This window comes from Dreissena polymorpha, chromosome 13 (assembly GCF_020536995.1).
Source record: "Dreissena polymorpha isolate Duluth1 chromosome 13, UMN_Dpol_1.0, whole genome shotgun sequence".
Taxonomy (NCBI): Eukaryota; Metazoa; Mollusca; class Bivalvia; order Myida; family Dreissenidae; genus Dreissena; species Dreissena polymorpha.
Window position 1 is genome coordinate 61966580 of NC_068367.1, and position 72089 is coordinate 62038668.

General features: G+C 35.7%; 3 protein-coding genes and 2 long non-coding RNA genes across 10 annotated transcripts; 1 reads left to right on the forward strand and 4 right to left on the reverse strand.

Annotated features, from left to right (window-relative positions):
* Positions 1–1706: 1706 nt before the first annotated feature.
* LOC127855688 (uncharacterized) lies at positions 1707–33962 on the reverse strand. 3 transcript variants are annotated; one of them, XM_052391473.1, is made up of 7 exons: positions 33811–33962; positions 30612–30764; positions 29335–29417; positions 27606–27680; positions 26511–26634; positions 25695–26058; positions 1707–1822 (listed from the first exon to the last, which is right to left on the reverse strand). In XM_052391473.1, the coding sequence occupies exons 1-7, from the start codon at positions 33827–33829 to the stop codon at positions 1765–1767; spliced, it is 876 nt and encodes a 291-aa protein (XP_052247433.1). In that variant the 5' UTR covers positions 33830–33962; the 3' UTR covers positions 1707–1764. The 3 variants fall into 3 exon arrangements, with proteins under 3 accessions (XP_052247433.1, XP_052247430.1, XP_052247431.1); XM_052391470.1 differs by lacking the exon at positions 1707–1822 and adding an exon at positions 25067–25180 and having other exon boundaries at positions 33811–33961; XM_052391471.1 differs by lacking the exons at positions 1707–1822; positions 33811–33962 and adding exons at positions 25067–25180; positions 33195–33247.
* On the reverse strand, positions 2302–11256 carry LOC127855687 (MAM and LDL-receptor class A domain-containing protein 1-like). Its single transcript, XM_052391469.1, has 6 exons — positions 11252–11256; positions 10916–10984; positions 10567–10725; positions 6374–6639; positions 6120–6258; positions 2302–2684 (listed from the first exon to the last, which is right to left on the reverse strand). The coding sequence occupies exons 2-6, from the start codon at positions 10968–10970 to the stop codon at positions 2317–2319; spliced, it is 987 nt and encodes a 328-aa protein (XP_052247429.1). The 5' UTR covers positions 10971–10984; positions 11252–11256; the 3' UTR covers positions 2302–2316.
* On the reverse strand, positions 8101–9852 carry LOC127855690 (uncharacterized). 2 transcript variants are annotated; one of them, XR_008037641.1, is made up of 3 exons: positions 9596–9852; positions 8931–9096; positions 8101–8183 (listed from the first exon to the last, which is right to left on the reverse strand). It is a non-coding gene; the product is annotated as an uncharacterized LOC127855690 (long non-coding RNA). The 2 variants fall into 2 exon arrangements; XR_008037640.1 differs by having other exon boundaries at positions 9316–9849.
* On the reverse strand, positions 11259–13145 carry LOC127855689 (uncharacterized). The gene is made up of 3 exons (XR_008037639.1): positions 13008–13145; positions 12688–12893; positions 11259–11309 (listed from the first exon to the last, which is right to left on the reverse strand). It is a non-coding gene; the product is annotated as an uncharacterized LOC127855689 (long non-coding RNA).
* A 10258-nt stretch (positions 33963–44220) lies between the features above and the next one.
* Positions 44221–49663, forward strand: LOC127856010 (slit homolog 1 protein-like). Of its 3 annotated transcripts, none has more exons than XM_052391972.1 (3): positions 44221–44675; positions 45921–46764; positions 47997–49663. In XM_052391972.1, exons 2-3 carry the CDS (start codon positions 45957–45959, stop codon positions 48269–48271), a joined length of 1083 nt encoding a protein of 360 aa, XP_052247932.1. In that variant the 5' UTR covers positions 44221–44675; positions 45921–45956; the 3' UTR covers positions 48272–49663. The 3 variants fall into 3 exon arrangements, with proteins under 3 accessions (XP_052247932.1, XP_052247934.1, XP_052247935.1); XM_052391974.1 differs by having other exon boundaries at positions 44221–44598; XM_052391975.1 differs by having other exon boundaries at positions 44316–44339.
* Positions 49664–72089: the final 22426 nt, after the last annotated feature.

Here is a 72089-nt window from a genome sequence, read left to right on the forward strand (position 1 = left end):
TTAAAATGCCGCTCACTTTCAAGCTATATCGACAAGAAAGTGATTGGCGTTTATATAGTATTAATATTCGCTCTATATCTAGGATTTACTTGCTGCGAAATTTCTAAGCGGGTCACAAAATTACAGCACAAGCTGCTAAAATTCGCTTAGAGTAAAGTCGAGATAAAAAGCGAATATTAACACAAAATAAATGCTAATTACTTTCTTGCTGATTTAACCGGAAAGTGAGCGGCATTTAAGCAATTATTACAAGGCCTTTTGATTGCGGATTTTACCATTACGAAACTGTCACTCGAAACGGACGTTAAATCAGAACAGGGCATCGTGTTTGGTGTTCAAACAGATTTGAACAGTTGATAGATATCCTCAAGTTTGCCATGGTTATCGGCCTTTCCAAGCCCTTGCTATTCGGAATATTCGTCATTTGCTCGTACATTTTCGTCACAAGCAAAGGACTCGCTCATCGCTCGCATCTTTTTCCACACGTCGGAAAGATTTTACTTTCACTTTAGCAAAATTGTTAAAGTAGTTCGGGAGCATTTTGATTAGAAGAATTACTGTTACGTAGGTCAGACGTATTAAAAAGCAGTCAATGCCAAGTTTAACATAGAAACTTGTATGCCGGACTACTTTCATGTCAATAATTCTTAAGAACTAGTCCGGAACCACTTCGCAGTGTTTAACCGGCGGGTTATACTTGAATATAGTTCATTATAAAAGAAATAATATAATTAGCATGCACTGGGCTATAACAATTTGGGCATGATACCGTTTTTCAAGTCTGTAAATTTATTATTGAATTTCATAAAGCATTTTTTTAAATATCTTACCATTACAGGGTGCAGGATCACGTGATTTTGTTGGGTACCCAATTTAACGTTGATGGATGTAAACACGCCGGTAATTGCTGCTTTTTTCCAAATAATTTTTTATAACAAGTTTTCTCAAGAATTTCAACTAGTGCATAAAATACAGATTTTTATGCTGCCTGTGGCAATGTGACACACATCAGAATTACTTTATTTAATAAGCCTGTGTTCTAGCTAAAAAAAGTATATGTATACCGCATGAGTATACTTCACGTGATATTTTGTCACCGATTTCAGACGTATTACATGATTCATTCTTATACCTTAAGTTATCGGCACAAACTGCAAGAAAAAACTGTCTTGTATGCACTAAACAGTGTTGCAAATGTATTTCAATAACTTTACACATTTGCTTAAATAAAGTTCTTAACGATGTGTTTACATTCTGTCCAGCCCTTGTGTAAATCCCTGAAAACCCCGTTGATTCTGCACCCTGAGTACTATTAACCATTTGGAGAGAGTACTATTAACCATTTTGAGACAATGTGTGGCGCACAAGTCCTGTAACCCTTGGGAAATGTTGGCAATAGTTTAAAGGTCACACATAAGGTAAGAGTTCACACATGTGTCTGTTGCAAAAACAGGCATCTAGTTTCCCAATGTAGAAGTTTTCGCGATTAAAAGTTTTTCCCAAAATGTTGAATTTTAGGACGCAAACATTCAAAGATTTCCTGTGTGGCGTTTTTATCAAAATGGTGGAACAAGCTCTAGCATGTGTTTCCAATTTACGAATCTTTTGAAGGTATAAACGTCTTTCAAACTACGCATGTTTATTATAAAAGTGTATTCAAAAACTAACCATTCTGCTTAAAACGTGTACCGAAACAGAGGCAGTAACACGAGGTATATGTTTAATGGATCTGTGTTGGTGTGTACAAAAAACACGTTTATGTCCTCAACACACGACGCCATGAAGGGCGAAGTCATCGCATCTTGCTTTGTCAAACACGCACCTGCAAAATCACGTGACATATGACGTGATGTGTACGCGTATATAAAAATGAAAAATATAAGCGATTGATTAACGGGCACCAACAAAAACTCGAGTCAGATATGTAAAACGTATAAGACATTAAACATTAAGTGAACATTGAAAGCTTAAGAAAAGAACCTACTGTTAAACGAACAGGCAATGACAGATTGGCGCCTTTCTACTAATAATAGTTACACTACTAATATTAATAATAAGTTATAAAAATGATGATAATAATAATAATAATAATAATAATAATAATAATAATAATAATAATAATAATAATAATAATAATAATAATAATAGTAATAAAAAAAAAATAAAAAAAAAATAATAATAATGAATTGTTTACTGAAAAAAGGTGATATAACAAATATTGCATTGAACAAGTGGTCAATTAGGAATTCCAAATAGCAATAAATATGTTGATATGATTTTTTTTCGATCCACAAGCAACTAAGATGTGTTTTTGACTTACTCGTTAGAGTATTTTATTCTGTTAGTGCCGCAAACAGGAGTACCTTCGTCTGGGCATTCGATGATGTGTTTATACTCGCAAAACGATATAAACACGGGGTCCATTGTTGTTGTTGTCGGAAGGGGTTTTGTGATGGTTTGCGTCACAAAAGTTGACTTGGTTGATGTCGTCGTGACGATGGTTGTGGTCTTAGGCGTTAATGTCGTTGCTTTAGTGGTCGAAGTAGATGTGGAAGGCTTAGTGGTTGTAGACGTTGTCATCAAGTGTGTGGTTGTTTGTGACGTCATATGAGTGGTTGACTTCGTTGTGAGATGTGTCGGATCGACGATTAACGGCGTCATCTCTGTGGCATTGATTTGCGGATCTAAAGTAGAAGCCATATTGCACAAAATAATTGCTTGAGATGGTCGATGTTGTACAATTAGAAGAACGCATGTAAACTATAAGTTATTTAAATCAAAGTACTGACAGTACTGGTGTGATGATGCTTTTGAAGAGGATGGATATAAAAGCATCATTTTAAGTTTATCTACATCACGAAAAAAAAATGGGTACGAAAAAAAAATTGTGAACAAAAAAAATTGGGTACGACAAAAATTGGGTACGAAAAATTTTGGGTACGAAAAAAAACTTTGGAGGTACGGGGAAGTAGTGCCCGTGGGGAACTTGACCCATTCAGCGAAACTGGGAGGCGGGTTTCATTCTTGATCAAATATTACAAGAAATATCTTTAACAGGATGTTCGACGTGTATTTTCTTAAAAAAAAAACGTTCTGTTACAGTTAAACGTTTGTGGGTTATTACATTACGTTACGTGGCAGATATATTCAAAACTTGACATGCTCTTTAATAACATCATGCTCTTAAATTGCACATGTATATCATACAAAACTTTATATTTCGTTGTTTCCTTTCCTAAGTTAATGATGTTATGTGTACGGACGTGATTTCACATGCCAATGTGCATGAACATATAATTATTTTCTTTTGATTTTTGTTTTTTCTCTAATTCAATAAGCTTAGGCATGTTTGTTCGTTAAGTACGGCAATAATTTTATGATGATTCCCGAAGGTAGGTATGAGCACATAGTCGAATACGACTTGAATACGTGAGTTCGCCCATGAACACATGGTAAGGTTAACTAAATCTCCGCGATATGACCTAATATGTGTTTAAAACAGCAAACAATATCCAACAAACGAATGAATTATCAAACATAGTGTGTGCACAGATGTGGCTCTGTAATTTCTGTTTAAAAAGTTTATCAAATATGCAAATGAGAGAGCACGCATAAAAGCGAGTTTCATAGATGTCGTACGGCTCTTATGCTGTTTATATACCATACTCGCTATAACGTTTACAAATGGCAGGTTCAAAATAATTCGTTTTCTTTACAATCATAATCGCGATAAAACGTTAATTATACACGTTTTGTTTCGCAATTTATTTACAGAATCACGACAAATGTCAAATACAATACAGAAAATGCACAGTTGTTTAATTGATCTATAAACATATAATGGATTGAATATAACTGATTTAAAATTAACGTTTTCAAACTATTATTAAATCTTTTTCCCAGAATATGCTGTCCTATTTGTAGCTGAGCTCCCTGTACCTTTATCAATGCTAATCAGCGAGGTATGCCGATTAGAAAAATCGAGCTATCTCAATCGGACTGGCTCGGTCTTTTACATAGGTCGCCATTGTGAAGAATTTGTTCATGGTATTATAACTTCGACGAGCTGCTTCGCAGCATCGTAAAAAATGACATGTCTTATAAACATAATCGCGAGATTGCCAAATGTAAATTCCATTGAATTAAACTCGCGCTATGTAAGTTTTTATTTACACATTTGCAATGGCAATAATATCCATCGATCACATTAACTACCAGGCTATACAAAGTATTTTTTTTAAACGTGAAGTATAATTACGATTTTGACATTGCATATAAATATTACAGATACGAGACTTACTTCCCACGTACTTTCAATAAAACATTAACAATTATACATTATTCATTAGGTAAACATGTTTTTGTCGCCAACAGTATTATTACTATATCAAATGTTTGATTTATTATAAGGTTGTTATGAAGCTAAAGTAATTTTAACCATCGCATATTTAAAAGTAACCCTCATCTTGACTCGAACCACTGACCCGTTGAGTAAAAGTCCATCGCTTGTACCACAGGGCCATCCGTGCTCATGCAATGAGTGATGTATTTTTATACTTTGTATAAGCAATGCTCGTAGTATCACAAAATATAACGACAACAACAGAATTCTCCAAATTATTCAATCGCTTTGCGTTGCAACGCTTTATAATTTTCAGGTTTTTAAATCGTCAAAAGATGAATATAATGGAATGGATATTTTAGAGCGTCGTAAATGTTCGGTATTACTGTTTCCTCATAACTAAAACGAACATTTTTGAATCCGAAACACTTTTTTGTCAATTTACCAAAACGTGAAAAGGCCCCGTTAAATAAAATATACAGAAGCCTTTTGTAAAATAAGTGCAATGCATCCAAGATACGTATGTGTGTCCATACTTCAAATTCAGTTGTGAACATGCGAATAAGAGTATATGTTTTTTGGCTTAACAAAAAAATGTCCATACATATATACATACAATACCTAACAATTATGTTCTTTCATCGTCATTGAAGAAAAAAATCTGCATTTAAAGAATACAGGGGTAGGATCTGGAAATTTTGGAAAGTAGTCCGTCAAATATTGCTTATGGCATATATTACAACACAGAGTAACCTTACGCTTGATATATCTAACACCTATAACGTCTCTACAAGCAGCACTCTCTTGATCACATTTCATATAATACAACTGCGGTCTGTGTTATTTCTTCGTGATGCTATGCAACACTATCAAAAGCCAACGTTGTTGTTAAACGCATAAACAATATATATTTTCGCAACTAAATTAATAGTTAACTCGTTATAAATGTGACAGTCCGGCAAAATATGAAATAGGACAGGACTTTCGGTGTACAGTTTATGTTCAATAGATATTTGGTTTGAAACATATTCCAAATCAAGAATATGCATGATGCCGGGCTGGCATCATTGAGGATTTAAATAAATCAAACATGGCGTCAAAGATAGCCGCCGTGTCTGCACTTTGACCTATGTGTTTATATAAATATGCCTTTATCCATTATTTTGCATGTGTTCAATCTAAAATAACATTATGTGAATATGGTAAATGTTTTTTAAATTAATCTATCGAAATAAAAAAACAGATATTATACCCAAAATGACTGCCAATATGGCCGCTTGTGCAGATAATAGTCAATATTCCATTCCAATCCATTTGATCTGAGTTCATGAAATACAAACTGGAATAATCGTTTGAACGGTAGTGTGTGAAGTTCATAAAATAGTATCCACATAATGCCTTAAAGGGACCGTCAACCGCGGTTGACGAAAAAATGAAAAGTTCTAAAATACCGTATTTTTTACAATTATTTGCAATTAGCATAACCAGTATTGTAAAAGAACTTAAACGTAGTTCTTTAGAGGCATAGTCGATCGTTGTCTGAATTTCGTTTTTGTTTTCGAACTTAAATACGAGAAAAATCATTAAGATTTTAATATGTAGTCAATTAAAAAATTCCGCACTCCAATGGCCATTTACTTAAAAGAAGTGAATAAATAGTATGTATATTGTATAATACTTTTTGTTTGTTATATGTTTTTTTATGTTAAACTTTCGTTGTCTGATATTTATGCTTGTGTATTTCTAGCAATAAAGGTACATTAAAAAAAGTATGCACCGGGTGTTGTTGTTGTGTTTGTGACGTCAGTCCTTGAGGCGCTGGATGGTTTGACTTCGCAATAACCAACCGACACATTAATGTCATCTACAGCAATGTCACCTTGATAGCCATTGCCTATTACCCCACTTAGGAGAATCTACGAAAGATATATGTGAAATCATGCATTTTTTTGATTTTCCAGTTCGTTTATGTAGACAATACCTGAATAAAACATGTGAAAACGGTCAAATAAGTATTCCAGCAGTTCTTACCGAATAACTTTGATTGGAATTAAGTGGCACTTGTCCTTCTTTCCACGAGTTACCTTGATCGCCAGTAAGAGACCAAACAACCTTGCCAGGTAACCCACCGTTGGTAACTTGGTAGACGTTAAGTCGACCTATCGAAGATCCATACATGTGGTACCAGAACCGGAAGCAATGCACAGGGTCTGAAGTCACCTCAATCGTAGGACTTTTAATCCAAGCTGTATCGAACAAATTTCGCGGAGCACTTGACTCTGTGAATATGTACGATCCTGAAAGTCAATATGGTATAGGAACTTAAAGAATATAAATTGCATAATTCATTCTGGATTGAATATATGTGTTATTACGTAACATTAAAAAACAATACAAAATACATATCACTATAATGTTTAAGCATTCATAGTTTGTATCTGCCCTTTATAGGTACAATATATTTAACGAATGGACAGTGTACGCAACATGTTTTATTTGGAGAAGGTTTTAATTAGAAAATTTACAAAAACATCCTTTAGATTTCGGTAGTTTTAATTTTAATGTAAGTAGCAAGAGGCAATGATTTTTTTTAAATGGGAATATTTGAATGATATTTGACATTGATGTTATACTACTTAAAACAAACATAATGATGTCTTTCTTTTTTTATTTGGATGAAAAATAGATTTTTTATGATTTTTTTAAAACACGTAAAAAAATAGGTGCATTTTTCTGCTGTTTTTTCAGCCAAAAATCTGGTTCATTGCCAGCAAACAACTGACATTTGCATTTAACCAGCTATTTTGGCCATTTATAAGTTATTTTTATCTATGTGAATGCCTTTTTAGACATAAAACACATTAATACATATCAATAACAAATATTTTTTATTGGTTTTGCACTTTTTACTGCACAGTTTATGGCAAAATAAAAGGGGGCATACAAATACATATTTATGTGCGTGAATAGCCTTTGTCTTTACTGCTATCAACAACAATCCTGCAGCTTTTTTAAGGTTTTATTTTCAATGATAACTAATGTGGAACTAACACATAATTTGTTGACACAATTTATATTTGTTGTGCATACACAATATATAAATACTTGTGAAATGTCCAATTACCAGACATTACATAATGATGAATTAAAATGACACATGCCTCCCAATCACGATGACGAGTTGTTCAAATAAAAAAACAAAAAAAACATTGTTGATGTTGGTTTTTTGTCAGTCAAAGGTAGCATATAGGCAAAAACTAATCTCAAAGATTGAAATTTTTCATAAATGACGATTGATGAATCAATTTACTTCAACTGCACTCTCACATGTCAGACCGACAGTGTCATGAGCAGACATAGTGGTCACTACAAAACGGTGAAATTCTTATGGGGGCTTTCAATAGTTTTGACAAGTTTTATATGTTGTTCACTCAATTAAAATAAATTGTCCATTAGGTAAAATAAGTCCTCAAATTATAAATACACCACAAGAACAACAGCCAATACTTAAATAAGGTTAACATGAAGACAATAGTTCACTGTCACACATGTTTAACAAAAGTAAAATCATTTGCTTCATTAAATAGGTTCAAAAACCAAAATTCTTCTTATTTAAATAAGACCTAACACTAGTTATTTGAACTTCAATGGATCTGTAAGTATTTTTCCTAAGATAGGTGAATAACAAACCTATCCAATGGTTTAAAAAATCTTATATTCAGTTATCGCCTATGGCGATTTCTTCCTGATTTCTTTTTTTTTCCTCCTGCTGCCTTCAGCTTCTTTGCCTCAATCTCCTCTATCGGGGCCGCATTCACAAACGGCAGCTTCTTGCGGTAATCTGTAACATGTAAATGAACATTTGAGCCGCACTCTGGGAAAACGGGGCTTAATGCATAAGCCTAAAGTGTCATCCCAGATTAGCCTGTTTAGTCCACACAGGCTTATCAGGGACAACACTTTCTGCTTCAACTGGATTTTCTTTAAGAAGGGACTTTCTTAAACGGAAAATAGCTTAAAGGTTCATTGTTTTTACCATTCAAGGCTTTTTAAAGGCTGTTGGGGGAGGGGGCCTTAGCCTTCATATTATATAGGAAAAAGTGTGTGAAACCCAAAATTTGGGGATACAACTCACGCAATGTTAGTCATAGTGGAATGAAATTTCCAGGTGTAAGTTTCTTTTTTTGGGATAAGTGCATGTAACCTTTTTATGAAAATTTCTGAGGGATTGTAGACTAGATTAGGCTACAGCTTTAGAATTAAAAAAAAAAGACTGCTCTTCCTTATCTTGTGATATCAGTCTTCTTAAACTCAATTATGTAATATCTGTCTTCTTAAACTACATTTTGTGATATCTGACTTCTTAAAAGTATAACAGTATATATTTCAATTGCATAAACATTAGTGAATTACAATAATGATGATTAATTAATGTTGATAATAAATGTATTTCAAAATGACCGATACATTGCCATAAAATAAAATTACATGGGGTTTATGTTTCAAAATGTCATTCTGCTGAAATGTCATTTATATACTAAGAAAAATATTTATTGGTTAACATTGCAAATTATTTTTTATCTAGTACCTGACGCGGAATCTTCAACTTTTCAGCTATTGCAGCCCGGTCTTGTTTAAATTGACCTGGCTGCGGTGATACACGCTCACTGTCAGGCTCCGAACGCTCACTGTCAGACTCCGAGTCAAACTCTTCCCAATCCTGAGACTCTGACTTATTAGTATCAGACATATGTCTGCAAAAAGAATAATTTAAATCAAAGAAATAATATATCTACATAATATAACTAAAATACAGTGACTGTATCGAATTGTTGTTCACATCTGACGTTAAATAAAGATTCTTGTATCTTGTATCATTAATGCTATATCCGAAATACTTGCTGTCCGAATTGTGCAAGTCTGTATTTTGTATTATCGAAACGTCTATTTACAGATATACGAATGAAATCTACCATTACGATATAATGTCGGCATAAATATATCCTTCAATGATGTTTTGCACGTACAACACATTTTTTGGCAACTTTACAGAGGAAAAAAAGAACAATTGATATTAACGTCGTATGAATTGTCAACAACGGCGGCCATCTTGCCATTCATGAAACCGGTCCATACATTAGCAACAACCAGCAGAATCACGGCATTTTGCAAAGCAATTAGTGGCATGAATGGAAAGGAGAATGATTAACCTACAAAATAAAAGCAATTTTTCTACTGGGCAATGTATCTTACCTATTTTTCTCGATCTCGGAAATTTTCTGAGGTTTTCTTTTAATCTTCTACGCAACTGTGTGGAAACGAAAGTGCTTTGCCCGCGAACATAAATGTATTAACTTATATGATTAGTGGTTATTTTAACCATATCCAATCGAAAACCACCTTAAAAGCGACGTAATTCCGACCCCCTATCGGCACTATTTTTATGAACGAGATTTCGCGCAGGAATTTTTCAGAAATAAATGAGACGTACGCAGTTGCCTCCCTTGTGCCCATCGCTAATGTAAGACATAAAACACGTAAAACACCACTGGAACTCATTTGGCTATCCATCAAAACATGCTCGGAAATTAATATTTTCCGTTCAAACCTACTTCGTAAGTGAATTGCTAATGTAAAAAAACATTCATGAAGTGTATTAATAAAATGATTAATTTCATACATAAGATTAAATATATGCGTTATTAATTGACAGCATACAATTATCGACAGGCAAGATGTTTTCATATTGCGTCCAATGTATCAAGTGTAACAATTTATTTAAGATTCGGGAATTTTTAAGCGAATTTTTTTTATACGAATTCCATCATAAAGTTCATATAAGATAAACATTTTAAAACGACCAAGATTCATCAAAATTATGTCATACATGTGGCTTGTTTAGTGGTTACAAGGTTGATTTCAGGTTAGGCCTTTTGACCTAGTTTTTGACGCATGTTGTCCAGATTCAAAGACCAATTAATGCTCAAGATACAAATATTAACAAAGTTTCATGCAGATTGAGTCATACATGTGACTTCTAGCGTGGTAACAAAATTTGACCCGGTGACATAGTCTTTGGACACACGTAACGAAGATTCGAACTTGGCCCAAATAAACAGTTTCAGAACAAATAATATTTCGTTATGCCCATAACGTTGATGCTATAAACATATGCATTAAAACTCGTGGAAATATTGCAAAAAAAAATAAAAATAAAAAGCGACCAGAGGAATTGCGTGTTGTATGATCGAAGTCTGGCCCCGTGTCGTCCGTGGGTGTTGATGATCCATACAAAACCCAATCAAAGTCATCAAGACCGTGCACGTTACGCCATGAGCAAAACGAGTTCACATCAAAGTTACACTGCGCTTGATTGAGACTGTCTGAAATAAAAACAGCAAAGGCACAACTATACTATTATTATCGCATTAATTATTATTATTATTATTGCTATCACGTGTACTTAAACTCGGCGAATTGTAATTTCCTCTTAATTCTAACGTTACAAATGTCGACAATATTATTACTAATTGTATGCGTAGTTCGAGTCAGAGAGTCGTGATATTACATTACCGAGCAGAAAACGCTTATGGTCAGTGTTGTGGTTTGCTTCGGTTCTCTTCGGCATCCTGATAATGTTTGCTGATAATAAATAGATGACGCACTGACTACAAAACGCACTGTTGCAAATCAACGTACTTGTATGACGCTTATTTAATTAATGATAATTCCATTTTCGCAAACAGCTTAATACGGAGCTTAGTTGTAATTTAATGCTTTGATGTTCCATTATAATTTACCGAATCTTTTTATAGATATATATTTGTGTCCGTAGATCTGGAAGTTAGTGTTTGCGAAGGAGCTTTCTTAGGATTTCACAATTTTAATGAATACTAAAGAGTTACTTACGTTCAATTTCTCTGTCATTTGGGCAAGCTATCAGTTTCTTTATGTTGATATAATAGTACTGAAAATATAGAAGGGGAATTCTCTTTAAAATGAAAGTGTCAAAAAAAAAACATGCCATCGAATGACCTAAAATGCCTTGTTAAACGCAGATAAATTACGCACTTAAGGTAGCGCACCTCTTATGATTTCCCGCGATCTATTTTACGATCATTGCCGATCTTCAATGATCGCTTATTTCCGAGAGATGCATTTTATTTTTTTCAAACTTCGAATTTTGATATATGTTTAACTTATTCATTTAGAATACATTATTTTCACTATAAATATTGACTTTGATTCAATTATCATCTGAAAAATACGATTTCGCGATTTCTTCAAATATCGAGCGAGCCTTTTTACCTGTTTACTTATGGATTCTAATTTAAGGTTGCACAGATGTGAAGTTGTCGTGGCCGAGTGGTTAAGGCGATGGCCTAGTAATATTTAGGGATTTTCCCGCGCAGGTTCCATTCCTGCCGACATCGCATACTTTTTGCGACGCGTTTTATTTCTTTTCTAACGTAATTTGATTTAATATAGCACATAAGCTATGTTTATTGTTAAATATTTTGAAAATTGTATGCACATCCTTCAATTTTAAAATTAAAACAACGTTATGGCTAAATTGATTAATTTACTGCTGAAAATACGAATGATGCATGTTGCATTTTTATTCTTATTTCAAAAAGTAAACGGTAAATCTGTCTATTTTTTTGTATTTTTGCTGTATATAGTGTTTCTATAAAAACAAAGTTTAAAATATAACTTAAATGATACAATTTTGAATTTTATGACACTTTGTTTTTAACCGACCCAATTTTTACTTGGCTGAAATCACTTACATTTCATAGCGCTATTCCATAGATTAAAATTTGTAAAAAATAAATGTCTGTAAAATAATACTTATTTAATCTTGTTTAAACTTTAAACACCTTTACTGCATATGTACACACCAACTGCATGCCCATATTTGGAAATCTGAATGAATTATGGAACTTTTATATACCCCAGGGGTGAAAATAAACTGGACAAAAGTCGAGCGTGAGTTTGGTTTTGAAAAAATCGGTATATTTTTTTAAAAAGCATGGAAAGCCTACCTACAAATTTGCATGTAGTTCAGTGAAATGATGCTGATTAGGAAAATAATTAATTAAATTATATTTGGATATGTGGCCATTAGAGGTGCGCTACCTTAAGACACCTTAATATAAAATAGTTAGTGTTTTAATGCATTTCTAAAACTAGTCATTATTGCAACAAGAGAGACATCTCCACACAAAAAGCGCAAAGTTGGTTCATAATAAGCATTAAATGCAACAACGTCAACTTATCTTCCTAATAGCCTATACATGTTATCAATATACCTTATGATAATAAGCTTATAATATCATTCTTACCGAACTGCCTAACAAACAAAGCCAATCCTTTCCCTTTACCAATTCACCATGCAAACACGTGTTTGTACTAATATGACCAACTATTTCGGACAACGAATCTGATTTTCTGTACACTGGTGTTGCTTCATGGCTGGGTGTGCAAACACATTCAGAGGCTATGACACGTCCAGCACCGGACAACAATAATACTAAACATGTTAACAAGCCTGTAAAGATAAAAACAAACATCGACATGCATTTGTAATTGAAACTGTATAATAAGAAGTGAAATGTTTGTGTTTCTCTATAAAAAATAAAATCAAATAAAGAAAAAACTCTACCTATTAAAGTAACCAAACTCATACTCGCTTTTGACGCTTCCACGCTACTTTAGTGTACGAACGCCATCTTACCGACTTGTGGGTCAGTACTCACTGAGGTGATCTCCAAACGTGACCACATTTTCAAATTAAACATCTCTTATCTTTCTCACCACTGACAGTTAAAGCAGTTCATTCGGTCCTTGTTGAATATTGGGTCATTTATCAAAGAGTTTTTGTCAAAGTCGTGCTTCCCTGTTATTTGAGCTTTTCAATGTAATGTTTAGTTAAATCATATTATTGATAACATGTTTGCGTTATCTTCATGTTTTGTCTCATTTAATGACCTGAATTCATTTTTATAACTGTAGGACGACATTTTGATTTTCTATATTCTTTCTCCGTATATTTTCTAGGTTACCCATTTGTCTGAACCATTCTTTGACCACTTGGAAGGAGCAGTAAGACGAGTCCAGTATGTCGAGAGATTTGATTGAATCAATGGTAAGATATGCTAGGATGCAAATCAGAAAATTAGGTATTTTTTCATTTTGGAATCGAGAAATGACTCATTTATGTTAAAGATATTTGATGCGTTTATCGCAGAAGAATAATCAGTTGGCGGTTTTGCCTTTTGTCCGGCGCGGGAAAAATTTAGTAATTTACTTGAAGTATAGTTTATCATTTTAGTATACCGCATGAAAGTGACCATTGCATTCGCGATCTAGTAAGCCTGGATTCGAAACATTATTTAACCAAGTTACTTTACTTTATATGTTGTTTTCTAAACGATTACGCCAACATTGTCGCCAGTCAAAAAAAAAAGGATTTTACATTTTAAATGATGATGTATGTATTTCCCGCATAATAATACATTTTTTTCCGAGAATGCACATTTGCGTTGATTAAATGTCCATTTGAACAGTAGTAGATATCGCACTGGTCATATAGAAGATGTAGATAACAAAATAAATAATACAAATAGGATCAACTTGTGAAAGCAGCATATTGAATGGAAGTAAGTCCCACAACGTTGGCCCTTGATATCCCGTATATTTATTCCTAAATAGAATGCATCGGTTTACTAGGGAGTATCGTGTCGGCGTTTAGAAAAAACTTTGTTTTCATGTTTGGGACCATGCCTATTATTTCTTCTGGTCTTCTGTGTACTTGCAGTATATGGTTCGATTCTTGGTCCCATCGGTACAAGTCTCATCGTTTGCCAAACACTATTTCTAAGCAGAACAAACGCCGTTCTCTGAAACGGTATATCACCAAATGGCAGTATGTTAATTATAGATATTAAAACTATGGTATTAAAAATCAAAATAAATCGTAGTATCACTTCATTGTAAGCCTTTAAACAAAATTATATTTAAATACTTCATGGTATAACCCCGTTGGAAGGCACACAACCCCCACGAGATTCATAATTGATCGCAATTAATCTAATTTCAGATCATATTATAGTGTTTAACCGGGGTATCTATTCAAATAAGAAACATCTAAACGTTTTGTTAAAATTATAAAACGAATTAATAAACTTTCAACTGTCTGGCGCACTATGAGGTACATTACAAATACAGTTGAAACACACAAGCTTGCTAACAATATTTAAAGACAGCTGCACGGTTTTGTTAGTAATCCGTCTTTAGGAAAAGTGCAGTACCTATCTCGTATATGGATGCCACCACCGCATGTCCAAGATCTCCACTCCAAGACAAACCGATTAAAACGAGCATAGTAGTGACTATACGTAATAATACGAAACAATAACAATATTACATTGTGTCACATGCCTTGAATTCAATTTATTTTTAATATAAAGCAATGGACCAATATTGTCAGTTTTATTTCAGTCGACTCAGTTTACCGTGTCTTACCCAAAAATAAAATGTTATTTCGGACACTATTTCAAATAATGCGTGTATTGATAACCTATTGGTTTGGAGGATATATACAAAAAAAAAGTATTTTCTATTTATATGTTTAGTCAAAATACGGAGTGACATACAAGTTAACATTTGATATTTGGACATGATTCATTTTGACGCATTGTATAATCGACCGCGATATCATAACAATATTCTTCCTGTTGCACAATGTCAGTGAATTTGAGCTCCCGTGTCCTCTGCGTTATTCCAGCAACACAGGTGACATCGTGAAAATTGTAAAAACGATCCGCTTACATATTCTACTATGTTATGTGAAATGAAAAATATTTTTAAACAAACTTTTTAGTAAAGGTGTAATCCCAAATGGGAACTGTACAAAAAATGAACATTGAAGGCACCATACAAAAACATATGCCAAGTGATAAAGAAATCTAGTTATGTGAGATGATCACTACAACTACAAATTATTCTTAACAGTAAATGTGGTTGGTGCGATGATGTACAAAACATATAACATCAATAATAAACATGACATTGAAGCGTGAATAGAGGTCCATATGCATCTATATATTGATTATGTCTATTGTTGCAACTGTTGTGGCTGACCTGAAGAGTTGCGTCTGACCCATGGGAAGCGCGTTGCGCATGCGTATAGAGGAGACGCCCGGAGCCTGTCCGACTGTTAACGAACGAACACTCAGTGCAATTAGCTTGTGATTATTGTTATTAAATCGTTATATCTTTTAGCACGTGTTTAGTTTTACCTGGATAATAGTAAAGATACATTATTGGCGACGAGGCAAATACTTAAAGAACAGCGGGATTCCGGGTAATTAAGAACTTTTGCATTTGCCAGTTTGGCAACCACGTGCTATTGAAACATCGTATTTCACAACTGAGATCGTCTAGAGTACGTTCGTCGGTGCAGATCGACCAGCACAGATTATTTTTAAACAAATTTGAGCCAGTTTGGCAGTATTAATTTGTTTAAGAAGTGTTTCTCTTGAAAAGAAAATTGTTGCTGTGACGTCACGAGTTTATGAGCACACAGGTGAACATGTACTAGCCGTATTCGCAGTTTGCGGAGGCGCACAGGGGTACGTCGCAGTTTGCGCACAGGGACTTCTCGCATTTGCAGTTTTCGGGGGCACACAGGGTGTTTTTTTTTGCAGTTTGCAAACAGATACTATGCTGCAGTTGTAAAGACGGAGGGAGTTGAACTTGGCTGTTCGTATACTTATGACCAGTTTGGTTGGTATGGTGGGCTATTGTTGCAATTAATTAAGTGAACATTGGTTAACAATATTATTCAACATAATTTGGTTTAAATACATCGTTTGGACTATTTAGGTATTAAACTTCTGCAGTGATCCGAACTGTAAGATGCAATAAATACACAGAAGTTTTATGCAAGGCCCGGAATTGCCTTGATGATGTATCTGAAAAACAAATAGCTTCTGATATTTAAAGCGGAATCAGTAGCGGTAGATATGAAGATGAAGAGCAGCAGCCCATTTAAAAACGATAAGAAAAAGCAGTCAAGACACGATGAAAGGCCCTGTAAGCCCTCAATTTATAGCCAGGGGGTTGAACAGCCGTTGAAGAAACAATTCAGAAGAAATGAGAGCAGTGACTCGGACAATGAATCAGCGGTGCGGGTGGAAAAGAGGCAAAAGGGAAATCACTCCAAGACTTATGATCATTTTAGGCGTCGTCGGTCACAGGATAGGGTATCAGAGGAAGACGACGACAGTGGCTCGGGAAATGAAGACGACAACAGACGGTCAGTTCGTAAACATTTCCGCTACAGTCATGCTCCATCTGGTGGTAGGCCATCACAAAAGCCAAAGCACAGGAATCACTCCAGCGACTCCAGTTCGAGATCAGGGTCAAGACACGGTGTTTCAAGGAGGCGGCATCGTCATGTACAAGGTCGTCACAGGGCAAGGTCATCACAATCAAGGTTATATTACAGTTCCAGTTCAGAATCTGATAGTTTATCAGAGAATGAATATCACTCTAGAGTCCACGGTGATCCAAGGAGGCAGCCAAAGAACCTACGATATGATGGACGAACCAGTTGGCTGTCATTCAAGCAAAAGTTCAACAGCTATCGGAAAGTCTACAAATGGTCTGATCATGAATGCCGTGATTACCTGAACTGGTGCCTCGAGGGGAAGGCTCTCGATTACTTCACTATCGAGACGCATATGGGAGAAAGTTTTTCTTTCCGTGACATTATGCGAAAGATGGAAAGGCGCTTTGGTTCAAAGGAACTACCTGAGACAAGTAGAGCTAAGTTCCAGCAGGCTACACAGCAACCGGAGGAATCGTTAGAAGATTGGGCGGATAGAGTGTTAACTCTGGCAATACCTGCTTTTAGGGACCTTCCAGATCAGTTTGGTCAAAGGGAGGCAGTTTCAAAGTTCTGTCAAGGTTGTATTGACAGTGAAGCAGGGAAACACGCCTGTTTTGAACGACCACGATCTATTCAGCATGCTGTTGATCTGGTACGACACCATCAGTATGCCACTCAAGTGGTGGATGGCAAGAAGGCTAAGCAATATGATCAAGAAATAGCGGTCAATGCGGTTCAGTCCCCGTGTGATGTGAGATTAGAAAAACTGAAAAAGGCGATCGAGCAGCTGACTTGTAAGTTTGAAGATAGTTTAGCATCAAACAGTGCAAGAAATAACGAGGATATGACGTTCCCACAGAGGACTTTCAGATGTTTTCATTGTAATGGCAGGGACCATATAAAAAAGAATTGTAAGGTGTACCAGGAATCCCTTAAATCAACGTCTGAAGGTCAAGTGGCTGAAAAGAGTCCACAGAAGACTAAACTCCAAAGGGCCGGTAGCGAAGGCCAGGCACCGCAGCCCGATGTAGCAAGAGGCCATTTGTTAGTGCCGGTTGAAGTGCAGCAGGATGCTTCATCTGGATTGGCGGCTGAAAAGGAAGGGGGCAAATCCGTGTCAGCAAGTGGAGTGGAGACCACAGCAGTCATGGTTGTGACGGCAGGGTCTTCGTATGTGAATATGTTGATAGGAGACCGTCAGGTTAGGGCTCGGGTAGACTCTGGAGCGGATAAATCTATACTGTCTTCAGCAGTCTATGACCAGTTAGAGCTGAAACCAGGCAAGGTCAGGGAAATCAACATGCAGCTTGCTGATAAGAATTCGGTTCTCAAAAGATTTGTGACACAGCCTTTACACGTACAGCTTGGAAAGCAGTCTTCCAGGGAAGGGGTATGTGTAGCGCCAATCAGTGATGAGATGTTGCTGGGACATGACCTGCTGCGGCACTTCAAGGCATTGATTGATCTGCACTCGGACTGCCTTTTAATCAATGGTGAAAGTATACCTTTGAATACAACATTCAGAGATAAACCGGTGGTAGCAAAAGTTATCATGTTCAAACGAACAGTGGACATAGGTCCGGATCCGGATATCCTGTCAGGAACGCCAATTCCGAGAAAGGGTCATAAAAAGTCATCGACGGCAGTTTGCCCGATGGATGTCAGTTCTTCCAGCGGTGACAAGGTAGAAGCTACTGTTAGGGTCCAAGAGTGTCACTTCTCGGACAAGAAGGCAGGAGGTCATACCGAGTCCTGGGCGGTTGGATGTCTACCTTTGGTAGGGGTCGAGGGCGATCAGTCCGAGGATACAAGTCCTGTTCGGAGTCGCACGACCACCAGAAGAGACGGGGTCGAGGGCGACCAGTCCGAGGATACAAGTCCTTTACGGAGTCGCACGACCACAAGAAGGGACAGTTTGTCCCAGATCCAGAAGAGCTTGGAGAGCCAGCGCCAGGTGGATAGGTGTACAAGAAACCACACCTGTCGTGTCCCTGGGTGTGACAGCGTGGTGGTTAAATTTGAAAAGGTCCATGCGCCAACAGTTTACGATAGACAGTTGGCCGATCCAAGCGGCCAGTTAGCTCATGTTTTCAATCGAATGGAATCGGCTAGTCAGCCTGATTTATATCCGTGGGATCCGGGGGGCGAGCCGTTCACTCAGTCGTGTCGATTGTTGGCTGGAAGTTTTTCCCAACACCCACTTTTGTTACAACAGGAGTGAATTCACGCTCCTTACTTCACTAGGCCCTATCATCGATTTCCGGCGCCAACAGAAGATGGGGATGTGAGTGCGATGTTGGCGGAACCTCAGGGGGTGACAACGCAGCACATCCTGAAGGTCACCACGAGAAACGCAGTCAACCTGTCTGGTGCGATCTCCACAGGGCAGGTTGCCCTGTAGATCTACCTCGGAAATGGATGGTCCCCGATATACGCCAGTTTGGCAATCCAGGACAACAAACCACAACCAGACAAATGGCAGAATATTGTTTCGGGCGGTGGTACCTGGTCCGGGGAGCGGTTCCAACAATAAAGACAGGGGGAGTGTTGTGGCTGACCTGAAGAGTTGCGTCTGACCCATGGGAAGCGCGTTGCGCATGCGTATAGAGGAGACGCCCGGAGCCTGTCCGACTGTTAACGAACGAACACTCAGTGCAATTAGCTTGTGATTATTGTTATTAAATCGTTATATCTTTTAGCACGTGTTAAGTTTTACCTGGATAATAGTAAAGATACATTACAACGATAACAACGAAAGCAGTAAAAACAATACCGTGATATCCATTCTAAACACTAATGCAATTTGTTGAATGGTAAAATATGTTCAATTATAAATAATGGATCATAGAGCGTACTTCGTGCAGATCACACTTTTGTTTCTTAGGTTTAATGCATTATAAATCTTGATATTACTGTGATAGAGTTTGGCAGTCTCTTTTCATTTAACAACCAGTCTGTGAGCCTTTCCCCTCACGGCCATGAGCACGTGTCTTAGAATAGGCTTTAAACTTCTTTGAATAGGCTTTGTACTTAATTCAGATCACACGTGTGTTTCTTAGGTTTAATGCATTATAAATCTTCATATCACTGTGATATAGCTTGGCAGTCTCTTTTCATTTAGCAACCAGCCTGTGAGTCTTTCCCCACACGTGTCATGAGCACGTGTCGTCCCCTGTTTCAACAGGCACGTGCGTTTTCTACATCTTTTTATTCACCGAGAACAAGTGATATCAGCTGAATGCTAAATGCAGAAACGTTTCATATATCTTGGATATATTAGTTTATGTGATTCTTATGTAATACACGCGTTTCACGTGCGATGCGAACTTGCGTTCAACTATATGGCTGCTTTGCACGAGTGGTCAGTCTACAATCACCGTTTTATCAAATATTAAAACAAATATTTGTTCTTCGGTCAAATTGTCCTTCGAAAAGAAAAACAATATGCAAAACAAAAGCAATACCGTTCGCATACTCGCTTACTTCCATTTGCAAGAGCAGCACGAGGAAGCCACCCCGCACGTGGTCAAGAAGTTTCGTAACGTCATGGATAAATGTTAATGCAACTTCGTGTAAACGCTTTACAATATCAATATGCGGAATTTCAGGTTGATGTTTTGACCCTGTTATTAGGAAGGAGAATAATATCAAAGTACTGACAGTACTGGTGTGACGATGCTTTTGAGAGGATGGATATAAAAGCATCAAGTTAAGTTTATCTACATCACCACAATCACCACAATTGTGTATGTTGGTACGAAATAAAAATTTGGTACACAAATTTGCGAAAAAAATTTGGGTATGAAAACAAATTTGGGTACGAAAAAATATTTGGGAACAAAAAATTGGGACCGAAAATTTTTTGGGTACGAACAAAAAATTGGTAATGAAAAACAAAATTAGGTACGAAAAAAAAATTGGTTACGAAAAAAAATTGGGTACGAAAAATTTGAGGTACGGAAAAAAAATTGGGGGAACGGGAAAGTAGTACCTGTGGGGAACTTGACCCACACTCGCATATTTTCGGCCCTTTCCGTCAAACATCAGATAAGTTCCTCGAAGGCAATAGTATGAATACACATATCGGAAGCGGTAATGCGGTCCTACCTACGCGCGTCAAAATGTAAGCGAAATATGTACACAAGTCTGTCAGGAATGATTGAATTAACGAAGAAAATCTTGTATTGATGTATTTTTTTTTGAAGAAATGTGCAGAAAATATATTAAACAAGAGCTGTGTTTGTGAAACACAATGCCCCCTGCTGCGCAGCATTGAAGCGATATATTTTACCTTTGACCTTGAAGGATGACCTTGACCTTTCACCACTCAAAATGTGCAGCTCCATGACATACACATGCATGTCGAATATGGAGTTGCTATCTTCAATATTGCAAAATTTGACCTTTGACCTTGACCTTGAAGGATGACCTTGACCTTTCACCAATCAATATGTGCAGCTCTATGAGATACGCATGCACGCCAATATTGAAAAAGTTATGGTCAATGTTAATGTTTTCGGACATACAGACAGACGCTTTATATTTGACATTTGACCTAAAGGATGACCTTCACCTTTCACAACTGAAAATGTGCAGTTCCATGAGATGCACATGTATGCCAAATATCAAGTTACTATGTTCATTATTAAAAAAGTTATGACCATTAAAGTTTTCGGACGGACGGACAGACTTACATACTGACTGACTGACTGACTGACTGACAGTTCAACTGATATAGGCCACCCTACCGGGGGCATAAAAAGCAATGGCGATATTTTTTTTAGCTACATAATTGTTAATAGTTTGATATCACAAAATGAAAGTGAAAGTAGAACTGTCAAAAATGACATCCTGTCAACGTGTTGTTTTTGCTGACACGAGAGGGCAATTACACTCAATGTGTTCACATTTTGACCATAGGCTTTGTCAATGACCTTTATAGTATGGGTAGCTTTGATATTATTTAATGCTATCATGTAACTGCATGATTGTGTATATGTTTACAATACACAAAGCATAAATAATGATATAAATATACTGATTGAGCTTATAATAATCTGAGAACTATAGCCAGGCCAATTAAGGACTTAAAATACAATTTTGTGTCCTGATTTCATGAAGAAATGACCATGCATGTCCTAGATTTCAAATTCAAGGCCCTGGATGACACATTGGTAGCATTACCGTTAAACTGAGACCAGGCTTATGAAATTAGTTTTAATTGAACTATCTAAGGAAATCTAAATCAGGCACTGATTTTTCTTGTTTTAGTAGTCATAGATCAGTTGTGGCCTCTGGGTAATGACCAATTTTTGCTTACTTGTCACACCCTTAAAACTTTCCACACGTCTATAATAGCAAATCTGGATTTAGGTGATCTTCAATGGTACATTTAAACTTCAGCTCTGTTACAAGAGTGCTGGTAAAGTCCAGTCACATATTTAAATCTAGGCCATGTCAAAATCAAAGTGTCAAAGACAAATGAAAGATGCGTTCATTAATTATTGTCCAGTTGTTTACTACTGCTGTAAGTTTTTACATAATATGACTGATGAACATCATGTGAGAGAAAATTCACATTATCATTGTATATCAGGTTTAGCAGCCTTTTAGATAACAAAGTATGTTAGTGTTCAATGTCGCTTCTGGGGATCAAACCCGTAGGGCTTTTAGGAAGATACTGACATTTTCGATCCCTCGAGAGCAACCAAACCAAAAATTAAGTCAAATATTTTCGACTCGGTTTTTTGAGTCGGTTCATGAGGGATAATGGAGCTTGATTGGTCATTGTCGGCTCTGGTACTACTTACATGTACCCCGGGTACTCTTAAGTATACTGACATGTACCCTGGGTACTCTAAGTATACTAACATGAACCCCAGGTAAGGTAAACGTAATTGTACTCGGTCCATATTAGACTGTACCCGCGCCCAAAATCCGATGTCGTAAAACGCGCAACCGATTATCTTAAACACACTTCTCTTCAAAAAACACTGCATCAACATGCTTTTTGAGTATGTGTTCCGATAATATAGAGGCCATTCTACAGAAAATTGACATACATGTGAATATATAATTATTACAAAAAAATAGTCGACAACGACTGATTTAGGGTAAAATTTCCCGGGTACATTTTAGTATATTTAACGTACCCGGGATACATGTAAGTATACTTAAGAGTACCCGGGGTACATGTACGTAGTACCCGAGCCGACAATGAACAATCGAGCGATACTGGAAGGTGCAACATCTCTCACGCCCCCTAGCATCGCCTTTAGCAGTATTCAATTCTCAACAGGAAAGTGCTGGAGTCCTTTATCCCGAGGGACAAAAAAACTGATTAATGTTCGAAATAATTAATTTGATAAATGACAATTCTATTATTTGAGCCGGGTCACAGGAAAAGCGCAGTCAAATCAGTATCCAATAAAATTATTTGTTATTGTCAGAAAAACGCTTTTAAGCAAACAACTTTCAAGCGACTGCAGGCTGATCTAGATCCAATCTAGCCACAATCGCCTTAATGTCTCTTTTACTGTGACACAGTTCATTTAACTTTAAAATGATAAAAAGTACTAACACTAAGAAAGGGTACGAACCAGTAAAGAGTTTGAAATCAATGTTGAATTTCAGGACAGCTTGGTGATCTGCAAATCCCCGATGAAATGTTGATATCGGGTATCATAGTCATTCAATAAGTCGCAAAATGCTCGAATACAATTTATAAAGCACAATGTGACTTATATTGATAACTAAAAATACCAGTATGCCAGTTTTGCCGTGTCAAGTTGTTACGATCCAGAAAGTCCTTCATTCACATCGAGTATATATCCTTCGAATTCCAACTATTGTTGTCATAAGCGGAGAATTAGTGAATAAATAATTCATATATCCTAAATGACAGCTTCTAAATAGCGAAACAAGCCAATTTATGCAGTAAGAAAGTTTTGAATCGAGACTCTCAGGGGGGCGGCCATTGTTGAATGTTGAAACACGAACGACAACTCTGCTAGGAGAATGTTATCAATGACGAGCAATCTCCTACGCAGTGGCGAATGCAAAAGGGAAGTAACTGAAAAATCGAGTTATCTCAATCGGACTGGCTCGGTCTTTTACATAGGTCGCCATTGTGATTTTTTTTTATGGTTATGATACCTTGGACGATGCTGTTCCATCATCGTCAAAAAGGAGTCAATGCCAAGTTTAACATAAAAACTTGTATGCCTGACTACTTTCATGTCAATAATTCTCAAGAACTAGTCCGGCACCACTTCTCAGTGTTTAACCGGCGGGTTATACTTGAATATAGTTCATTTTAAAAGAAATAATAGAAATAGCATGCACTAGACTATTACAATTTTGGCATGGTACCGTTTTTCAAGTCTGTAACTTTATTATCGAATTTCATAAAGCATTTTTTATAAATATTTTACCATCACAGGGTGCAGGATCACATGATTTTGTTGGGTACCCAAGTTAACGTTAATGGATGTAAAAACGCCGGTAATTGCTGCTTTTTTCCAAATAATTTTTTATAACAAGTTTTCTTAAGAATTTCAACTAGTGCATAAAATACAGATTTTTATGCTGCCTGTGGCAATGTGTGGCAATGTGAAACACATCAGAATTACTTTATTTAATAAGCCTGTGTTTTAGCTAAAAAAAGTATATGTATACTGCATGAGTATACTTCACGTGATATTTTGTCACCGATTTCAGACGTATTACATGATTCATTCTTATACATTAAGTTATCGGCACAAACTGCAAGAAAAAACTGTCTTTTATGCACTAAACAGTTTTGCAAATGTATTTCAATAACTTGACACATTTGCTAAAATAAAGTTCTTAACGATGTGTTTACATTCTGTCCAGCCTGTGTGTAAATCCCTGAAAACCCCGTTGATTCTGCACCCTGAGTACTATTAACCATTTGAAGAGAGTACTATTAACCATTTGGAGACAATGTGTGGCGCACAAGTTTTGTAGCCCTTGAGAAATGTTGGCAATAGTTTAAAGGTCTCACATAAGGTAAGAGGTCACACATGTGTCTGTTGCAAATACAGGCATCTAGTTTCCCAATGTAGAAGTTTTCGCGATTAAAAGTTTTTCTCCAAAATGTTGAATTTTAGGACGCAAACATTCAAAGATTTCCTATGTGGCGTTTTTATCAAAATGGTGGAACAAGCTCTAGCATGTGTTTCCAATTTACGAATTTTTCGAAGGTATAAGCGTTTTTCAAACTACGCATGTTTATTATAAAAGTGTATACAAAAACTAACCATTCTGCTTAAAACGTGTACCGAATTAAAAACGGAGACAGTAACTCGAGGTATATGTTTAATGGATCTGTGTTGGTGTGTACAAAAACACGTTTATGTCCTCAACACACGACGACATGAAGGGCGAAGTCATCGCATCTTGCTTTGTCAAACACGCACCTGCAAAATCACGTGACATATGACGTGATGTGTACGCGTATATAAAAATGAAAAATATAAGCGATTGATTAACGGGCACCAACAAACACTCGAGTCAGATATGTGAACACGTATAAGACATTAAACATTAAGTGAACATTGGAAGCTTAAGAAAAGAACCTACTGTTAAACGAACAGGCAATGACAGATTGGCGCCTTTCTACTAATAATAGTTGCACTACTAATATTAATAATAAGTTATAATAATGATGATAATAATAATAATAATAATAATAATAATAATAATAATAATAATAATAATAATAATAATAGTAATAATAATAATAAAAATTATAATAGTAATAATAAAAAATAAAATAAAAAAATAATAATAATAAATTGTTTACTGAAAAAAGGTGATGAAACAAATATTGCATTGACAAAAAGTAATCAATTAGGAGTTCCAAATAGCAATAAATATGTTGATATGATATTTTTTCGATCCACAAGCAACTAAGATGTGTGTTTAACTTACTGGTTAGAGTATTTTATTCTGTTTGTGCCGCAAACAGAAGTGCCATCGTTTGGGCACTCGATGGTGTCTTTATACTCGCAAAACGATATAAACACGGGGTCCATTGTTGTTGTTGTCGGAAGGGGTTTTGTGGTGGTTTGTGTCACAAAAGTTGACTTGGTTGATGTCGTCGTGGCGATGGTTGTGGTCTTAGGCGTTAATGTCGTTGCTTTAGTGGTCGAAGTAGATGTGGAAGGCTTAGTGGTTGTAGACGTTGTCATCAAGTGTGTGGTTGTTTGTGACGTCATATGAGTGGTTAACTTCGTTGTGAGATGTGTCGGTTCGACGATAAACGGCGTCATCTCTGTGGCATTGATTTGCGGATCTAAAGTAGAAGCCATATTGCACAAAATAACTGCTTGAGATGGTCGATGTTGTACAATTAGAAGGACGCATGTAAACTATAAGTTATTTAAAAAAGCGTGTGCCCGTTTGAAGTAAATCACTATTTTTTTATACTGAAAACCTTATAAATAATACGTTTCGATGTCAATGGTAATATTTGTCGTATTATTCGAATACAGCGCTAATTTTGCATTGTGCGTATTGCTAAATACTTATTGCGTGTTGGTAAGAGTTTTTGTGTGTGTTTGTTTCCAATACTCGACACCAGCGTTTATTATTTTTATGACGGGTGACCTTTTATAGCAATAACGCATCACATCGTAGAGATCCCGGTCTGTTTCATACTTTGCGTGTTTGTTTATCTGCCATACACGATATAACATGTTTTATTGTTTTTATGGAGCGTTACCTTTGGAAGCCATAATGCATTACCTCGTAGCGAGTCCGGTCTATTGCAAAGGTCGTCTTTGCAGCAAGTCACGTGAAGGTCCCTTTTCGATGACACTGCACTACGACCCACTAAGCCCGGTATGTGAACTCCATTACCATCGCATGACTACGTGTAAATGTATAATAAATTATATATGTATATAATCGATTATATGCCCATTCGATTTTCACATTTTTATATTTTAAGCGGACCCTAGCCCCACCCCCCTCCCCAGCATGATTATGAGAACAGTCATTGAAATAATTTTGATTGCACAGCTCATTTATGGCAGTGGTATGTATACATGAGTCGCGTTCTGAGAAAACTGGGCATACTGCATGTGCGTAAAGTGTCGTAAATGAAGTCTCTTCTTAGCAAAAATCCAATTTAGGCGGAAAGTATCGTCCCTGATTAGCCTGTGCGGACTGCACAGGCTAATCAGGGACGACACTTTACGCACATGCATTATGCCCAGTTTTCTCAGAACGCGACTAAAATGTATGTAACTATGCTATGTCTCATTTAATTTTATAAGCCGCCTATTAGAAGATTCTTGGACTTGAGCAAGTGTCACCTAAATTGTATCAATTTAAGTAAAATCATTTTTTTAAATTATTTATTTCTACATACTCAGTGTTTGCATTGCCAAATATTGAGTAGTATTTGTGTATGCAACTGATAAATCTACCAACCGAACTCTTTGAATTGTTAAATTGCAATCGGAATGTCTCAACTGTTGAGAAATGTTGGAATCGGTATGTCTCAAATATTTAGAAAATACACATTGAACATAGTTTATATGCATTTTTTCCTTTCGAAGAACCCTGGAGTGAGTTGTTTGAGAAGTTGGTGCATAATGTTAGTCTTTCAAGCACATTTTGAGGTCGATGTGGCATAGTGGATGTGTCCGCCTAGCGACCGGAATGTCACGGATTTGATACCCACTGCGGGAGAGTTCTTTCGATCTCCTCAAAAGACACTAAATATTAGGTTTACCCAGGAAACGGACCCAAGAGCGTTACAATAAGCCCCGGGCTTTCGATGAAATCCAGTTTAAATAAATGAGTTTAAACTAAACTAAACCAGACTTGACTCACATGTTGGTTGGCGCATGTCAAGACGTACTGGTGGTGACCGTCCTTCGATGAAAGCAATGTCATCGTCAAGCATTGCTAAATACAGATAAACGCGAAAATAGCTACATCGGCATGTATTTGAAGGAAAACAACAATAATAACAAAAACAAAGCAAACCTCTCTGCATCGTCATGCAATCCTGGGAAATAAGACAAAATAACACACACACGAAAATAACTGCATTGTCATGCATGCCTGGAGACCAAAACAACTATCGAAATGATGTTTTCCGCAGCCACAACCTATACAACAAGACTTTACCGTAATCCCATTGTTTGATCTTGCTTGGCATGCGAGAAATGTTAACACACGCCATACGTTATAGGTCACATAACCCCAAACCGGAACTCCTGTTTTTAGGGTTACATGCAGTCAATTTGATACTAAGCACACATTGTTCAGTGCATGCTGCCTAGGATTTGTCAAATACATTGCAAATGGTTGATGTTGGTATCAACTTGAAGGTATATTTGTAAGCAATAAGAAAAAAAAGCCATTTTTGTGCTCTACTTTTTGTGTTGATGGTTCCCGGCTTTGAAAGTAGGTCATACTATTTGAGCCCAAAACGGTTGTCTGCACAGCTGTCAAAATCGGTGTGCCTATTCTAAGGTAAATATTTTGAGTTAGCACACATAGAATTTAATGACATGCATTTAAATTTTTTTTTATGGATTTATCTTTCCAATGATGTATGATGATATAGTGGGTATGCGCTTGATCATGGTAAAACTTGATATCGAACTTTAACTATTTTATATGTAATATAGAAGGAAATTAATTGCGCATGCGTAACCTATAACTAAGATCTCTCATACCAAATTATCAGAGCATGGTTAAGTTGGACTCAAGCCGTCATACAGCTGCGATGTTCGATGGAAGTCTTCTATAAGTTTAACTGTATGAGTTTTGTTGTTTTATTTAATTTCGTATATTTTGACACAAATGTCTTAAAGAGGCCTTTTCACGTTTTGGTAACTTGACAAGATAAAAAAATGTTTCAGATTCGCAAATTTTTGTTGTAGTTATGATATTTGTGGGGAAACAGTAATATTAAACATTTACCATGCTCCAAAATATCGGTTTTATGCATTTTGACGATTTAAAAACCTTTAAATTATAAAGCGTTGCAACGCGAAACGATTGAATAATTTGGAGAGTTCTGTTGTTGCCGTTATATTTTGTGATATTACGTCGATTGCTTATATAAAGATTAAAAAACATCACTCGTTGTATGAGCACGAATGGCCGAGCGGTCTAAGCGATAGACTTTTACACCAGGGTTTAGTGGTTCGAGCCCAGCTGATGGTTACTTTTTATCTTTTTAAAAATTTTATTCTAGTTTTTTGTACTTGAGCTTTTTTGATCCAATGTTTACATTTATCCATATAAAGCATTTAATGACAAACTTCAATACATGACAAAATCTGTGAAAAGCCCCATTTAAGTTTTATGTAAATGTAGACAAATTCACCATGCATCATAAAGATTTCATTTATTTGCTTGATTTCTTTATCCTGAAGGGGTTTGATGTGCCTTTACATAAGTTCTTTATCGCACGAAGTTGTCTTTCAAAATCAGTTTACAAACGAACGACTGCAATATCAGGTCCTGTTATATATTTTCGTGTGTTTACAGGGATTATTTTCAAATGACCGCTGCGATTAATTGAAAGTTTCAAAATAAGACTTACAGCCCCCAATCGACACAGCTGGGTTTCGTTGCAGTGTTTTGCAGCTTCCAGAGATGTGGAGTTGCAATGATAGCAGGAGATGGCTGAAATAGTAGTAACGTCGTCGCATGATATAACAACTGTGTCGTGTAACATTGTAACACGCATATATTTGTCTGTTGTTCTTGATATGCATTTGTATTTTTGCGAGGTTACTCTCTTTCTCTGAGTACAGTAGGTTGGTTAAACATTGAAGCCAAGGACATGTGTGAGGAGGTTTAACCCATTTATGCCTAGTGGACTCTTCCATCCTTCTAAATGGGATCAATTTATTTCCAAAATTAGGGATGTCTAGTATATTTATTTCTATATTTAGAATATTTCTTACAGAAATTCCTTTAAGCAAACAGCGCAGACCATGATGAGACGCCGCGTAATTGTGTAAGTGTAACATATTTATATCAATATATTACAATTTAACATATATAAAAATCGTAAATTCTCGCTTTAATGACCGCTGTGATATGACTGAAATACTTAAAACATTGTCGCCAGGGGTAGGGGCAATTATTCTTAAACGGCTATAGTAAAAAAAACATGTTAAAATTCTATAAATCACATTTATTGTCCAATCTTCAGGAACATAAGGTCAGAATATTTGTTCTGATGATATCTTGGACGAGTTCGAAAACGGTTATGGTTGGTTGAATAACATGGCCGCTAGGGGGTGGGGCATTTTTCCTTATATGGACGCCACACATCCAAATACACCAACACACCAAATGAACTTAAATTGAAATATTGACTGTAAACGTGTTTTCTTCGACGCCTTTAACCACAAAGCTATAACTCAAATTATTAATCTTAAAGTAGTTGGTGCGGTGGTCGAGTGGTAACACTCTGGTCTACGATTCCAGAGGTCCCCGGTTCAATTCCCGGCCGGGGCACTGGGAATTTCAGAAACGCTTTAAGCGTTTCCCACCCAACTAGAGATGTACTATAATGAAACCCAGGTAATTCTCGCGTGTATCAGTGCTATACACGGAGCACTTAAAAGAACCAAGGGATCTTTTCGCAAAGAGCTAGGGTATCGCACCCGGATTCCTTGTATCCCATGCTTGCTGTCTCTTCAGCAAAAACCAAAGGACCCCATTGAAAATAAGTGCTTGCACTTTCATTGCCCGCAAGGTCAAAAGAAAAACACATACACAAGTCAGCGGGCTCTGGCAAGCCCAAGGCCATGATATCATCTCTTAAGTGTTCTTCAGCAGATTAATCTCCAAAACCTAAGTACTCACGGCACAGTCCGCAGCTACGCTTGCAGTATCTGCTTGCAAAATGTGGGTCATCGTGACACAACGTGACGTTACTCGTGAGAATTTCTCGACACTGTGGTAACGTGTCCTCGCATTCACCGGCTGCCACGTGCCACGTGACTGAAAGTGTAATGGCTGAAAAAACACATGTAAATCGATTCAGATAACGTACATGTATATTGGAGGTTTCGCTCACTTATGCACTGTGAGTTAACGAGTACTTTCGTGTCAATACCCTTGATTTCATGTACTCCACCCCCAAAAAAACACACACAAAACAACAAAAACAGACATCACTGTTATATATGTATTTTCAGCAACTTTTCACAGGCAAAGTAGAAACTGATAAAAAGTTCACCGCCACAAAGATCGACAGTCTTGTGTATGTATTGACTGAACCAAATGAACCAAAATTCCTGTAAAATCTCTGCACCCGTTGACAGATTGTGTCTTAAATTAACTGCAGTATTGGCGCTTCTGCAATAATGACATATCTGCTATAATCTAAAGTCGAGGAACACGTAGTACTGCAACACTGTTCAAACGACGACCGCGAAAAGTCCAACACAGAACAGCACATTCGCAATCGCATTATAATTCTGAATACAGCGTTCAGTTACTTAGCTATTCAACGCACTACTACATGTATATGAACAGATGCCCACATTTAATAGCTACAAGTTCTTTGCCCACAGTTGTCATGTATATGGCACATTTCGGTCATCATAGATTCAACAAGAACACCCTTATCTTTGACCCTCTGAGAGATCAAGTCCTTAATAAATTGCATAAAACATTATAAACCTACAAGTCAATAAGTACAGTTTTTAACAATAAGTACATTTGTTTGTGTCAAACGTTCGTAAACAAACAGTCATGTAGCAAGTCCAAACTTATCGCGGCTGATAACAACGGTGTGGGTCATTGAGTCTTTGACATACATTATAATTGACCAAAGATCCTAAAAGAAACTCCCTTATCTTACTCCATCTTTAAGTCAATAAGTACGGTTTTTGAAACTACGTACGTTCGGTAAATAAGCAGAAATAAAAATAGTCAAAACTTGTCGGGGATTATACTTCGTCTAGGCGTATCATTTAATCCTTTACACACACTATAATTGAGCATAGGCCCAAAAAGAAATTCCCTTATATTAGACTATCGTAAAAGTTAATAAGTAAAGTGGTTGAGACTAAATTTCGTAAATAAACTTCATTTGACTCGACGAAACTTGTCGGGTTGATACTACGTAGATGCGTGAAATCTAGTCATTTACATGTGAACATGTATCTTAAAGGTGCCTTTTCACAGATTTTGGCATGTTTTGAAGTTTGTCATTGAATGCTTTATATTGATAAATGTAAACATTAAATTTCAAAAGCTCCAGTAAAATATCAAAAATACAATTTAAAAAGGGAAAAAAAAGTAGCCCGCAGCAGGGCTCGAACCAGTGTCCACCGGAATCCTGAAGTGAACACGCATATGCCAACTGAGCTATCCGGCCAAGCATCCATACTGACGTATTTTATACGCTATATAAGCAATATTCGTAGTTTCACAAATTTAAACGCCAACAACAGAACTCTCCAAATTATTCAATCGTTTCGCGTTGCAACGCTTCATAATTGTTAGGTTTTTAAATCGTAAAATGATGCATATAATGGCTATATTAGACCATGGCAAATGTTCAGTAATACTGTTTCTTCACAAATATCATAACTAAACCGAAAATTCGCGATTCTGAAACAACTTTTTTAAATTGTGTTAATTTATAAAACCGTGAAAAGATTCCATTAAATGAAGACATTTTAACTGCGAAAACTATATGCTTTTCCAGAGCTATCACTTGGAAGTACATGGTAAACATTCGTTACAAATGTTAAAGAAGATGTACAAGATAGCCACTTAAACTGTAAACAAAAACATATTAATAATAACAAGTACAACAGTAAGGCGCTATGTGTGATAATTGCCTTACCACATGTAACTTGTTTAATTTCTGCTTTTACTTGTGTGACTGAATCTAATACAAGTTATTACACGCTGACAGAAACGAACAAGGAAATAAGGCACTTGAGTATAAGTGGCTGATCGACTAAGAAAAGTAGCCAAGTACAGTCATTTTTATGAAGAAGAAAACACTGGTATACAACAAAACAAACATAAGTAGCTTATTTATGTAAATAGATCAGTTCAATAATAAGTAGATTTTTTTTCCGGACTATGACAATCATCTTAACAAATCTTGATAACAAAATTATGACAAAAGAATTCCACGACCGTTAACTTTAAAAACGTTAACAAATTATACCGCCGCAATATATGTCTGCATGTCGCGTCTTGTTCAAATGCTTGAATAACATTTTGCGTATGAAACTCATAGCTTCTTTTCGAGACAAACAACCAATTATGATTTTGTTCTGACAGACGCTGTTTCATTACGTTGTTTTTAAATAGATGCGCTCATTTATCGAAATGTATGCAAACATACCTTACATATAATGGTACCAAAGCAAAATATGAATCTTAATATATCAAATAAAACAATAACGCAATGTTTCATACCTAGCAGTAAACAGTTCATAGCGGTCGTTTATGTCACCTTTCCTGAGGTAAACCTTACATATAATGGTACCAAAGCAAATTATTAATCTTAGAGTGAGACTGCACGATTTTGTCACATATATATGAATTTATATAAATTGTGTAAAAAACTTATTATACATATATTTACATATAAATTAAAATAAAAGTTGAGAACAAAAATGCGAAATAAACCAGATATTTTACTCTGAAATCGAAAATGTCTGTACAGTCGAATTCGCCAGCATGTATATCATTCATGTTCGATGTGAATCTATATTAAGTTTACGGACCATTTTAATGTCCTGCAACGATATCTATGCATGTAACACACGAATATTAACTCCGATCCTAATAAAAAGACGAATGCTTTGGTTATTGTAGGAAAATATGTACGAAATATCTTCGTCATAATCGGCTACGGGCGAAAATGTGTCTTTGCTGCATTTTATAAAATTCGTCTTCAATGTATGAATTTTCTTACCTATTTTGTGTTATTGTAACATATTTTTATCAATATATTTTAATCTAACACATATAAAAATCGTGCAGTCTCACTTTAATATATGAAATAAATAAATAACTCAATGTTTCATACCTAGCAGTAAACAGTTCATTGCGGTCGTTTATATGGCACCTTTCTTCTGGTAAATCCAGCGAGAAACTCCCTTATCTTAGTCCGTCTTGAAGTTATTACGAACGGTTTTGGGACACACCGTCATGTGACTATTTTAAACATGTCAGTGCTGATTATACGTCTATGTGTGCCAATAAGTCCTTGACATACATTACTTAACATTATTTAATGCATTGGTTCTATTGCAAAGGAGACGCAACCAATGTGGTAGTCTTCTTGTCTTTTCGCTGCTGGTTTACCAGCGGAGTGCATTGCATTAAAGTTGTTTATAGGTAGAGTCATTTAAAGAATATTTGCTTATTGTGAACGTATGTAAAGAAATGAGACGTCAAATTTTCAGTTTTTAACCTTTTAAGTTGTTGATCCTAGACGAAAGTGATTGCATTACATTTGTTCGAAAGATGCGTCTTGAGTCGTTATTAGTCTTAAATTTCCAATTATCGAAGCGCTATTAATTTATGCTTCTTGATCGTTATCCGCTTCATCACATCCAATGGCGGCTTCATCAAAGGTACCTGCAAAAGAAATCCGTACTCGCCAACACATGTTATTACAAGACTGCCAACAAAAACATACACAAATACATGTGCAACACATCTACGGTCATACGTTATTTATATAATTATAGACAATGGCATACAAAGCAATGAACATAGTAAACCGAAAACAATCCCTACCTTTAATTTACAAGACTGCCAAGCAAAAACATACACAAATACATGTGCAACACATCTACGGTCATACGTTATTTATATAATTATAGACAATGACATACAAAGCAATGAACATAGTAAACCGGAAACAATCCCTACCTTTATTTTACAAGACTGCCAACAAAAAAACATACACAAATACATGTGCAACACATATACGCTCATACGTTATTTATATAATTATATACATTGGCATACAAAGCAATGAACATAGTAAACCGGACACAATCCCTACCTTCACTTTACAAGAAAGACAGACTCAAACATAATACAAAGAATTTAAAGCGAATGCGTAAGATTTGGTAAATGGTTCAGTTTTTTTAATTTAACCATTCTACAAAACATATAAAGTTCATATTTTTATATAGTATACTTTTGAGTTGTGGAGATAAATTTTGTTGATAAACAAGATTACAGACAGTCATATGCCTTTGTTGGAGATAACATAACACATCATAACAAGGAAAAATTCTTCCTGTTGACAGACATTGAAGGTGAACACCTTAAGGCAAACTTAAAAGAAGGCTTACTTTTTAAACAACAATCATATCATTGACACTGTTAGTATCAGGCAGTTGCATGTAAGTGTGTGTTAAAAAGAGAATTAATAAAGAAAAAAGTAAATATTATACAAAAATCCAGTATAAATTGTAATAAGCAGATAGTTACTGCATATTCAGAAACACATGCATATAAAACAACAATAGGTACATGTAATTATGACTTATAACACATAGGTTCTAGATATCATTTTTGAAGATTACAAATTGGTTGTTGGAGCTAAAAGTTGTTTTTGTTTAGCGTTGTAAAGAACTACAATAAGGATTAGACTTAAATACTTTTTTTTTCTAAAACAGTATTAAACAATTCCCATTCAAACGATTTTAAATTATTCTTTGAAATTGATATGTTTCTTAAGTCATCATATTCATACGTTATTATCCCCTGCCATTGGCGGAGGGATATTGTTTTTTTTTGTGTGTCCGGAGCCATATCTTGAAAGTGCTTTGGCGGATTTCATTGAAACTTGGTATGGGTAAGAGGATGATGCATGCCAAATAGCATTTTATCCCACTTTTACAGCGAATTCGGTTGATTAAAGCCTCATTGATTAAATTTCATCAGTAATCAATGGCACAACTATAATCAACGGCACAAAATGACGTTATCAACTGCCGAACCGGGACTACTTTTTCCCGCGCACCTCGTCACCTGTATTTGCCAAGTGCATCAATAATAAAAACAATCCCAAATGTTTGTCAATCTTAATGACCTTAAAACAAAGAAAAGTAGTAAAAAAACGTGTTTTTTTTTGTCATTTATTGTCATTTAAACCTTTAGTATTAGGTAAATTTATCACTATGTTGCAAATAGGTTCTGTTGTTGTTGCTCCTCTTTGAAGAAGTCAGTTCGAGTTGCTCCCCTTTGATCGTAGAAAACCATCGTCTCGACCAAGATATCCTGTGTTAATTGACAAGCTCTACTCGGATATGCGTCCATCTGATTTTTATTCAAGCTAGCAACCTTTCTACTTGGCAATACGCACAAATGACACTGCATCCCAGTGGTTTTTGCGTCAACAATTGGGTGTCAACAAGCTAGGTCAGATGCTGAAGGCCATGGCAAAAGACGCCGGCTTTCTCAAGCACAAGAGAATAACGAACCACTCAGTTCGCAAAGTCCTGGTCCAAAAACGTCGAAATGCAAACATTCCACCCACTGAAACCATGGCCATAACAGGGCACACAAATGTCCAGTCCATAACCAATTATTCCAACATATCTGTTGAACAGCAGCAAAAGTGTTCAAACATTCTTGTCAGTCCAGTTAATGTAACAATCCAACAGATTCCTCTTGTTCACCTTTATGCACCGAAACTATGGCCGAGATGCAGCCTAGACAACCACTGTCTACCGTCGAACAAGTTGATCTTGATGTTCGCCCCACCCAGTCACTTCACCAGCAAATTTCTTTCTTCAGGTCGAACAACTTTGCTTCACAATTCTTTGGTGCCATATTCAACATTCAAAATGTTAATGCATATAATTAGCTTAAATACAAGAAATCTTTGTTGTTTCGTCACGAAATAACCACATATTATAACAAAGAAGCAAATAGTGTGCACCTCGTGATTGACTTGATAGTTTGATATCGAAAGTGAATTGTGTGTGGTGTTAGGCTACGTGGTAAACAAATGTAGTTTATTGTATATAACAACTTAATGTCAAATTGATATTATAAAACTTTAAGATTTGCAATTCAATATGATTGAAATTGTAATTAATAACGCTCGACCCTTTGTTACAGAACGATATTCTGATTAAAAAAATGATTATTTAATCAGCGGTTATTTTTGGAACGCGGAGTAATACACTGACCGTGGTTACACAACAGTCATTATCAAAGTGCGACAAACACTCATGAAAACTAGTTTTCTATAAATAAAAAAAGTTTACTGAATAAAGCGTGGGATAAATAGAATAATAGGTTAGTGTTGATTATAGATCAGGTTTATCATGCTCGGCACGAAAGCCTCGCATGATATGCCTGATCTATAATCAACACTAACCTATTATTCTCTTTGTACACCATCTGTTAAGAACGGAGTTATGGCCCTTTGTATCTCGAAAAAATGCTTTTTTGAGTGTCAACTATAACACTTTTGTGTCCAGAAGCATGTTGGCAGGGGATATCAATTCTACGAAATTGCTTGCTTTTTCTTGGTTCCTGTATTGCTTTGAATGAATTTATCAATTTAAGACTTATATAAAAGTTTAATAACACAATAACAGTATTTATGGCTCTAGCTGACATTATTAAATATCAAAGATTAAAAGAATTGTTTATTAATGCAAGGAAGTAATTGTTCTGGTTATATATCATCAATTAATAGTTGAGATATCTGACATTCCTAGAATAAATGTTTTCAATTTTTATTTTCTCCCTTTGCTTTCCAAAAAAACATAATTTATCATCAATACATAGATGCGTACCCCGTGGCGTACTCACCAGCCGATTCTTAGAATATTCTTACGAATAAGGAAATATACTAAGCGCCAAAAAATAATAATTCAGTGCTTGAAAATGTTAAGGCTACACACGTTTCTTGATTTATAAAAAGTTGAACTTAATAAAGAATTGTGTTGTTATTTGTGTCATGGTCCATGTCACATTTAACTTGTTAATAATTTTTGTTTTGGAAATTGCAATTAAACAAAAATCTTTATTTTTCGACTATAATCTACGAATCGGTTAGCGATCAGGGGCCTTGGACTGCAAACCAAACGGTATTCAAAAACACTAGATATTTGCTACGTACACTATAACAGCAATATCATGAAAATGTTTCTATTTATTTTCTGCATTTTAATTATTAACGCTTCCTTCTTCGCGGACCACAAAAACTTGACGGTAATCTTGTGGAGTGATTATAAAATTAATCTAAATGCAGAGATCAAAAAATATTTCAATATATCAATATTAGTTAGCTATTCAAGCATCTAATAAATAATCTCATTCGCGTTCCAAAGCTCTTCATACATCAATGAGATATATTTTCGAGAGCACTCATATTTTCACATGTCGAACTTTCGCCTAATTGCTTATCAGCCCCGATCAGTATCTTGTATATTCTTCGATACGTAATACATCCATGTCAAGAGCGTTTTCGTTTACATTGGTGTCGTCACAGACGTCCAAATACACGGCGATGAGGTTCAATGCGACAACATCTTCTTGGAAATATTAAGTGTTTCTCTGATAATAACAAACAGCTCTCTTTCATTTGCACGTATGTTCTGGCGTGGCTGTGGACAATCACGGGTAAGAGCACCACCGTAAAGCGAACTGATTTTGAACTTTGTGGATATTTTAATTATTAAATATATAATTCGGAAATTCATAATGCCCATTCCATGTGTATTTCGACTGAATCTCTAATACCTTTTCTAATACGAAGCGTATTCGTGTCCTTATGTCTGCAACGAAATACTCTTTTGTTCGCATGTAAAGTAGAGGTATTAAATCACAGTCGCGAATAGGTAATACAAAAATCATTTTCCAGTTAGTTGCATTAACACATCTTAAATAAATTTTGCCTGATTCCAAGACCTAAACAAACCCGTAGAAATTTTACTTTTAACTCACGGTGAGCTAGATCATCTCGTCTTGCGTCTGGCGTCGTATGGTATGCGGTGTGCCGCGAGCCTCTGCAACGTGTCCTTAATACCACTAAAGAAGCCACATTTCTCAACCAATATAAATGAAATTCGGTAATAATATTGATCTTGACAATACGTAGGCCGATTTCGGTCACGTGTGTATCAAAATCGGTCACCAAGTCAAACTGTAAAAACATATTTACCACATTTATAACTCGATCTTAACTTGGTGTATTTTTCTAGACAATGTATGTAAACATGTCAAGTCTTAGAACATAAATTAGCACTGTAGATGCTTTAAAGTGATATTATGGGCATTTTCATTGTTGAATTTAGCTGAAAAAAAATTAACAGGTCAAAAGAATAAGTCAAAATGTGGTAACTGACCAATTATCTAAAACTCATCTTGCTACTAGTTGTTTATAAAAATATATATTATTTTCGATATTATACATAACTCATCCAGTCCTCTTAGCCGAAAGATCCGTAAAACAAAATTGTGTCTTTGTGTCGTTTGAGCGAATCTGCATGAGAACTACATTTTGACTCACATCGTACATCAAATCATTTTTGTCGTCAGTTGTCAAAACGAAAGTACGGTTGGTATTCAAATGGATTATTTTTCTCTTTCCGGGATATTGTTTTAGTATGTTGATGCGGCATTAACAAATATAAGTGTATATGAAGTGAAAACACCAAAAATAAACAACGGTTATGGTAGACACCTACATACTGTTAGATGCCCATAATATCACTTTAATCATAATGAAACTTGGTCATAATGCTTATCTTGAAAGTTAGCTCGAACTTGAATCTAAATAAGGTGCTTCGAAAAACTTGGTTAACAGTAAAATCTTAGAGAGACTTTGTTACTACTTTATAGGCCCCATTTATGACTCAATATTGATGAAAAATATTCAGAATACGTATCTTGACATGTTCTACGGTTCTACGGTGAGTTCGATTCTGGATCACGTGCATAAATCATGACTCGATCATATGAAACTTGGTCAGATTATTTATCTGCACAAATTCAAGGTGAAGTTTGTATCAGGGTCACGTGCGTCTAGGTCTTAGGGTCGAATCCATACAATCTTATCATTGTAAGTGGAACATACGTATTACTTAAGCTTGCTGAATTTTGGCCCGAATGTTTATCCAGACAATATATAGTTAGCTATAAATCTTGGACATGTTAGTCTAAAAAACTAGTAAACCAGGTCCAATCTATAAAAAAAAAAATTTACCACTATAGATACCACATTTATTAATCAGTGTTGACGAAACATGTTCAGAATATTAATCTTTGTTTGAATCAGGTTCAAGTGGGGTAAAATACTAGATCACCAGGTGAAGTATTCAAGAAATAGTGTTTGAGAAATAAGATGAGCGCTTAAGTGGCATCATGATCATGTCATTTCTTCAAAAAGGACATGGTAAACATAAAACAACAGGTGATTGTCCAATCGTTTTGTAATACATTAAGTCGACTCGAATCAAACAACTGTTCGGAGAGTCTTGTTGTCATTTTCTTTTATAACAGCGAACAATAAAACTCCAGAAAAGTAAATTCTATCAAGGAACATAATCTTGTTGCTATTCACTACATTTTTAAACAGCATTTTCTATAACAATACAGTATTCAAAACTGGGAAATCCACCTTAGAACGGTCAATGCAAAATGGACTCAAAGCGGTGTGAGGGATAGCCAGATTCGATCACAAACCTTACGCTTGTCTCAATTATCTCACTCTTATCTTCAGACAGAAAATGTAAATATGATTACTTCTGAGGATATAATTTGTGTTTACTTGTGTCGTAAATATCGATGTCTATTAAAACTTTTACGGGGACAGGTTTTGAAGTTTTAAGTACACACAGAAATACTCTACGTTTATAAAAGGAATTTAAAGCGACATATCTTCAGAACTAACTTGATGTAAGCCATTTCGTAAATGTGTTTAATTCACATAACACAAAAAACATTACTGCTTACGGACTCGGAAGACAGAAATATGAGCAAAATAAAAAGAAGATAAAATCCTCACATGATACCGATATAAAAACAGGCAAAAGGTCTCTATATCGATACGCCTATGCATTTTGTGCGAATGAAAATGTTTCTTTCGCGTGACGTCATGAGTACTTGTAGATTCATATTAACTATTTGAAAAAAACACGTTTTTTATTGCTTTGTATTTCTTCTCTGTATTATTAGCTTCACTGGGGCTAATGTCATGGTCCTGTGTCCGTCTTGCGTGCGTGCGAGCGTCCGTTCGTGAGTTAACTTCTCCTAAACTACAAGTCTAATTCTGATAAAACTTCGCACACATATTCCTGGCGTGAACCTCTTTCAAATTTGTTCAAATTGTGCCCCTGGGGTCAAATTTGACACCGCCTCGGGGGTCAATATATTGAACAAATGCTTATGAAAAGCCTATTTTGTGCAAACTTTAAAAATCTTTCTGTCCATAACCATTGGGCCTAGTGCTACCACATTTGGTATGTTGTGACGTTTAATAGTTCTGTACTTTATTTGTTCAAATTATGCTCCTGGGTTCAAATTTGACGCTGCCCCGGAGGGTCACAAACATCAACATATGCTTATATAAAGCCTATTTTTTGCAAACTAAAAAAATCTTCTTGTCCATACCCGTAGGGCCTAGGGCTACCAAATTCGATATGTAGTGACATCTAATATTTCTCTACTTAGTTTGTTCAAATTATGCCCTTGGGGTCAAATTTGATCCTGTCCCGGGGTCACAAAAATAAACATACGCTTAAATAAGGCCTATTTTGTGCAAACTTTAAAAATCTTATTGTCCATAACCGTAAGGTATAGGGCTACGAAAGTTTTGGTATGTAGTGACATCTAATAGTGCTCTACCAAGTTTGTTCAAATTGAGCCCCTGGGATCAAATTTGACCGTTCCTCAGGGGTCACAAAATTGAACATATGCTTATATTGCGCCTTTTTTGTGCAAACTTTAAAAATCTTTTTGTCAAAACCATTGGTCCTTTTTTCTACTAAATTTGGTATGTATCAAAATCTTAAAGTTCTCTACCAAGTTGTTATTTTTAAATTATGCCCCTGGGGTCAAATCGACCCTTCCCCGGGGGTCACAAAAATAAACATATGCTTAAATAAGGCCTATTTTGTGCAAACTTTAAAAATCTTCTTGTTCATAATTATAGAGCCTAATACTACTTAATTTGGTATTTAGTGACATCTAATAGCCCTCTACCAAATGTGTTCAAATTATTTTTCCATGGGCTCAAATTTGACACTGCCCCGGGGGTCACAAATCTGAACATATGCTTATATAAAGCCCTTTTTGTGCAAACTTTAAAAATCTTCCTTTCCATAACCATAGGGCCTAAGGCCCCCGAATTTGGAATGTAGTGACATCTTATAGTTCTCTACCAAGTTTGTTCAAATTATGCCCCTGGGGCCAAATTTATCCCTTGAAGGCTGCCATTAAAAAGTTGTTCAAGAAAATTTGATTCGTCAAACAACATGGCCACAGGTAGTCTGTGAACTTTGCATGTGTATGCGTTTTTGCTATTTATTCATTATGGGATGAATAAACTATATTGTTCTCAAACTAAAAGTTTATCAAAATACACTTGGAATAATTTTTAATTATAAGAGATAAATACATACATGTCGAGCGTGAAAGGTAGACCAACATGTTAACTATCCATAAAACTTTTTACCAAACGACACATTTTGGACTGCCCCAAATTGAAAGAGATTGCAGACGAGAAATAATATTGTAAAGGACTATTTTTAAATTGGCTTGGTGGGGTAGGAAAAATTGCTCATCATTAACCATTTCTCCTTTTTGAAACTGGAAGTCTTGTTTTCAAAACGAAAATAAATTCTTCAGAAGGAGTTATGGTCTATTGGAAGGTCGAGAACGGCAATTGGTACTTAATCATCCAATATCTACAAAGAAATTAAATTTATAAGCTTTTAGCCGTTAATATGATAACCAATCAGTTCAAAAGCACGATAGAAAATATTTCTGCATATGTGCGGACCAGTTTAAGACGTTGTTTACATAATTAGTTCCAAGACCACAACATCAACAACAACAACAAACCTACATGCATGCATGGGAATCAAGTCTTTTTGCGTCCGTTTGTAGACATTATCTTTACTTTTTGAAGCATGGGGGATGTTTATCCATTAAAATCTATCAATACATGTAAGCAGATGCACAACTATTTATTTTATTTTTTGGAAATCAATGATTATACAGACCATCGGAAATTGGGTCACGAAGCTGTGGGAAAAAATGTTGATTTTGTTGTTTTCTTCTGATTTTCTTGTAAACATGACTGCCTTTCGGCACCTCATGAATCTGAAAAACTCGTATCTTTATGTTTCCTCAGGCAAATATCTCCTTTGTACAATACACAATTTCTTCACCACGTTAACAATCCTGCTACACTCACTAATGCCTCAAGAATGAAGTAAAGTTCAGGTGATCTATGTCATTAAGTATTTTGCATATGTCATGAACTATATAAGTAACAGAAACTTTGAAACCTACAAACACTTTTTGGAATTTTGGAAAAAGATTCATGATTGAATGAAGGAACTTTCATTAATCTTGTAGAACATGCGTAGATTGGATCTTCATCATCTAAAAATATGTGAAATAGAAAGAACAATATCTTTTGGAGAGATAAATGCACCTACGTGATAGACAAAGGATCTGTGCGACAGTTCCCGAGCTTTTTAGTCTGTTTAGTTAACACCGTGGTAACGTTTTCCATATATAAAATGCTCATCCTTCTAACTTTGAGCGCCCAGTGGGACGAGGGATAGTAAGAGAAAGTCACATGCTTGAGTACATTTCATCCCATGCGCATTGCATGCTTTTTTTCGCATAGAAAACAGTGGAGCAATACAGGGCCATCATGGCCCTCTTGTACATAATTAGCGATCAAATTGATTATTGTCTTAAATCTGTATCATTTAATTTAATTTCGGCCGAACATGATGACTTTTAAGTTGATTCAGAGTAATATGTCATAGTTAAAATATTGACTGATATAAATGCTAACTCTCCTGATAAACATATATAGATTCTATATCAGGCACCTTTGTATCATGCTGGTTGCAGCGGAAAGATATGATAGACACAACGTTTTTATTCTTTACAGAAAAAGGTTTCGATATTATCTCGATAAGGTTTAGGCTTTCGATTCAATCGAGTTAACATATGTATATGTTTAAATTAATCTTAATAAGTGAAGCAATCGAGAGTTAAGCACCCTCAGCCCGGCTGTTTTAACGATTTCGATTGGAAATAATAATCACAGAAACAAACATTCAAGTGTGTTAGACCTCTTATTCTGTGCGGTACAGTTACTAGAGAAGCATAGCGAACAAACAATACGCGTCGTCTTTCCGTTTGTTCTTCGCTACACTATTGGTTCTTCCGAATCTACTTATGCGACAAGTATAGGCGTTATGATTTGGCTTGAAATAGCATGAGTCGGAAGTAGTGCGGATAACGACTTGAGTTATTATGTTGGTGTTTTTCGTTTTCGTCGTATAATACGGAAGATATAGATGTTTTATAATGGTCATACTGGTTATGATGGTAAATATGGAGATCTACGATCCTTTATTTTGTGAAGACAGATTTCCCTGATTCATCTGGATATTGAAGGAAATATGTGTCGTTGTTTTTTCGGAGATGTTTGCGTTTTTCTGAAGTGAAAATCCAATGACTGTGTTTGTACTTCCGTATATTGCCAATTTAATTCAAGGGTGTTATTTATTGTATTTAAATAATAAAAAACATTTTGCTTTTGTTGTTATCAACAGTTTAAACGCAGCGATTGAGATATATAGTGGAGGTCAGTGGAGACACGTTAGTGTTTTTTTTTTTATGAAAGTGCGTTCAGAAACGTTATAGCTTAATTCGGAAATTAAGGTAACAATTGTTGTGAGTTTAATTAATCGGAACTTTTCAATTATCAATTTATTTTTATAAGGCAAATTGCACCATAATGGTGTTATTGTATTATACATATTTTATATTTAACTCTATGTACGCTAGTTTTATTGCAGAAGTTAATTGTTCAAGACACTAATGTTTAAATGCGCTTATCTACAACATGTTCAACAGAGGGGGGGGGGGGGGAATAACGTGATAGTCAAGATGGCGACGTTCATGCCGAGATAATTATTTTTACCCTTTATTACATTTGTTTGAATTTTAAATGACGCTCACTCTCCAGACATATCAGTAAGAGGTGATAAGCTCGAATTTTGTATGAAAATTCTCTTTCTTGACTTGACTCCCCACACATCTGCTTAGTGGAGCTGTTATTAGGTCATCCAGCTAAGAAATTTCGCAGCGAGTAGGGCCGAGATATAGAGCGAATATAAAAACATTATAGAACGTCAGCGGCATTAAAAAAAATAATACAAGTAATACAGGGTATAAAACGGCGAAAAAAACCTGCCTCGGCATGGGCGTCGCCATCTTAACCATCACGTGATAATCCCCTCTCTTAAAGAACATTTTATATAAAGGTGAAGATCAAATGAGTAAACTTCAAGCTACATGTAGAGTCTAGTGAAAACATTTAAGTGCATTGTAAATTAGGACGGGTTTTAATTTTAATAAATTACGATAATTTCTCAGAAAGATATTTTGTTTGTTCAAAGTACTTGCGTTAGGTTAATTTTATTTTGCTTTTGGCGCGACAAAAATGGTTGTTATCGACGAGGTACAGATATCGCGTCTACACAAAAATTGAACGGTATTTTATAAGTAAATAGTCATTTTTACGGATTAATATCGAGAGGCAAATTATTAATAATTTCTGCAAACTTTGCCCGATTTTTTTTCAGAATTAGAATAGGGAGTGGAGCCTCAAAAATAATTGTTTGATGTATTGCATTATCGCAAATGTTAACATCTTATGTCTTTTTCGTTTACCAATATGTCGGTGCAAAAAAGTAAACCTGTTTACTCGTTTGAATTATTATCAACTTCAACTTTAATTTCCGTAAACACTTGAGCAGTTACTTGAATAAGAAAGTTTCATGTCTCTAGAAAAGTCTACACATTACGTTTAGCAAAGTTTAATAAAATTAATAAACATGTATGCGTTTTCCTACCATTTGTTTGTTCTTTTATACTGATTCTGATTAATCACAAATATTTCAGGTTTGTTTCTGATATGCAAGAATACCAACGGTCATCATGAATAGGCGATTCAAATCGCCCCTGCTTCTGGCATTCGTCGCTGCCTATGTCATAGCTGGCAGCTTCATCGGTGTCGCGTCCCAGTTAAGCTCCGAAGATTGTCCTTTGCTCTGCGATTGCAATCTTCTCAATAACAACCTTGTCAACGTAACCTGCGTAGAGTTTCCAAAGAGGTTTCCTGATTACACACGTAATCTTCGCTTTGAGAACACATCCATTGATATCATAAGCATCAACTCGTTTCTAAGACTGAAGCATTTATATTCCATAAACTTCTCCAATATTACCATTGGGACCATTCAGGCCTGCTCCTTTGCGGAACTCGGTAACCTTACGGCGATCGTGTTCCAAGGCTGCAAAATTAATCTCCTCCAGGGTAATGCGTTTTCGAATCTCTTCAATATCTCGAGGATAAAATTCAGCCATTCCAGCATCAACGAAATCAGCTCGCACGCGTTCCAAAACCTTTCGTACATCGATGACATTATTTTCGAAAATACACAAATTGTCACCATTCATCCGTTCGCCTTTAGGATGATCAGTCACGTGCAGCATCTTCATATCTCCCATAGCAACATAACCACACTTCTCAAAAGCGGCTTCGTGGTAATTGATCACGTCATGAATGTCTCTATAGTCGGGAATCATTTCGAAGCAGTTTACTGCGACAACATTGATTTCCTCTTGGAAAATGTCACCTTTCCTCTGGTCAGAAACAACACCTTCAATTGCACGTGCTTTCTGACGTGGCTGTGGACGAGCACGGGAAATAGGACGACCGTGATGCGATCCACCCCTGAACTTGGTACTGACTTATGTGTAGCACTTTGAATTATGAAAATTGATATACGTAATTATTGCAATGTTCAAAAGGATAACCGAAACCCATGCTGTCAACGGCTAGTTTGTGTAAGAGAAAAGTGAAAACAATTTTGCGTTAAAAGTTGGGTTCAATAAAACCGATAGAGCCATTGTATACGTGTTGTTTATTACTAAATCAACCATTAGAAGTTGTATCCTGGACCAATGTTAGTATTTCCGCGACCGTCTTCGAGTGGCAGCTTAAAAGTAACCAAAATCTCTGTTATAGGAATTTATTCATTTCAAAAATGATAAAACCTACGTATACGCATTTGTATAATAAAGTAACCCTTAACCTCTTTAAAAAAATACTGGACCCTAGATTTTCTTAGAAAAAAAACACAACTAAGTCCACTGTACATGATTTTTTAATAAAACTTACATGGGCTCCTTATTTTCAAAATGTTACTTATAACTATATTGCGTTCGAGAATTCATAATTACAGTTCCAGTAGCTTTGTTTGTGCAAATTCAAATACTTTTTGTCCCAACAATCCGTTATATATACGAATACCACGCTCTTAAGCAAGGACATATAATCAAATTCGCAGGTCTAGAAGTTCTATAAGATCGCGAACGAGTTATTTTGCATTCTTTACCTTAATTCATTTGTACTTAAAATATAGCATTACGTATTAAATACATTGTTGTTGCGTGCTTTCAAAGACAATCCTGGTACATAGATCAACAGACAAAGTGCTTCAATATATATGAGTCATGTTCTGAGAAATCTGGGCATAATGCATGTGCGTAATGTGTCGTCCCAGATTAGCCCTTGCAGTCCGCACAGGCTAATCAGGGACGACACTTTCCACCTAAATTGTATTTTTGCTAAGAAGAGACTTCATTTAAACGAAAACTGTCATAAAAACGGAAAGTGTCGTCCCTGATTAGCCTGTGCGGACTGCACAGGCTAATCTGGGACGACACTTTACGCACAAGCGTTAAGCCCAGTTTTCTCAGAACGCGGCTCATATATTCTTGTAAATGTTTGTTTTCATGTTATATCGCTTTGTTTCAGCATCAATTATCGTGTTATTATTACATGTATTTACTGTCACTTATATACATGAAAAACATAACATAATAATACATTCATTACATGTGTTATTGTTATTAAAATAGGCCTACATTTTAAATGCTATAATAGCTAACATATTTGATATCGATTCACAGGAAACACGTGCGTTGAGAAGGGAAACCTCGCCAACGTCCGTATCGATAGCGTCTGCCCGGACGCATCCCAGAGGAACAAGAGCTGCACCCCGTTGCTCCCTTCGCCACCACACGTCTGTTCCAGCAACGACGACAGTCTCAGGCCACTTACGCAGCTTCCGTATCCGACATCCACCAAATTGACACCGACCAACTCGGCGTCAGCGCTGATAGATTCGTTGGCTTGTTTGCTGTTTGTTGCGGCGGGCGCGTTGTTTGTCATTTTGACGGTTTGAGTTGAACGCGTGGATGTTTCATATATACTCGTTTTCGAACGGAAATGTGGATGGTGTCCGAACTTATTAAAATTGCGATTTTTGAAGACATTCGCAAACGCGGTGTATTAATTACATGAATTAAATCGACCTTAAAAGAAACTTTCAACTTTTAGTAAAGTGCTGCCTGTTGCTATTTTTAAGATTTTAAATTTTCTATTTAAATGATTTAAGTTTTACTGAAAACGGAAAAGTCGAAATCTCGTAATACACTTGCCAAAAAGTGTACCATTTAGTGAAAGTATGCGCTTTTTTATTATTGTTTTAAAGCAACAGAGGAGGTAATCACTTGACACACAAGATGACGACGTCCATGCCGAGACAGGTATTTTTCGCCGTTTTATACCCTTTATTTCTTCTATTAATTGTTTAAATGCCGCTCACTTTCCAGCAATATCGGCAAGATAATCATTAGAGTTAATATCGAATTAATATTCGCTCTTTATGTCGACTTTCTCGCTGCGAAATTTCTTAGTGGGTCACAAAATTACAGCTCCCGCTATGACAATTCGCAGCGAGAAAAGTCAATATAAAGAGCGAATATTAATACGAAATAAAAAACTTATCACTTTCTTGCTGCTATGGCTGGAAAGTGAGCGGCATGTAAACAATTAATACAAGTAATAAAGGGGTATAAACCGGCAAAAAATACCTGTCTCGGCATAAAGGTTGCCATCTTGTATGTCACGTGGTTACCTCCTTTGAGAAAAAGACCCTTTGTAATATAGTGCGGTGTGATAATTAACTTGGCATGAACATTGTAAATTAGCATATTAGCCCTTGCAAAAACTGCAGCTGCATTGTTTCCAGAACGTATAAAAACCTGGTAAAATTTTATCTGAATGATGAACATTGACTGTGGGGATTTTGAAATGACTCTGGGGTTTTAACCCATTTATGCCTAGTGGACTCTCCCATCCTTCTAAATTGGACCAATTTATTTCCAAAATTAGGGATTTCTAGTATATTTAGTTCTATATTTAGAATATTTCTGAAAGAAATTCCTTTAAGCAAACAGCGCAGACCCTGATGATACGCCGCATCACGCGGCGTCTCATCTGGGTCTACGCTGTTTGCCAAGGGCTTTTTTCTAGACGCTTGGCATAATTGGGTTAGGCTTGAAACCTTCGCCTAAATAATTATGCATTACGTTTAATAGAATGTTTAGTTTACTGCTTGATTTAATTCATTTTTCTCTAACACCGAAGTGTGTGAACAGACGACTTTTCATAGAAATTTAAAGACGTTCAGAGTGTGCCAAACGCATTAGGAGATGTTTATTTAAAGATATGAATTTTGAGAACTTGTTGTTATGTATTTAAATATTTACATAAAATAGAAGAAAGTCATTTATTATTTAATTATTATTTTAGTAGTAATAGTGTCACAAACGCTAATATTGATAACTACTAAGTATACTCGTTCAAATGACCAGTATTTACTTTTTTACACTGAATACAGTAATACACATGTATATTTATCTATAACCTTTAATATTGCTCGACTGGTCATTGTCGGCTCGGGTACTACTTACATGCACCGCGTGTACGGAAAATATACTGACACGTACCCGGCCACTTTAGACTGTACCCGAGTTTTATTCCCGCCCAAAATCCGATGTCGTTAAATAATAACAAAATTCTCTTTGAACAAAACCTGCCTCGACATGCTTTTTTGAGTATGAGTTTCGATAATATACAGGCCATTTTACAGAATATTGACACAAATATGAACATAATTCAATTTGATTTGTACTTGTCACGTACATGATACATGTCCAATGGAGAACAACACGATACCCCATAAGACTATATACAGGCCATTTTACAGAATATTGACATATATATGAACATAATTGAATTTGGAAAAAAGCCGACAACGACCGATTTAGATTTAGATTTTCCGGATTCGTGTCAGTATGTTTTCGGTACCCGGGGTACATTTAAGTAGTCTCTGAGCCGACAATGGCCCATCGAGCCATAATATTTTGCTCTCACATACAACTCTGCGTAACGCTCAGCCTGCCACTTTGTCTACCAAATAGATAAAACCGAACAAACGCATTCAATGTATATTTGAGTGGATATTTAAAATCGCATGCATTAAATTAAGAAATATGACTTTTAAATTTACGATTAATCGTGCAAAAACTTGTGAGTTTTAAAGCAACTCTTTGAAACTATTTTATTTCCCATTTACACAGATGGAATCATTCTACGCACTTCACAATGTAAACAAGTGTACATATTTTTTATTGAGTGACGTTAGGCATTGCTTCGACGTATTTTTGTATGTTGGTTTCTTAACATAAAAAAAAGATATATTATTTTATCAATTTTATAATAATTAATTAAGACTGAAATAAGATATCATGGTATGAGATGTTTTGCTTTCTAGCAGTGAATGCAATGTAACCGTCGTGCAAGAGATTGTTTAGTATACTGTAACCTCAATGATGAACGCTTGGAATGATCATGACATGAATGAGACGCTTTCATATCAGTAGTCCGTTCTGAGCCCAACACAGAGGTGAATGGAATGTAATCGTCGTGCAAGAGATTGCTATCTACGGAACCAAATTAAGGAATAAATCGTCTGCTGATCCAGAGGGGTGCGAGGCTCGATATCTTTATTAGTACTGTGAAGACGGAAATATCCGAACACACTTTCCGTCAAACTTTGTAAGAAATTTAAGTACATGGACGTTAACAATAACTAAATATGGTAAAACATTTCATCTGCCACAAACGTATGGATTGAATGTAAAATTTGGTAACGGCTTAGCTACCCAATATGATCACACGATACAAATACAAACGTTATTTTATTTTTTTTTAATTAAGTATTTAAAATATTATTCTACGAGTGTTTGTTCAATAGTACGCCTTGGTAGAGTTGACCAGCTTTCAAACCAATCTACAATCAGAGTCGTCTTTCCTTGTTCTCACATTCAATCTCTGCCATCACAAGCGAATCCTACCAGATTTGGTATGATATTATTATTTTTTGTTTGAGTATTATATAATGAAAAGTAGTATCATTTTCTTTTATATTTTGAAAATATTGATTAAGTTTAGGTTCGTAATAAAACAATTATTTACCTAAATAAAAAAAATAAACATAACAACGGTAAAATTATTGTACCACGTGACTAGGCTATCATCAAGTGGTTGGTTACGAAGGCAGGGATTTGATGCACTTATGCTGGTTCCAGTCAAATCTCTGCGCGGAGGTTGGCTTTAAACATGCCTTTGTTCAATCAAAACGTTTACGGATCGGCAAAGTAAAAGTAAATGTCCTTATTTGCCATATTGCAACAAATATATTTGGTATGTTTCAAATTGAGTTCCAATTTTATGGAAAATTGAAATTTACTGTTAATAAATATGTACTTATTATGCAAGAAAACATTTCACTACAAGCAGGAAATCGACTTCAACTGAATTCCCCTACGCAGTTTTTCCCCTTGAAAAGTTAACGATTCGATATTAGAGTCTACTCCCTTCACCATTTCATGACCCTATAGGCGTTGTAGCGAAAACAAAAATGCATCGGAAGTTACTTGGCCTCAATATTGCTTGTAAATCGGTTTGAATTGGACGATGCAACAAATGGGAAATGATTCTGGGTGAAATGATTGATTTAAGTACCTAAATTGGGCACACTAGCTGAAACATTCGAACCGTTGGACAGGTGCATTAAAAACAACACGGAGGTTCATTTAAAAGAAACCAACGTTTATTGGCTAGCAAACTATAAATCATAAGGAGGCTAGACGTACACTTTTTTAAATAATGTTGGTTACTTTGTAATTGTATGAGAATTAAAAAAAGTTTGAATCTGAAAAGTAGGTGCATAATCTAAGGAGCTTTTAATATACTATAATTTCCCCCAAACATACGTCGAATTTTTTCAATGAACTCAATAATTGGTTGAACTAGCACATTATAATAAAAAAAAAATTGAAATCAGGTAAACATGCACTTTTAAACAATTGGTATACTGTTATTAATAATCATATTATTAATAATGTATAATATTTTCTCAATTGCATGATCTATCGCGCTTTTTTTCCAATCATAAAGGCACAGGCTGCAAAATATCAAGCGAAAACAATCACTGGATGCATATGGTAATTTACAAATTACAATCACATAAGATGAAGATACATACATTTTAATATTTGTGCTTAAAACAGCTTTCTGTTATGTGTTTTAATTTTTATACAATACTGTATCATTTAATTTTAAAAACTACTACAAAAAGGCAACATACACACATAAAGTAACTAAAGGAAATTTAACTTAGAAATACAAAGACACTTACATTAAAAATATTGGTGAATAAATATAAGTATAACTTGATATAATGATTAAGAATAAAGAATGTCGTTTCTAATAGTGAATTCTTAATTTTGATCGATTTCACTTTAAAATCGCTATACCAAACTTCTTTATAATGCTATTTCTAGAATAAACAGAAAAGAAAATCATTTCATTAATAGATACAGAGTTACCCGTTACACACAGTTCCTTTTAATATATCTTTAATTTTATTTACAAAATCGTGTTTTATATACTATTGGTCTCAAATATACACATATCTGTGTACTAAATGTTGTACACACTAAAATCAGTTTGATTAATATGGCAGGATTTACAAAAAGTATGTGGTAATTAAAACAACAGAATTATTTTAACTAATGATAAAAGGTGTATGATTTGGATAAGTAAACACATTTCAAAGTATTTTTCGTTGCACTGATTTTTTAATTCGTATCTAAATAATAATTTTATGTACTGCATATTTTGACTACTAAACTATCACAATTTTGTGTATTAAACAAAATTTCAACAAAAATGAACCATGCATTTTTAACATACTATTTCACTGTTATGATATACTCAATTAAACAATGAATTTTGACCAATCAGTTTCATTTGTTCATATGCAAGTTTACATGTACACAATAATATATTGCCATAAAAATTAACAAAAGTGCACACCTTTATTAAATATCTGACAATTTCAATGATGCTATGCTAAAAAAACGTGAACGCAAACCGTTTGCCTAACAACAAGTTATTGATGAGTTCAACAATACAAATTTATATTTTCATTTAAGCTATGTAACAAAATAACAATAAAATTCAGTGTTATTGAGCAAAACTAACTCAGAGGGCGTAATCACGTGACTAAATAAGATGGCGACGTCAATGCCGGGACAGGCAATTTTCGCCGTTTTATACCCTTCATTACTTTAATAAAAATGTAAATGCCACTAACTTGTCAGTCATATCAGCAAAAAATTAAAAGCGTTTATAAGGTAAACATTTTCGTTCTATATCTTGACTTTACTCGCTGTGAAAATGCTTAGCGGGCTCACACAATTACAGCTCCCGGTTAGAAAATTGTTACAGAACGAAATCAAAATGATGAAAGTCAATATGAGTTAATTTGTTATGAATGAGAAGCGGGTTCGGTAACACTTTCTGTTTATTGCTGATAGTCATGGAAATTAAATTTTGAAATTTTGACAAATCCAGACCGTCATAATGTTTCAATATATTTTAGAGTCTTATAATTATTATTAGAGAGTGGTAATAAATTTACGTTGACATATATTTCAATTGACTATGTGTTCAAAATGTGACAAGTCAAGCGTTTCACATTTACAAACCATTATTAGATGTTTCAATTTCTTCAGACCCGCCAGTGCATTTGGAAGCACGGTTACAATACCTCCGAGCTTAAGGTAGCGCACCCCTAATGGGCACATATTCAAATATAATTTTATTAATTATTGTCCTAATCAGCATCATTTCACTGAACTACATGCAAATTTGTAGGTAGGCTTTCCATGCTTTTTAAAAAAATATACCGATTTTTTCAAAACCACCCTCACGCTCGGCTTTTGTCCAGTTTATTTTCACCCCTGGGGTATATAAAAGTTCCATAATTCATTCAAATTTCCAAATATGGGCATGAAGTTGGTGTGTACAGATAGAGGAAAAAGTTGTTTAAAATTTAAACAAGATGAAATAAGTATTCTTTTACAGACATTTATTTTTTTACAAATTTTTATCTATGGAATAGCGCCATGAAATGTAAGTGATTTCAGCCAAGTAAAAATGGGGTCGGTTAAAAACAAAGTGTCATAAAATTCAAAATAGTATCATTTAAGTTATATTTTAAACTAATTTTTTATAGAAACACTATATACAGCAAAAATACCAAGAAATAGACAGATTTACCGTTTACTTTTTGAAATAAAAATTACAATGCAACATGCATCATTCGTATTTTCAGCAGTAAATTACCCAATTTGGCCATAACGTTGTTTTAATTAAAAAAAAAGAAAGATGTGCATACAATTTTCAACATATTTAACAATAAACATAGCTTATATGCTATATGAAATCAAATTACGTTAGAAAAGAAATAAAACGCGTCGCAAAAAGTATGAGATGTCGGCAGGATTCGAACCTGCACGGGAAGATCCCAAAAGAATTCTAGTCCAACGCCTTAACCACTCGGCCACGACAACTTCATATCAGTTCAACCTTAAATTAGATATCCATAAGTAAACAGGTAAAAAGGCTCGTCGATCTTTGAAGAAATCGCGAAATCGTATTTTGCAGATGATAATTGGATCAAAGTCAATATTTATAGTGAAAATACAGTATTCTAAATGAATTAGGTAAACACATATCAAAATTCGAAGTTTGAAAAAAATAAAATACATCTCTCGGAAATAACCAATCATCGCAATGATCGTAAAATAAATCGCGGGAAATCATTAGAGGTGCGCTACCTTCGAGGTTGTGACACGATGACAAGTCGAACTCGATACATGACGTAGACGACCTGACTCCTTCCTCATCGTCAAGTGTAGAGGGCCCAGGATCCTTACGTGCAGGTAAGGCAACAGGTCCAGGTCCATGACAATCTGCAGACGACGCGTCTTGTGAACGTATTACTACTCTATGTGAACAGTTAACCCCTAAAGATCGAGCCCGTGAAGTGTTCAGTGCCCAGATGTGGATCAAATCTTCGTCATAAATATAATGGAAGTTAAAGTGACTCAGATGTAGGTGTATTGGAGTGTTCTTGTTGGCTACAGTCTCCTTATAATCCGCGATGATGCAGTCTTGGAAATAAACGTCATAATCGCTATACACGTCAAGCTCATTCATCAGTGTAGATAGTTTATTCGCTGCCGAGATGTTAAAGCCACACAGGAATCTAAAAATTTGAGATATATCACGATATGAATTGTCATGGCGTTTAAGATATCCGGAAATGACGTAATCAATTACGTCTGCATTCCTGTTGATATGAAAAGCAGTTAGGAATTCTTGGATGGTTTTATGGACAAACGACAATGTTTGATAAGTACATTTTTTACCTTTTCTTTTGGATAATAATCCTGAATCCAGTGCGAACTGCTTTGCTTTTTCAGACAAACATGCTGACAATCTTATGCCACTGAATACTGGTGATGTTTCCCTTTCATTTGAAAATAAAAATAAAAAAGCAGCTTCAATGGATTCTATGTTTTCCATGTTTGGTTGCACGTATTTCGAGCGAGTGAAGCCCTGAGTGAACGTTTAAGGCTTCGAAGTAGTATTTATCTATATATATTGGTGCTTCCTTTTCAAGGTACTGGTTAAATATCAAATGAATTATTATTTCTATGCAGTTAAAGAAGTATTGATTTGGATATATGCGTTATTATATAATAGATCAGGAATGGTGAAATGTATTTATTGTGTTCATTGCTGTAAATCCCCATGTCGTGGTACCATACTGCGAAGAAAAAGAAGAAAACAAATTTACCGCGAAGTACTTGAGGAATATTGTTTTCTTTACAATATATTCTCGTTGCCGGATTATGTATTTGTACGATTTAAACGCAATGTGTTTTAATGTACGTGATTAAACTAGCATATTTATATTTTATCGAGGTACCCCGTGTCTCCGATCCCGCTCGGCGACATTAGCAGTAGACCGCGATCAATTGCAGTAATATTTTTGTACGCTGCTATTACCCCTGCACTTAATTCTAGTCGCTGAACAGAATAGGGCTGTATTTAGTCTAGTTGGTTATAGATAGTTTGCACTGTAGTAATTGTATTAATTGAGTCCTTGGGGAACGAGTGACATAGGCTCGCGGTTATATTATTCCTTAAAGATAGTATGAGATATGTACTTTTTGAAAAGTAGTGCGGGTTATAATTTATCAAGGTAGCCTGTATCACGCAGGAATTTCAACACATGAGGCCGCACCTGTGGGGCGATTTCTTTGGGCGGCATCAACAATAGGTTGCGATCTATATTACATGTTGTTTTGTAAGCCGCTAGTATACATGTACCTCCGCAAAGCTCTATGCGTTGTACAGTATATGCCGGACATACAAAGAAGAGATGTTCAAACGCATTAGGAATGTTACATTGCGGGCAGTTAACAGGTTTGTAATAGTCCCCATGCAGCCGTGACACCCTCAGCCTCAGGCGTGTGTATGCTCTATCTTCCCGTTTTATGGGACTGTAGATGTTGATATTGTGACTTGGGTTCTTAAATAGTGGAAAATCATGATCTGCACAGTAAATTGACCAGCGGTGGTCCTGTTCGTTATAAGCTTTCAAAGAAATTTGATTGAGGTGTTTTTAGTTGTTCATTTAGTAATGTTAACACTGAATATATTAAGTCAGGTCGCGTTCTGGATGTACCTGCTTTTAACGCTTGCAAAGCGCTGAGTGAATCAGATATAATTACGTTATTAGATAGTTCATGCGTCTCTAATTCGTTCAGCCAAGTTAGCGCGCTGTTTATTATGGCTAATTCACATGTAAATATAGTCAGGTGTTCTGTGTATTTTACTTTACTGTGATGGATGATAGCATTTTGAGTGTTATATACTACATATGCGGCGCCGGCTAATTTGTGTTCGTCATTTTTGCTTCCATCGGTATATATTTGGATGTAATTGGAATAGTTATTTGTTATGTGAGTTTGGGCTATAGAACCGCTTTCTGGGTCGTTGTCGGATTTTTTTTATCAGGGTGTTGAGTTTCAAGTCGATGTCAGGTCTGGAGAGTGTGCTAAGGCTAAAGTAAGTGGGTGCTTGTGTTGTAATTTCGTCAGTTTGATAGTAACTGCCTAACGTAAGCACTTTCTGTGCATACGAAGTCCGAATCGCTTTTTATGTTTTGTTTTAAAATAAGCTGGATCTTCCGTAACACTCTCATTAATTGGAAGGTTGCTCCCCATAGAGACCGTTCGCACGCGATATTTCAATTGGTTAATATCTCTTTGTCGGTTAAGTTCGAGCATTCCACATTCGATATGTAGTGCTATGGTGCTTGTTGTTTTTCGTGTACCGGTAATAATTTTGAGTGCTGTGCTTTGGATAACTTGCTGTTTGTTTAGTAGTGGGTCGCTAGCAGAGAGGTATGAGATGCTACCGTAGTTTATTTTTGCCCAGATAATGGCTTTATATATGCGTATGAGTTTTTTTGTCAGTTCCCCAGTTGTGTCTTTGAATTGCTTTTAAAAAATTAAGATCTTTTTGACATCTAGTATTTAAGTTAAATATGTGGTCTTTCCATGTTAGTTGTTTATCGAATGTTATTCCTAGGAATGTAATGTTATCGAGGAACGGAAGAGGTATGTCGCAAAGCGTGAGTTGCGGTATTTCGTTGTATTTTTTAGATTTGCGTGTACTAGCGGGAAATAAAATGGCTTGGGTTTTTGTTGAATTTATAAAAAAAAACCACATAATTTTTGCTCCAGTTTTCTATCGCAGTTAGGGCCGCTTGTATTTTCTGAATGGCTAAAGTCGGTGATTTAGATGCGGCCCATATCGCGCTGTCATCTACGAAAAGTGATAATTGTATTTGGTCGTTACTGTTTTTAGAGTTTTGCTCTTTTATTGCTGTTTAAAGCGTGTTCATAGCAATTGAAAAAATGATCAGCGACAGTACACTACCCTGGGGGCAACCATTAACAGTTTCCACAGTTTCGGAAGTTTCTCCGTTTAATCTCACCTTAAATTTACGGGTTGTAAGGAACGCTGCTATCCATTTAAGCATGGTGCCCTCTATTCCTAATTCATAAAGAAGCTGAATAGCAGGCTCATTCCACAATTGGTCGAAGGCAGCCGTGAGATCCAAAAACACGGCTGCCACTGTTTGACCGAGAAGTTGTGCTTTTTTGTATCGGCTTCTAAGCGGACTACTAGTATAATTATGATCTTCGCAAGAATGGTTCGATCTGCAGCCTGATTGAACTTTAGCAATTTTGTTGTGTTTTTCTAAGTATGCTCAGAGTCTCGGTTTTATCATTTTCTGCATAAGTTTGGTAAAGGTAGAGGTGAGTGAGATGGGTCGATATGAGGCTGGGGAATCTTTTGGTTTATTAGCTTTTATGATTGAAATAATTATAGCCTCGTTCCATTGGTCAGGGAGAGTACCTGCTGCCCAAGATTTATTGAATAAAGTAATTAGTTCTTGTTTCGCGGATATCGGCAACTGTTTAAAAATTTTGTAATTAATGTCATCGTCGCCCGGTGCGCCATTTTTGCAAGTTAGAAGGGCCGCGTTGAAACAGACTAAATGGAGCATTGTATTTGTGGACTTTGGCCTGATTGGTAGATTGTAGCCAGTCAGGAAATTCATTTTTAAGATCTTGTTTTCTTGCTATAAAATTTTCAGAGTAGCCTTCGTCACTGCTTATGTGTTGATAATGCTGGACCAGCGCCGAGGCTTTATCTGCATTAGTGACTAGAATTTGATTATTTTCGCGAAAAATAGGTGTTATAGTTGGAGGTCTGCCTTGCATACGATTGACATGATCCCATAGTTTTTTACTAGTTGTATATGAAAGGTTATTACAAAATTCATTGCAACTATCTGTTTTTGCCTTTCTAATGACTTGTTTGACTCTTATACGGGCTTCTCCTATGTTTTCATATTTAGGTCCTGTTTTGATGCGGATACATTTTTTCCTACATTTTCGCGATATCTAATGGCGTCATCGCATTCTATATTCCACCATGGGACAGAGCGTTTATTTATTTTTTTTGTGTGTGTTTACAATAGGGATGGAGTTATCAAGCGCTGTCTTAAGTTTGGCTACATATGATTTAAAGTGAGTATTGATATCAGTGTTATCTTGATTATGGGTGAATTCGTAATCACACTGAGTTTTAAAGTTATTCCATTGCTCAGGTGAGGCCTTGTTAATTTTCCATTTGTGTTGTGTGGACGGAAGGGTATTTTGTATTTTAAGCTTAAGGTTTATTATTATCGAAAGATGGTCACTGCCAAAGGAATCGTCAATAACGTTGAATTCGCTTACCGGTTGGAGGTGGGATGAAATAAGGGCAAGGTCGATCGCGCTATCACTGTGATCTTCGCGGTCAGCCAGTCTCGTTACTTGGCCATCGTTAATGTTATTGCAGGCATTTAAAGGGGCCTTTTCACAGATTTGGGATTTTTTTTTAACTTATTCATTAAATGCTTTATATTGATACATGTAAACATTGGATCGTAAAAGCTCCAGTAAAAAATCAAGAAAAAAATTAAAAAAGGGAAAAGAACATTGCCCGGAGCAGGTTTCGAACCAGTGACCCCTGGAGTCCTGCTAGAGTCCTGAAGTAAAAACGCTTTAGCCTACTGAGCTATTCCGCCGAGTACACATTCTTGACGTATTTTATACCTTATATAAGCAATCTTCGTAGTTTCACAAAATTTAACGACAAAAACAGAACTCTCCAAATTATTCAATCGTTTCGCGTTGCAACGCTTTATAATTTTTAGGTTTTAAAATCGTCAAAAGATGCATATAATGGCTATATTAGAGCATGGTTTATGTTCAGTATTACTGTTTCCTCACAAATATCATAACTAAAACGAAAACTTACGAATCTGAATCAACTTTTTTCAATTTTGTCAATTTACCAAAGCGTGAAAAGATCCCTTTAACAATATATGAATGGAAATGACAACACTCAGTAACTGGCAAACATATGCATTAGTAGGTTGTTTCGTGATTATTTTGAAACGACACATTAATTCTTGTGGTTCAGCCAGTGCAACTCAACAGAAATAAGTATTAAAAGTTTCTCCACTGGACAACAAAGTTCCAACTTAATACGAGGTAAGTGGTTTATATTATCTAAAATATTGCAAGCTTAGAGTTTATATTGACTTTTGACAGTAATATTTATTATATGAATGATGACAAACGGCAAAGGGACCGGATGTCAGAAAATTGCATTAATTTAAAAAGTGTAGATCCAAATTAGATTCTCTGCTATCAATTTTGATACCATCATCATATACACAGTACACCAATAAAAAGCTATTAATTATGCTCGATTGGTCATTGTCGGCTCGGTACTACTTACATGTACCCCGGGTACTCTTAAGTATACTTACATGTACCCCGGGTATGGTAAATATACTAAAACGTACCCGGGAAATTTAACGCTAAATCGATCTTTATCGGTTATTTTTTTAATTAATTATATTTACGTTTATATCAATTTTTTGTAAAATGGCCTCTATATTATCGAAACTTATACTCAAAAAGCATGTTGATGCATTTTTTTTATTAGAAATTTGTTTTAGATAATCGGTAGCGCGTTTTACGACAGCGGATTTGGGGCGGGATTACAACTCAGATACAGTCTAATTTCGACCGGGTACGATTAAGTATATCTACCGTACCCGGTGTACATGTAAGTATACATAAGAGTACCCGTGGTACATGTAAGTAGTATCCGAGCAAACAATGACCAATCGAGCATTAGTTATAATTAAGAAATGTCATTGTTTTGAATTTATTGTTTGAATTAATTTGGACACTCTTCGTCTCAGCGTTGTAAGCCTCGTGTTTAATTTATCTTTTTTATCTCATGGTTGATTCAATGCACCTCTAACACGTTCAATTGACTCTTTCATGAAAAATAAAACACACTACAGTGTCACACACACTCACACCTTTGATAACTTTCATAACCGGTAATATGCAAAATATTAGGTGTTTTTTTTGTATTACATTTTATTGAAGTTCTTATTCTGCTTATTTATTGTTAAAGTATACAGACCACATTTATTCTGACGCTGATGACTACATTGTAACTGCTGGTAGTATTTTTATAGATTAAAGGATGATTTTTTTTATTATAACTTACACTGTTAGAAATTGATGGTGCATACACCCTCAGTGCATGTTATTTCATACCATACGAAGCTCTCGTATGGTATGAAATTACTGAGGGTGCAAATCCCATACACCATCACTCACTTGCTAAGACTTTTTTGGTCATTGTCGGCTCAGGTACTACTAACATGTACCCCAGGTACTCTAAAGTAAACTTACATGTACCCCGGGTACGGTAAATATACTTAAACGTTTCCGGTGATATTAGACTGTACCTGAGTTGTTTATCTGCCCAAAATCCGATGTCGTAAAATGCGCTACTGATTACCATAAAACGATATTGTTAACCTTAAACAAACTACTATTTTAAAAAATCTGCATCAGCAGGCTTTTTGAGTATGAGTTTCGATAATTTAAAGGCCATTTAACAGAAAATTGACATAAATGTGAACATAATTAATTTTTACAAAATAGCCGACAACAACCGATTTAGCGTTGAATTTCCCAGGTACGTTTTAGTATTTTACCGTACCCAGGGTACATGTAAGTACATGTAGTACTCAAGCCAACGATAACCAATCAAGCCTTACTTACTGTATAATGATTATATCAGACCGACTTTACTACCAACAGGAGATGTGCATATTATCAGCCGGTTATGGTTGGATGATTTTTCACAGAGCTATGGCCCTTTGAAATTTTCTTTTAACTGTACATATAGTGCAATTCTTGTCCAGGCTATTTCTCCCCAACTACTGACTGGGCTTGAATGAATCTTTATGCGAAGCTTAACTACCTTTAGGAGATGTTATTAATGGGTTCTGGTAAGATGATTTATTTACAGAGTTATGGCCCTTTGAAATTGTTAAGTTGCTAAACCATCCATTGTATTATTTTGTCCAAAGTTATGCCCCTCTTGACGTTTCCTGTTATCTGAATATATAGTGCAATATTGTGACCAAAACAAACTTTGGGGAGCATTACCCGTCTACGACAGTTTCTTGTTTATTGTCTGTTATGTTACATTGTCGGCGTTAAGTAAACAGACCACATTTACTCTGATGCTAATGACTAACTACTATTTTGATAAGAATGATTTTTTGTCATTGTAAGTTACACTGAAAGTAACTGATCGTGTGTGCTGTATTCACCCTCAGAACTTTGTGATCTGTGTTTTTAGATGTTATTATCATATGAAATTATTAATAATTTCATATAAATTAGAGAGGAAAGTTACACGGGTGTGCACTTTATTTTAAATTAAAAGAAAATTAATAGTTTTTTTAATTTTCCGCATCACAAAGTGGTTCAACATTGCCACTATATTTTAACAAACATTATATGAGTTATGATAAGTGTAAATCTGATGTTAGGGTTGTATTGATGTATATCAATTCATAGATATACATGTACACCAGTTGTATTCATGAATATGAAGATACAGACAAATGTTGAACTTACATTAATTGTGCTGGTAGAGCATGATTAAATAGCTACCCTCTATAGTATCTCTATTGCATATGAGTATTATTTTTTTGGAAAATATGGTTAATAATGTAATTGTATTGTACTTTAGTATATATTTATAAGAGTGGTTTTATGTGGTATACTTGCAGACAGGGAGTATAGCCATAATGCTCCAACTCTGTATGAAACTTCAAGAGAATCAGGCTATGAAAAAGAGACATCACCCCAGAGTGGCGTTATAACAATATTTAAAACGAAAGTCAAAAATAATATTTATATAATAAAGGTAATGACTAGCCTGTCTTCAAACGGTCACCTTTATAGGGCGACATAAAAATTAAAAAGTAAAACAATGTACTTTACAGTTAAAATTAGACAAAACAACAATGTTAATACATAACAGTAGATAATTACATCATGTACAGTACTATATGCATTTACTTTTAGGTAAAATATATATTGCAACCCCGGGGGCTAAAAGGGGGAGTTTTGGAAGTGTAGGCTGGTGTGGGTGGGGGGGGGGGGTCCCCAAGGGGGAAATACATCTGGGTTGGTCTAAGGGAGATAATTAGGGTGTATAGGAGTACTTTTATGATGGTTTTGTCCCCTGGACCAGAGGGAGTGCACGGTAAATGGAAAGAAAAATTTAAAAAATCACACAATATGATATTTATGGTACTGGGATATTCCAGTAAAATATGAAATTGGTAAAAACACAGATAAAACACAACCTTCCTATCTTATTCTCTATTCGACTATACACAACACACATGTTTTGACTCTATTGGAAACTGGCCGATAACTTTTGCTGAAAATTGACATGTATATGGACCAGAACGCGATCTACGCGATGGCATATTCGCCATTTCTGGGAAAAATGTAGTTTTTGATAAAATGACGAAAAAGTTGTGTTTTTTATTGCGCAATCGCTATAAACACGTGGCTTGGCCGGAAGTACATGTAGCGTTAATAGCAACCCCAAGACAATTCACCCACAGGAGACAATTCACGGGCTAGATAATTCAAATTTTATTTTAATTTTTTTTGTTCGTACCCAAAATATTTCGTACCCACATTTTTTACGTACCCAAATTTTTTCGTACCCACCTTTTTTCGAACCCCAATTTTTTTTCGTAACCATTTTTTTGTACCAAAATATTTTTCGTACCCAAATGTGTTCGTACCCAATTTTTTTTCGAGCCCATTTTTTTTCGTACTAAAATGTTTTTCGTACCCAAATTTTTTCGTACGTAATTTTTTTTTCGTACCCAATTTTTTTTGGTACCCATTTTTTTCGTACGCAATTTTTTTTCGTAACCAATTTTTTTTGTACGCCACCTTTTTATTCGTACCCAATTTTTTCGTACCCAAATGTTTTGCGTTCCCAGTTTTTTTGTTCCCATTTTTTTTTCGTACCCATTTTTTTCGTACCCAAATTTGTTTCGTACCCAAAATTTTTCGTACCCAAATTTTTATTTGTATCCTTTTTTTTCGGACCCTAATAGTTTTCCGTACCCTAATTTTTTTCGTTCCTATATTTTTTCGTTACCAAATTTTTTTTTCGTACCCATATTTTTTCGTACCCAATTTTTTTTCGTACACAAATTTGTTCATTCCCAAATTTCTTCGTACCCATTTGTTCGTACTCAAATTGTTTTCGTACCCAATTTTTTTCGTATCTTATTTTTTATTTGTAGCCATTTTTTTCGTACCCAAATAGTTTTTCGTACCCTTATTTTGTTCGTACCCTTTTTTCGTACTCAAATTTGTTTTTCGTACCCAAATTGTTGTTTTTTTCGTGCCCACATATTTTTTCGAACCATTTTTTTTATAGAAATAATCGATTTTCAACTTGATTTCATCTCTCCACTCATTCCATCCCGCGAAACCCATAAGGTGTCGCAACTCTAGTATTAAGAAATTTAAAGAGATTTTCGGCATGATCGTCACATCGTGGATCACCCTCAGGGTTCCAACAAGGATGTTTTAAGTTGAAATCTTCAACAATAATATTACTTTATCTGTAATTCATTTTTTGAAATATTTTAGAATAGTTTTTTTTGTGGTATTATCTTTAGTTTGTGCATATACGCATTGAATACGGTATGATTGGTGTTTAGTCATGTAAAGTGTGATGGCACATGATTCAATGGGGCATTCTTGGTTGACTTCTATTTCAGTAAAAGGTATGCCCTCTTTAATATAAATTGCTACTCCAGTGCCTTTCACTTTGTCTCTTTGTTTAGATCTAACTGGTGGTTGGTACCCTTTGAGATGAACTTGCCGGTGAGTGCTTTTGAAGTTGGTTTCCTGTAGGCAGATTACATGTACTTCGTTTTTGTTAATATAATTTTGTAATTCGTACATTTTTTCATTTTGTTTTCCTATCCCTCGGGCGTTCCACGACATGACGGTTAGGTTTGTTAAGTTATAATTATGTTCAGTCGCAGACATTTGAGGGACTTAGCATGTTATAATGCCTCTTGAGAGTATGAATTATTTTATACAGTTATTACAACTGCCTAATAGTAACCGTAAATGTTACTGGCGAAGGCCGGAAAAGGGGGGCGCCTGTGTTCCATGCTCCGTGATTCGACTGAACGGTGTATGAGTGCGCATAGCCCTATGGTAATGGAATTGGTTGCGGCTATTATATGGCCCTTTGTTGTAGTAATAGCGGTAGGGTTGTTGTTGGTGGCGCTGGCGTTGTTGTGTAAGATGATTGTGGTTGATGATAGGTTGTTTGCTCCGTAGTTGTTGGGATCGCTGGCTGATGGCGGACGCTTGCGGTTCTTGCTGGGATTCTGGTGGTGTTGCTATTGTTGATGATGCCATATAAAACACGTAGGGTCCGACTAAATACCATCTATACCACGGAGGGGCCGAATAAATACCGTCTATACCACTAGGGCCTGGCTAAATACCGTATATACCACGGAGGGTCCGACTAAATACCGTATATTCATCGGAGGGTCCGACTAAATACCGTCTATACCACAAGGGTCCGATTAAATACCGTCAATACCATTAGGGTCTGACTAAATACCGTAAATACCACTAAAGTACGACTAAATACCGTACATTCCAATAGGGTTTGATTAGATATCATATATACCACTAGGATCCGACTATAGACCGTAAACACCACAAGGGCCCGTGTACATACCGTAAATACCACGAGGGTCCGATCATATACCGTAGACACACTAGGGTCCGACTAAATACCGTAAACACCACTAGGGTCCGACTATATACCGAATATACCACGGACATGAATGAAAATACCTTATATGAACATATAAACCTTTCTCTGATGTTTGTTCGAAAAGTTTTTCATATGCAAATCAGTGTATGGGTAAAATACACTAAACATTTGCGAGCATGTTATAATAAACTGAAGTATTTTTATTGACATGAGTATTTGTGTTACTCCAAGTGCATATCCGCTAATAAGACCGACTGGCTTAAACACAGCTTCTGTCTACACACGCCATGTCGAGTGAAATGCTCACTCTGGGACGATATTTACGGATTAAAATCACACGCACTGTTTATTTTTCACTATACAATGTGCTTATCAAAACTTTGCAGAAAAGCATAGCTATTGCCTTTATTCGTGCCTATTCGGTCTTTTTGTTGATAACCGCGGATATAAGTCCTGCACGGTGTTAGGCGGACCGTTCCCATTATACGTCCCGTCAAGAGACGCGCGTCTTAACCCATTTATGCTAAGTGGACTCTCCCATCCTTCTAAATCAATTTATTTCCAAAATAAGGGATGTTTAGTATAATTATTTCTATATTTAGAATATTTCTTACAGAAATTTCTTTCAGCAAACCATACCATAAATAAATTATTGGTTTGGACCAATCCCACAGTAATCAAATGATACTTTATCTGTTTAAATGTTTTACATTGCTACAATTTTGGTAGGCATGACAGAAACACTGTAAGCTCGTAATACATATCGTGAATAAACAAAAACATAAAATGTATTCAATCGATGTTTTCGCTAAAACTAATCATGAAAATAAAGTTGTGAGAATATTGACCTGCAGTGAAGTATGATAAATTCTAGATTGTTTTTATATATTTACACATCTGTTAACGGCACACACTGCTTACAAAATAAACAAGTCTTGTGTTCGTTTTCTGTTATTTTGGGTGTAAATTGAATCTGATTTTAGAAAGTGATACTCACAGGCATTATTAAAAGTAAAAAAAAAAATACATTTTTTTGCAAAATAAATGATTTTCACTGTTGTAAGAAGGAAATAAACACACAGAGAAATGGTTATTGTTTTAACAAATTAAATAGTTTCAAACCAAACATACAAATATCTTGACACTATAAGCACACAAACATATAGCATTAGTAAGCCTCTATGGGGGATACAGTCAATATTTATACACACTATTTAAATGGTGTATCAAAATATGTCAGTCTTCTAAATCGACCTAAGTCTAATTGTAAGGTCAATCCAGTTAAATTCGGGCAGTCGGATCAATTCGAACAAATAAGTACGTAGATCAACTCTATGCCAGGTTTTTAAAAAAGTACAGATTATAGTTTTTAAGAGATAATTATTACGTAAACTGCATGTCATGTGACGTAATACAGAGCTTAATGCAAACGGTGCATCACGGAGGCTACCCTGCGATGCTGTCCGTGTCCGAGTTCCCCCAGATGTTTTCAATAAAAACTGTCCGAAGTTTCCTTATGTAATTAACAATATCCTTATCCTGTCCGATTGTACACGATTTGTTTGGTGGCATCAATGCTGAAGTTATTGTAGAATGTCCAATTAAGAGACCTTAATGTTATCAACGATAACGTCCGGGGGAAGCATTAATTGTATCATTACGTAGGACTAAATTTAAGAGCTAGATGCACATTTTTTGACAATCGCAATCCGATCAGCTGCAATGAATTGGAGAAACTTGATTGAAAATAAATGTGCATCGATCTGATAAAACTGGACTTTATGCATGTGCGTAAAGTGTCGGCCCATAATAGCATGTACACTATAATTTGAGACAGCACTTTCCGCTTTTATGGAACTTTTCGTTAATAAGAGGTCGGTATTTTAAAAACTTAAATGCACCGTAGGCGAAAAGTGAAGCCCCAAATTAGCCTGCGCGGACTGCACAGCCTTATCTGAGACGACACTTAACGCACATGCATTAAACCCTGTTTTCTTGGAGCGAGGTTTAAACTCATATTGTAATGGACATGATAGTGTAAGTATATGTTTCATGTTCAAGATTCATACAAAACAAATGAAATACATTTCAAAACTATTATTATCAAATAAGTAACCCATGCAATATACCGTGTTCAAATTATTGGAGTACATTAATTATATTAAGTCTTGTGAATCGCTATCGGTAAATAGGTGTCTGGAAAAGTATTTTAACGTTGTTGTTTTAAACATCAAAATATCCCAATCCCATTATCAAATCACATATGTGTGGCCCGTTTTACCCATTCTCTTAAGCACATCAATACAACATTTCGGTTGTTAACTGTCGGAGACACTGACACATGATTACGCCAAGAAAACTGTCTGACATCATATAACACTTATTACGCCAAGAGAACTGTCTGACATCCCACAACACTGAATACGCCAAGAGAACTGTCTGACATCCCATAACACTGAATACGCCAAGAGCACTGTCTGACATCCCATAACACTGAATACGCCAAGAGCACTGTCTGACATCCCATAACACTGAATACGCCAAGAGAACTGTCTGACATCCCATAACACTGAATACGCCAAAAGAACTATCTGACATCCCATAACATTGAATACGCCAAGAGAACTGTTTGACATCCCACAACACTGAATACGCCAAGAGAACTGTCTGACATCATATAACACTAATTACGCCAAGAGAACTGTCTGACATCCCATAACACTTTTGCTTGTTTTCAAGTACATTATGAGCCTCGCTCTGTGAGAAGATGTTTGAATGCATGTGCGTGAAGTGTCGTCCCAGATTAGCCTGTGCAGTCCGCGCATGCACTCTTCACAGAGAGAGGCTCATTTGTTTTGTATTACCGTCTATTAACTTTATGTAGTTCCGGGTGGCCAAGGTATTTGAAAGCCAGGTAGCTATGTTAATAGAAAAAAGATAATTGTTACAACTATCGATTCCGCTGTTTAGCATCAACCATTTTTGTGATAGCTATAGGTCAATTATTGGCAGTATTTACAAAGTTCCAAGGCCATCTATGGTGTTTAGTCCTTTTCCAAATAGTATGAGGTAGATGCTTTAGTAAAACCACTGTGAAGTACAAACACTTTGCTTCACATACAGTTTAAGCTTACTGCCACGAACTGACCGGTCACTTAAGGGTAGATTTTCATAGATTAACGTATTTTTTAAAATGTCATTAAATAGGTTTACAACTCTATATTGTTTTGAATAGTGTAAACTTAATGACAACAGCGGGAAAAAGTTTGAGTACAAAGTAGTGCCTGCTTCGGGATTTGAACCCGCGTCCTCTCGAACCAAAAACGAATGTCTTGCCACTTCGTCATGCTGGCATTCAAATCGATTCAGGGATGTATAAACGTTACGTTAATCCTACTTTTTTTCGGCGCAGCTGTATAAGCCAGCTTTTCACCTTACCTGACCTTTGTAAGTGTCCAATAAAATTCAAATAGAATTTCCCGCGGCTAGACACGAATGAATATACTTCATTTAGTCCGTTGGCTGATTTTAGCATACCACCAGAACATTGGAAACATGAACGCGTCTTTGTAACACTGTTTTACTGCGTGTTCAGCATAAAACAATTATATCTCTAATGAAAAGGCTTGATAAATAGAACAGTTTTACACTCAACTGTTGACATCAATACAGTTTGTGCGTGCACCTTTTATTTTCAGAGGATTGCCAGCGCCAGAGCGTTTGAACGTAAAGGCTATGTTCCCATATTTAGTAATTACTTTCATATTCCTGTCTGTGTACTAGTTTATTTAAGTTCATAAAAGTATCGTTTTTCCTTATCCTGATATTCGCTTTGGCCAAACCATTTTAAATTGTTTTCGAAAATGAACATTTAAAATGTAAAAGTATAAAGTTTTAAACAAGCCGTCGTTCCAGCGGTGGAAGCGTGGCCTTAATTTAATGCATCGCATTCCAACCCGCAAGGTATCAGGGTCAGTTCGCGGCCAGTAAGACAATCGTTATATAATATAGACGCTATCGCGTGAACTAGGTGAACTGGAATTTTCTTTAGACCAGAAATATGTTAAATGAAGATATTCAGCGATATAATTATGGTATGTCAATAATAGATTCTTAATGTGTTTTCAACAATACCATAATACATATTATTTTTGATTAATTTAACAAGAATTATTCCACCATATTGACTAAGCATGAGCGCGATGATTCTCGATACTGTTAAAAATTGAATCAAATAGCAATGCCCGACAAACCACTAAAGCAGGTTTGTTCGAAGAACATGCGTATAAATAATTAAAATATGTACGGATACTTCGCGTGTGGCCGGTTGACTCATATGTTTTAATTTCACTTCCATTCTTCTTTTGGTTTTCTGTTTTGTATCTATAGGTTTATGACCAGCAATATGTAAAAATGTAAAATAAGCCGCGAAAACTCCGCGTAACATCCCGTACTGCGTGTGATGCAGCAAATAACTGCACAGAAAAAGACATTCGCCATCTTTGATCTCATTCATTGAACTCTTTACCTTTCACCAACTCCTACCACAAATAACGCCGTATATCTTTTGTTAAAGATATTTATTGCCCAAATTATCGAGAAAAGCGTTACAAACGCATTTCACGTAATTTAAATTGCAATTATACGTAAATGATACGTGTTCTGAGAAAACTGGGCTTAATGCATGTGCGTAAAGTGTCGTCCCAGCTTAGCCTGTGCAGTTCGCACAGGCTAATCAGGGACGACACTTTCCGCCTAAATTAAATTGGATTTTTGCTTAGAAGAGACTTAATTTAAACGAAATATGTCATAAAAGCGTTAAGTGTCGTCCCTGATGAGCACAAGCTAATCTGGGACGACACTTAACGCACATGGATTATGACCAGTTTGCTCAGAACAAGACTCAAATAAACAATGCTTTTAACAAGATTCTAGTCAGGCGCTTTATCACTCTTGTTTAAACATAATGTATACATTCTTTTTTAATCGAGGGCGCTTATTTCGAAAATCGTCCTTTTACAAAAACCTTTAAACGTCCCTTTAAACTTCATAGTTCCTTTTAGTTGGGCTTTCTTATTAATCAGTCGATTAAATGTAGCATTGAGTTTATGTGAAATCATTTTGTTTAATTTCAACGTGAAAAAGGAAGATCAATTATGTTAAACATATGTTCAAAGAAAAAAAAACTTTGCATTAATTGTTTGTTAGAGAACAAGTTAATACTATTGAGGCGGTTTTAATGTTGTATACGTATGGTTATAAAATAATCTCTTTTGTTTAACGAATAATCCATTTTGTTACAAATAAAATATTTTGTCAAAGTCAAATACTCGTACATGTTTTCAGATCGATGCATTCACTTGGCGATACACGTCACATTATTGAAACAAGATAACATGGACAATTAATTGCTATTCGTATATCACTTTCGGTCGCGGTGTCAATCGCGGTTATTTGTATAAGTGCTCAAATTAGTTTCGTGTGGGGTGGTGAGGCATTTTTCGTAGTAATTGTTCGTACCATGTAACGTTGTTAATGAGACCTCAAGCTGTTAAGCACATCGACAATTCCTATCAATTCCTATCAATTCCTATCAATTCCTATCAATTCCTATCAAATCAAACTATTTAGTATCTCAATAAGGACAAATAGAGACGAGTGTATGTGTACTACTGGGTGTAAATCGTTGGTTCGGTGGTAGCACATGGCGCAAAAACTGAGCGGTGACAGGTTCGATCTTTCACGACTTTTAACCTACTTATACTCTTGGAACTCGTCGTTTAATTTTGTGAACACCTATCTATTTAAGCTCGATTGCATCGAAAGCCTAAGGCTTATTTGAAATGCTCTTTATTTCGTTTTCTGGTTCTTGAGCCAGTATTTGGTATTTATGGAGGAGATATAAAGAACGCCCCAACAGTTGGGATCGAACCAGT

Coding starts and splice junctions, on each gene's coding strand:
- LOC127855687 (XM_052391469.1), bottom strand. CDS start 10,970: ATGCCGAAGAGAACCGAAGCAAACCACAACACTGACCATAAGCGTTTT. Junction 6,259..6,373: donor ATTCCAATCAAAGTTATTCG/GTAAGAACTGCT, acceptor TATCTTTCGTAG/ATTCTCCTAAGTGGGGTAAT. Junction 2,685..6,119: donor AAACACAACAACAACACCCG/GTGCATACTTTT, acceptor CTTCTACTTTAG/ATCCGCAAATCAATGCCACA.
- LOC127855688 (XM_052391473.1), bottom strand. Junction 29,418..30,611: donor GCGTAGCTGCGGACTGTGCC/GTGAGTACTTAG, acceptor CTACTATTTCAG/CCATCTCCTGCTATCATTGC. Junction 26,059..26,510: donor TAGACCGGACTCGCTACGAG/GTAATGCATTAT, acceptor CTTCTACTTTAG/ATCCGCAAATCAATGCCACA.
- LOC127856010 (XM_052391972.1), top strand. CDS start 45,957: ATGAATAGGCGATTCAAATCGCCCCTGCTTCTGGCATTCGTCGCTGCC. Junction 46,765..47,996: donor GCGATCCACCCCTGAACTTG/GTACTGACTTAT, acceptor ATCGATTCACAG/GAAACACGTGCGTTGAGAAG.